Genomic DNA, 60681 nt, shown 5'->3' with positions numbered 1-60681 from the left:
TTATTATTGCATGTCAAATATATATTAAAGTAGCAAAATTAATCTCTACAAATAATATATAACACGTCATTAGTAATAATATTAATATTCACTATTTAAATAAGTAAAATAAAAATTATAAATAAAAAATAGTGTCAGTATCCGAATTTGTATTTGGAATTTTTATCATAAATTATATTTGCATCTGAATCCTTACGCGGATGGACAGAAATTTTTTATTCAGATCATATAACAAGTCTGGTAAGAATTAATATGACCTTGTTTTATCCTAATGCGAAGGTTGCGGGTGTGATAACAGTCGGAATTTTGTTCCACAATGGATCTAAAAAATAAAAAAAAATTGATAAAGTAACATCCCTTATTGTCATTTATATTATATTTTATCAATATTTTATCAATCAAACCCTACGATATAAATTAATCATCAGAAACTCCCTAATATTAGTTTTCTTAACCGTAGAAGGTAACTATATACATTAATTAACTTAACTAAAGATGCAAAAAATCTAAATTAATAATCAAATTCTCTCTCTCAAAAAATAGTTCATCCCACAAAATAACGAAAGCCCACTCCCCAAAACCCCTATTCTACTTACAAAAATCTGCGACAATCATTAATTTTCTCATCTCTTTTCTCTGGCAATCTTCTCATTTCTCTTTTTCTTCACTATGGTAAAGTTCTAGTTCTAATAGGCTAAGAAAGAAGTGGGGTTGGGGAAGAAAACAGAAGTGGGGTTGGGGAAGAAAAAAGATGCGGAAGTGAGAATTTTAGTATAAAATAAATGGTAATTTAAATACTTATATTTTTATTTTTGAAAATAATGGAATATTCTCAATCCTATTACTTAAGTTTAAGTCGAGAGTTTTTAAGATTAAATCTATAATGCAAAGGTCCATTGATAAATATTGATAAGGTAGGATATAAATAATAAAAAAAAGTAAAATACAAAGTGTTTTTGATCAACTTGTTGAGATAACTAGCTTTATAGTTCACTCCTCTTCTCATATAGGATGTAAAACCAATTCACTTGCTCGTAAGCTACTTGAGATAATTTTGAGTTGAGCTCAATTAATAAGTGAGCCAAGCTGGAGCTTATCTTGATTCACACAAACTCGATTTAAATTAGCTTGTATAACATATATAAATATATTATTTATTTATTTATCTACACTTAGTCATGGGATTGACTTTTTTCTACCAACATTACTTTTGGGCTTATCTAATCAAATTGAGTTAACTAATCTTAGCTTGAGTCGAGCTCGAGTCTGGCTTTGAATGATCTCAAGTTGCGTTAAGCTGAACTCGCTCAAGTTCAACTCACTTACACCCCATACTTTCTCCTTCTCTATCATTGCTCCGACCATCTTTCTCATTTTCTCCCCTCTTAGCTTTGCTCTTTTCATTGTCTTCTCATTCTCTTTCTTTACTGCACCTCCTTTCTTGCTGTTTTTTTCTTCTCCCTCTTCTTTCTAGTTATCAATCTCCTCTTCCTACGATGGCTGCCTGCTCATTTTTCTTTGACTTCTACCTATCTATGTTCTTATTTCTCATTCAACCTCCACCTGTAGCCTATTTTTCATAAAATTGTGACTATTAGATTCAAGTATCAACAACATGTCCTCGCTTGGTACGACACAACAAGCTTTTAAGTTCATTGATGGTCAAACCTATGTATAAAGTTGGCTTGATATTTCTAATCCAAACCTATCCAAACTCTTGGCTTCCTTTACTTATGGGTAAAAGGATGAATCAAGTGCTTCTACAAAAATAATAAAATTAGTTATTGAACTAAAAATCTATAAATTAAAACTTATCGAGTAATAAATTTTTTTATTTAAATATGCAATGTTGCATTACATTTAATAGAGTGAACTTATATAAGGAACTAATGCTTGTAACTCAAGAAACTCTTAAATAATTGATACAACTTATCCTACAAGATTAGTACATGTATTTAATTTATAACATGTCATATAATATTATAACTATTATTCTTTCTTGTCGATCTTATCCAACCCTTAAATATATACCAGAGCTTTCACTGACTCAAAATTTAATACAATAAGCATCAATTACTCAGCCATATATGCTAAATATAAATTAGATATATCTGTGATAACTAAGATTGCCAACATATATTGGGCAACTCATGATCATATTAAATATATCATTTACTCATATCTTCCACTAAAATAGTATGTCAAATTTACTATCATTATATTAAGATAGAAGTAGGTCATTCTCAATATATTATCCAAATATGTCATAATAGATTGATATTGAGATGTTTAAATTAAAAATCGCTCAAATTGTATATCTTTATTAAAAATCAAGATATGTCTCACTATTTTAAAAACCTTCATTGGTATATATATTGAAATTTCGGTATTTTAAAAGATTGAGTAACTTTTATTCGGACTTTTATAAGATTGAGTAACTTTTGCCCTCTTTCTCTACTATCATTATTTTTAAACTGGTTCTTCAAGTATGTTATTTCTATAGAATTTTCTTTACTAAATTATTTTTGGCAAGATTCACATATTGCTTTGCACTTGCTAAATGTTTTCTTATGGATTACATTAGTCACTTTAATTTTCTCAAAATATATTGTTCTAGATATTCAATATTAACTTCTTTATTTATTTTATCATCATTAATAACACTATAACTAGTGTCATCTTGAATTGATGCACTTGTAGATGTCATTGCAATCTTAAACATAGAATATTAAAAATTATATGGTTCATATGCAATTTCTAATATTACATAAATTAACTTACAAAAAGTCCAAAAGTTGCATAGATCATAAATTGAAACAGAACATATTTCAAACATCAATTTACAGAAGAATTATAGAAATTAATTTAAAAATAAAGATTTATTTAGATGCAAGAATGTCGTAGAAACTTGTGTGCAATCTCAAACACTATAGAAACATATCAAACTTCATTACTAAATGATTTAATTAGATGCAATACATAAAGGATTAGCTTGAATAATTTAATTATATATAAAACACAAGAAGAGAACAAGAAAGGTTTATAGAGCTCCGAGGTGGTGCTTGGTGGAGATGACAATCAATGGATGAAGATGAAGAGGTCAAATGTGGCAACTGATAATATGAAAAAGACAATAGTCATTTAGTGAAGAGGAAGAGGTCAGAGAGAAGCAATGCTGACTAAAGAGGTTGGGACATCATAGAGAGAGAGAGAGAGAGATTATTGAAGGAGTGAGGGTTTCATTTCATGACAATTAAGGCTAGGCTATGAGATGGAGTCCAGATGATGAGGGGAAAACAAGGGTATGAGGTTGGTAGCGCAACCTCATACCCTTAAAATTAAGCCCTTAAAATTAAAAAAAAAAAGAGCTTAGGTTTTGGTAACAACAAGATTGAGCCCTTAAAATTAAGTGCACTTATTTTTTTATAGTATCTATTATGAGGTGCCTGTAATTTATTTAAGAGATGCCTACAATGGTCTATTTTATTATGTTAATAATTGAAGGGGGTTTTTATTCTATACAAATGCTCCTATTATTTTATTATTCCATCCCCTAATTTTGTAATATCTTTGGTTGATTATGAGTTGATTTTCAACAAGACTCTTTCTTATAATCAGGCAATAAATCAAAACTGTTGGCCCCAACAAAAAGATTTATATATAAGTAAATATAAAAATACTTACCAAAGATCATACAAAGAACTCAAAACAGTGGAAAATAAGGAGTACATATAGTAACATTTCTCTGCTTAGATGCTTAATTTAAATTAATTATAAGAAGCCAAATAGAATGTTTTTTTTTCTTTCAATAATAATGTTATACTAATCACTCACTATTCACTTATCTATGATCAACAACACTGTATTCTCTCAATAAAATAAACCCTCACGAACGCATGCGGTCCTCTGTATTTCCCGAAGGGCAATTTGGTCGTTATAAAAGAACTCTGGTGTACCACATACTCTCCCCCAAATCTTACGCTCTCAGCCCCTCTCAAGAGTGTGTGTGAGAGAGAGAGAGAGAGAGAGAGAGAGGAAGCGATCGCTATGGCTTCCTCGTTCGATACCTTCGACAACGACGGCGACGAGGTTACCATATCTTCCACCAGACCCTTTGACGACGACGGCTACGTAGGGTACGACTCCCGCCTCCCCTCTCAGCGATTCGACGCCTTCGACGACGGGTCCAAGGAACCGATTGAGATTCCCGACGACCCCACCGCCGGAGACGGATTCGATGAAATCCCCGTACGCCACAGTTCTGGCGAAGGCGGCAGCTTCCCTCCCTCGCCGGAGCCCTATGCTTTCCGTTCCGATCCGGTTCCGGACTTCTCGGCGGATCCGTCCCCTTTCTCGTTGCCCGAAACGAACGGGGAGGCGGGTCACGGTGGGGCGTTCACTTCTGATGGACCGGCCCTGCCTCCTCCCAGCGAGATGCAGCCGGAGGAAGGGTTTGTTTTGCGGGAGTGGCGTCGGTGAGTCGTCTCTTGCTGATTTTGTTTTGGAATTGTGGTAGTTAGGGTTTCTTCCAGGTGATTTGTTTAGATCCGTTGGTTTGTGTTTCTATATGTATCGTATGAGGTCAAGGGAGATGGGAATTTCCTCTGTTAAATTATCTTTATAGTTTATGATTTGCCTGCATTTTTAATGTGAAATTAACAGTTGACACTGCTCGTACGTTTTTAGATTGCAATTCTCTCGACTCTATTTGTTGATTTAAATCTGACTATTGATTATATTCTTTTATATCACATTCTTGGTGGTAATATCGTCATGTTTAGGGACAGTCTTTATTGCATTGGATTTGAGTTGATACTATAATTTGTATGTTCCTTGAGATATTGCTCAATGCCATATAGTGTGACAAAGGCAGTATTTCATGTTTTCATATTGCTACTTTCAGCTTTATCTGTTGGGAGTTATGAAGCATAATAAGGATCTCCGAAACAACTTATTGTTTGTGCCGTGTAAATTTAGGATATTATTTGGATTTTGGAACCAATTCAATGTGGAATTAAATTGATTTCATTTGAAAATGAATTCCACTTTTTGGAAAATAATGAAATGGTATAGAAATTCATCCAACTTGCTGTTTGGAATGAGCTAGGAATTCATTCATTATGTTCTGTTTCCTATTCACTCATTAGCATCAGTAAGAATGTAACAGATTTCAGATTAGTTTTGACATTTGGAGAAGTTAACTAAGTATCCTTCAGAATCTGACCTCAGATCACTGGATTTTCATTATATACACTGAAATCTATCTAAATCAATTGAAATCTCTATCACGTAATGGTTCCAAAGAACAGATTTGATGAGAGTTGAATTCCACCAATTTGGTGATTCATTTCCAAACAGGGTGATAAGAAGTACAAATGTTTAAACATTAATTAGAAAAAGAGAGGAGAAAGCAAGGATGTAGAAGGCAACAGGAACATGATGAACTAGTATATCGGGTCTTGGGGATAATTGGAGAGGGTAGCGATAGTGGCCCTTGAGTGTGATGGGTCAACGTGGAGACCTCTGGTGAGTAAAGAGCTGTTGGAACAATGGTGGATGTAGATTATGGGACGAAGACGGATGGTCTGAGAAAGACGTTTGATAGTACGTGCGCACTACAATAGTGGCTGAGGATACATTGAGTGAAATAGAGTAAGGTAAGCAACATAATGTTTAGGTAATAGTAAATTGAGCCGAATTAGTTGAGTCATCTTTTATTTTCTTTTATTTGGAAATAGCTAAAAAAGACAAACAATGAGTTCTTTTTGACTCTAATACCAATTGATATACAGCAAAATTTGCTAGGCGTAACTCATGCACCAATCTAAAGGTTAACGATTATTCAGCAAAGCCAAAAATAGGCATCCATCCAAAATGAACAACAAAATCTATTAAATAGGTGCAACATACTAAGTGGACGAAGTTTAAGAGGATATCATGTTTGTGTCGCAATCAAAGTGAAGTTTTTTGTTTTCAATTAAGAATAAGGTAGAACTATGTGATAGGGTGCCTATGGAACGATTCCTTTGAGATCTGGATTGATTGTAAGAAGTAGTCCGCGTAATCGAGGGAAAATATTCACCAAATATTCTTGTGTAGTTAAAAAATTACGAAACCAAGCGGGATCGATCCATAACTCTCTAATCGACATTTTTCGTATTTATGCCCTTTGCAGATTTGAATTGCAATTGGGACAAAATCACGATATAGTGTAGATAATGGTGATGGTAACGCGCCGGGTGGATGATACGGTTATAGATGATAATAGAGATAAGGGTGGATGGTTGATATAGTTTAAGGGATAAAGATGAAAGGGAAGAAATGGTCGAGATCCCAAGGAAAAGGAGGGACTCGATAGACGAGGAAAATTAGAAGTTAGGAGAGAACTTGCCAATGGTAGAAGTGACTGGTTGGTGAAAAGGGAGGAGGGAGATTAAGGTAGAGAGACTAATGAGAGGATAGAGAGGCAAGAAACTAATATTCATTAAGCATAATGATTTTGGCTGCCATTGACACTTTTATAGAGACTAGCCAATAAGCCAAAATAATAATTATTAATCATAATTATAGTAGACTTCCGTCGATCGTGTTCGAATGCGCCCGACCACATTCGAACGCACAAAATGTGTTCTCTGTCGATGCGAATCTGATGCAGGCGTTCAAACGTACGTTTCGTGTTATCTATTTTTGAGAACCTAATGTAGACATTTGCAAAGACGTTACAGAAATTTATTTTAATAAAAATAAATAACTAATGCAATAGACTCTAACAAGGTGTATTACTATGAATCTAGCTTGTTCAAGGGAATAATTTGGTGAACCTACTATGAATGAAGTGCTTTTTGTTTGCCATGTGGGCTAGCATGGTTGGCACAAGTCGATAGGTATCATACAAGTGCTATTGGCGCCAACATTAAGGGAGTATCTCAATACTCCTTGACTATTCATTGATGTGTGCCTCTAGAATTGAGGATATCTTACTTTAAATAAACTTGATTTGAGGTCTCTTTTGTATTTTTTTGATATCTCTTTTGCATTTTGGTGCTTGATCTTCATAACTTATACTTCAAATTTTAAAATTTCATTCAAAAGAAAATTTTTGATTTTCCCCAAGTTATTTGCCCTAATATAAGAAAATTAGGAAAAAACATGAGACTAGAATCTAATTGCATATGTTGAATCAGTATATACTATATAGTATTGAAGAACTTTAATTTGGCCCCTAAAATCTATATTAAGGCTCTAGAAAGATTTAAAGATTTCAGCATGTCAAGACTATGCAGTGTGCCAATGACACATTGACTCAGCATGGCACATGCCTGCGATACATATTGATAACTATCATTATCAATGTTTTCATAGTCATACATTAATTCTTGACAAATTATTAGCTCTCTTTTTTGTGTCGTTTGTTTATCCTTTTTTTTTACTGATTAGATCTTTCAATATTTATTTTTTGACTTTCAAACTAACTTAAGTATAAATTATTACATTTCTTTGTTTTTCAATTAAATATTTTTTTAGATGGCTGACATCACTACTCATATTCTTTCCACATCAGTTGCATTTGATACACTTTTTGTCTTTAGTTAAGAGAGATATAATGTTGCTAACTAATATCGGTAATTTTAGACGGCTGACACCACCACTCATTTTCTTTCCATACCAGTTGCATTTGACACGATTTTTGTATTAGCTAAGAGGGATACAATATTGTAAACCAATGTCGGTATCTTGTGACTTTTCTCTTAAAGACATTTTAATTTTAATATAAACAACTAAACAGAGATTAAATTAAAATAAATTCAGCAAATATTTAATCTCAAATTCGGCATATTAAATAATTCAGCAAATTAAATAATTTCAGAAAATATTTAATCTCAATTTCAATAAATTAAATAATTTCAGTAATATTGAATCTCAAATTCAACAAATTAAATAATATAGCAAATATTTAATTTAAATTTTAGAAAATTAAATAATTCAGCAAATATTTAATCACAATTTCAGCAAATTAAATAGTTCAAAAAAATTCAACAAAGAATAATTTGGATTTTGGAAAGTTATTACGTGAAAAAAAAATAATATCAGTAGTGCAGAAGGAAAGAGAAGAAAACCAAAAGAAAAAAAATTCTGCTGACTTTCACCAAAAAGAAGAAGAGATTAGAGAGAGATTGTGTGTGTATGAAAGAAAACCAAAAGAAAAGAGAGCGGAAAACTGTGGTGTAATGAAGGAGAAGATGAAAGAGAAAGAGAGGGAGAGAGAGTGAAAGAAAATAAAAAATTGAGAGAAATAAAGACATAAAATTAAAAAATTATATACTAGACTTTGTCGGAGAGAGAGAGTTCTAAGAACATTAATAATTGATGTCTTTGGGTCAAATCCATAGTGGATTTGGCCCGGTTTAACCAAAACTCACCGATCTGGATCTGGATTATGATCTGGATTGTGATTGGCCGATCCAGTGAATCTTGCTTTTATATGGTTTATTTGGTTGTCATTCACAACCGATCCAGTGAACCTTGCTTTTATGTAGTTTATTTGGTTGCCATTCACAAGAGTTCTCTTGATTAATAATAAGCAATACTTTGGTCATTTTATATCAATGTACTGTATTGTGACAAGATTCTCATGCTATTTCTACCTAAATTTCCATGGCATTCTAAGTTTAATGTTGCACCTATTGTAAGGCAAAAAGGAAAAAAGAAAAAGAACAGAAAAAAATAATAGCAGTTGAGAGATGGATATGAAATTAAGAAAATTCACTGTTTCTTTGATGTGTTGGGGAAGACAAGGACCACAATGTTCTCCTTTCATGTTGAATTTTTCTCATTTAAGGATTCCCTATTTGATACTGGTTTGTACTTACAGTATGATTTTCTTTGTAATATTAATAACTTCTAACTTTATCCACTACGTTTTAGTATTTTGCTTTTCATTGCTGTTGAAATTTTCCAGTGGCATATTTGACACTGATTTTACCTGGAGGACAGTGTAACAACTATCTGATATGTCATATATGCATGTGCATGAAATTTCACATTATTATTATTATTATTATTTCCTTTTGAGCTTGTTGTTGTGGATATTGTCTGACTATTTAGGCATGGATAGGCAGTTCTGTGTTCAACATATACTTTCAAGGTGGAGACAATTGGTTGTAACTAAGAATTTGAGCTTTGATTACTGTGATTGACCTATATTTTATCAGTCCTTTGAAATCATACTAGACATTACATACATTAGGAACAATTTAAATTCTTTTATGTCACATTAAATTTTAAATGTTAACTAGCAAATGAAAAAAATTTGGCATCAGGAAGTACAGTTTATTGTCTTGGAGTTTGAGCTGTGTGATTGGAGGTTGATGATTATATTCAAGTCAGAGGTGCCTGAACTTGGAAGTAGAGAGAAATTGTACAAAATATATGAATAGTGGAATAGTGATATATGGGTAGTCCTCATTTCTTTGGGAGATACTTTATGTAGGTGGTGTTGCTTGGACTGAAGGTGAGAAAAAAGATTCAGATATATTCTTTCCTATACGTAGTAGAGGATAACCTTCATTCTCTTATACAAACTTTAAAAGCCAGCACTTTGCTTGGAGATGGTTCTATTATCTTTTTGCCATTTCTTCGTTGCTTAGTTTACTTTAACTTGGATATTTTGGATGAGGTATCTATAGCTTGTTCTCTAGTAAAACAAAATTTGAAGAGCATGAACTCAACACCTTGATAAGATTTCCTTGGTGGTTATTTGATTTCTCTATCAGGTGCATGCATCATCCTTAATCTTAATAGATGAATTTGGATATCTTTTGGTTTATAAAAGTTACCAAACGTGAGTTACCTTGAGCAGGATGCTTTTTTATGATATATTCCTCTTCTTTTTATGATATATTCTAGATGATTAAACTATGTCATTTTGGTCATTTATTTGTACGATATAATGGACTATGGATTATTAAGTACAGTTATATACATTCAATTGTTGATGCTTACTTTGTCTGCCATGATCTCTTATTACAATTGCCTGATATGTGGTTATACACACACATGCAGATACATATACAACATCAAGTTTGGTTGACAAGCCTATTTCATGATCCTTTTCCAACACAGTAATTTTTTAAACAAACTGCTTGCATGTTAAGAAATTCTAGCAGCACCATTATCATAATTCCTTGATTTATACTTCTTTTGGACCCAATGTAATAAACTAATAACAAACCAGTAATATGTCTGATGTAGGAGTATAAATATTTGAGAAGCTGACTCCAAATTGTTGGCAAAAGTACATTTGACAATTGTTCTTTTTATCGCATTTAACAAGTGTTTTTCCATTTCTTTTGTTTGTTAATGATCTGATGCTGGTTGTTTGGATTGAGGATTGTGAGTATCTTATATTCTTATAAATGCCTTTCTTATGGTTAAGGTAACGTCAGTGTTTAACTTGTACAACCTATGACATGTTTATAATAGTCAACATCTGGTATCAAAATCAATTAAGGAATCATTTTAAAAACTGAATTCGGTCAATTAGGGTAAGAACCCTGTGCTATCTCAGGCCAGGCCATGCCAGTAGGTGTTCTAGCTTTGATTAGAGAACGAGATGGAACTAGGCACTACTGAAAAGTGAAAATATTCGAGGTGGACTAAACTAATTATTTTATGGATGGTCGTGCCGGCGGCATACCAGCACGTAGCACGAAGGGTGCCGCACAACACCCCTCCTAATAGCTTTGTTGCTCGCCATCGATCTCGCTGTCGCCCGAGCTCGTGTTGGGTGCCTAGCTCGAGGGAGGGAGGAAGAAAGATCGAGAGAGAGCCTCTCTCTCTCTTAGGCGACAGCAAAGGCGAGCGGCGATCGGCAACGGTGACAGCGAAGGCGAAGGCGAAGGCGAAGGCGAAAGTGTGTATCCCTTACCTTTTTCTCTCCTTCTCTTACGGCAAGTGCCGCGGCACGTGCTATGCCGTGTCTTGCTAGTTGGTGGTCGGCACAGTCCATGCTTGTGGCACGGCCATCATTGATTTTGACCCGTGATTCTTTACAACATTAATGCTTCCCTTTTGACCGCTACTACTTTATTTGAGTTTTTCATCATTCTCTTTTCCCCACTGTGCGGCTAATTTACTATTTAATGCTCTGTTTAGTGCTGTAAATGATATGCAGACTAAGTTGCAAAATGACTATACAGAAGTTGTCAAGACTGAAGATGGTTTAGAGGAAAAAGGATAGTGTGTGCTACCTTGTAACTATAGAATGTAACAAGCCATTGCTAGTAATATGGTTGCTTTCTCTGGAATGTTGGGACTGACCACTGACTGTTGAGTGAGCATAACATGGAAATTTTTATGCAATCTCCAGCATACTGCTAGAGGCATTGAACATCTGATGAAATCAATTTGTGTTGTAACTCTTTACCAACTCAAGCTTAGTCTTGCTTCATTATCGTGAAAAATTTCGCATACTTCCGTGCATGTTGTTGATGATTAATATGTTAATATGCCTATTACATGCCTTCAGCATACTGGCTAGTTTTAGATCAAGCAGAATTAAGAAATATTAATTCGATAGAATCCAATAAACATAACGAGTACATGACAGTGAATTCACATAGTAATATGATAAGTCTGAACTTGGAAGATGTGGTAAAATTATGAGAATAGGAGTGCATATTAGCTTGATGGACTAAAATTATGTCTCTGTTATTCCTATTGCTTTTGTGGCTCTGAAAATAGCTGTTCATATTAGCTTGATGGATTAAAATTATGTGTTTGTTATGCCTATCGCTTTTGTGGCTCTTAAAATAGCAGTGCATAGTAGCTTGATGGACTAAAGTTATGTCTGTTATGCCTATGCTTTTGTGGCTCTTAAATAGCAGTGCATAGTAGCTTGATGGACTAATATTAGATATGTAGATATTGCAATTTCCACTTTTAGTTCCGGCAGGAACAAACCTTCTACTTCATGTTGCAAGAAAAGAAGCCATTTTATGAAGTTCACTAATGATTGAAATGAAGTTTGACATTATTTACCAGCAGTTTTCTCTATTAGAGTTAAGCGACTAATTCAGATAGCCATGTGTACAGACAAAATGCTCTCCTTCTTGAGGAGAAAGAGAGAAAGGAAAAGGAGCTGCGAAACCAAATTATCCTTGAAGCGGATGATTACAAACTAGCCTTCTATGAGAAAAGGAAACTGAATTGTGAGACAAACAAGACACAAAACAGAGAAAGGGAAAAGGTAACTACGTAGTGTTCTCTTGTATCATTTTGATTTTTAATACTCACTTGACAGACACTGAAAGCAGGATGTTTCATTTTCTTGTTTATGGGATAGCTTTTCCTAGCCAACCAGGAAAAATTTCATGCTGATGCTGACAAGCAGTACTGGAAAGCTATAGGCGAACTTATCCCACATGAGATAGCCAGTATTGAGAAGAAGAGGGGTAAGAAGGACCAGACAAAGCCATCCATTGTTGTCATTCAGGGCCCTAAACCGGGCAAACCGACCGACCTCTCAAGGATGCGCCAGGTACTGCTGAAGCTGAAGCATAATCCCCCACCTCATATGAAGCCCCCACCCCCACCCCCAGCTGCAAAAGATGGAGCTCCTGCAGCAGCCACAGGGATGCAGCAGGCAACGCCTACGAAAGAAACCCCAGGAAGTGGCACTTCTGTGGGCAAGGATAAGCCCTCAGTAACGTCAACGACAGTGACCAACCCAGCTTCCAGTGTCTGAAAATTCTTTTGCCCCCTACATAATACTTCACTGGTTATTATAGAAGGACAGGATGATATCTTAAGCTCAAGCCATTTTACTCGGGGATGATGGAGCAGTTATACTTGCTTTTGAATCTATGGACATGTTCCTCTGTATCGTCACGAACTCATGTAGAGACCTGCTACTAGGGTAGGGTTGTGTCATAGATATTTATTTATCAGGATGGGTGTGTGCTGGTGTTGTGATGTGTTTTTATCTTTACATCATTATGATGACCAAGAATTTTAGAATTTGCTTTGGAGTTTGGACGTGATTTACTTAGTGGTTTAGATAATTGTGTAATATTCTAGGAATTATATGGAATGCTTTGCATCTATAGCTTGGATAGGAGGGAAACATGTGGGTGTGTGCTTATATATGAATGTCTTCCCTCTTTTATCGTTACTGACTATTATCATCTTCAGAATTTGCTTTGATAATCATTAATAATGTAGTGGTTGAGATGCTTCATAATCTGATGAAAGTAAAATTTACATGTAGCTAGCTTCACTGCAGTGGTAGTTTGAATCGGAGAAAGCAATCCATAACCACTTTCTTAATTCCTACCACAAATCTTCCTATATAATACTTTGAGAAGGGTCTCATTTTATATGTACACCCCTCTAGAATCTCTCATTCTTATATGCATGCATATCTTTTCTGAAGTTGACGTTGCCACGAACATCTCTTGACAGTCAAACACTCCTAGGATTTTGTACGAATATCTCTCGACAGTCAAGAGTTAGATGCACAGCATTAGATTCGTCCGGTCCCGAGACCTTGGCCGTTACATAAGACAACAGATAGGGAGAACGTAGCAGATCAAACAAGATAGCCAACTACAAACAACAGAGTAGAAAGAATTCCATTTCAAGAGACCACCCTATCAACTCCGATTCCAAACTTTTAAGTTTCTAATGAAAAAGGGGCTGTGGTCTGTTTGTATTAAAAAAGAAAAAAAGCATTCCATTTCACGAGTATAAACAATGAATAAATGCGTAGATTGTGACAGCCACAAAATTGGGGATATTCGTTTTGAGAGGGTGACACGCTCTTCTTATCAACTACTAGTCTACTAGTATTCTCAAATGGCGGCGTATTGCAACTGCTCCCTGAAAACACTAAGTATGTCGGCGAACCCCACGATCCCGACCAAACCGTAGTCGTCGTTGACGACCCACACGTAGCTGACCCGGTGCGCCAACGCCTGGATAATCACCGCCATTAACGAGCTCCCCGGGTGGCAAACGATCGCCTCCTCCGTCCTCCTTCCCATCCTCGCCGAGTAGCTCCCACTCCTCGTCGCCCTTATTCTCTTCCTCGGCGCCGGTTCCTCGTCCGACGAGGACGAAGACGAGGAATCAGCGTTGAGGAAATCAAGCATGCCGAGGAGGCCGCTCTCTGTAAGCCGCGCCTTAACGGCGCGGATGGCGGCCTCCGGCGGGGTGGAGAAGTCGACGTAGGCCATGAGCTCGCCGGCTGAGAGGGCGGCGATCGCGGCGGCGGTGGACTGATCGCAGTGGGAGAGGGTGGAGGGGGAGATCTCGCCGAGGAGGCGGCCGTCGTCGGAGACAACGGCAACGGAGGTTTGGTCCGCTGCAGCGGCGCGTAGGAGGGGGAGGGCGGAGAGGGCCGACTCATAGTGTCGGACGGCGAGCGCGGCGGGGCGAACGATGCCGAGGGTGGAGATTGAGAGGGATGGGAGTGGGGAAAAGAGCGCGATCGAGTTGAGGAAGAAGCGGACGAAGTCCTCCGGCGTCAGCCAGCACAAGTCCGATCCCCCCCCGGCGATCTTCTTGCGACCTGCGTTGGATCGGATCGGAACCACGAGGCTTTGCGCCCCGTCCAAGATCACCTCCAATGCCTCCAATATGCTGCGAATTCCCAAATCACGAGCTCAAATTAGTATCCCGTCAACCCAAATCTGGCGAAATAGAGCTAGAAATCGCAAACGAAATTATAAAATAAATTAGAGTATACCTCGAATGCGGCTGGACGAGGCGGACGACGGTGGCGGAAGAAGGGAGGAGGGAGGAGACGGGCGCGTCGAGGGCGGCGGACGGCGAGGATATGTTCTCTTCGGCGCAGAGGAAGCAGAGGACGTCGACCATGGACACCTTTCCCGCGACTTCCTTCTTCTCCGGCGAGCTCCAAACTCCGACGGACGCGCCGCAGCCAGATCTCTTGAGCGCGATCAACGCCTCACCGACGGTCGCGGAGGACGGCAGCGATCTCAACGCCGGATTCCCGATGCAGAGGTCAGAGACTGCCATACAATTGCAAGCTAACCCTAGAGAGGTTCTCGAACGAAACCCTAAAGGTGGTGGTGTTGTTACGATAGAAGTTTCAGCACACGAGGGACGATGGAAGGAGGCAGAGGGAGGAGGAGGGGTATTTATAGGGGAGTGGTGACTGGGTGTAGCCAGTCGGAGGACAGGCGATAGGCGGTCACAGGTGGGCACAGAGCTACTGAGTACTGACTGGTTGAGCCTTGAGCGTTATCCTGGGGAGCCCCTGGAAATAGATACGTCCGCCAATGGTAAAGGGGGTTAATTAGATAAAGACTTCATCTGGAATTAGTGTAACCATCTTGCTGTGAGCTTATCCGCTGAGGTTGGATATAATTATCCTCATACATAACTATGGGATAAAGGGGTGTTTTTAGAATAAACTCTCCTTTATTCAAACATCTATATATATATATAATAAATCATATTTAGGTGGAATAAGAAAATTGAGATAAGTTATCCCACCAAGATCTTGTTACCCACAAACCCTGGCCACTCTCCTATTTTCTTCTAATTTTACTTTTGTATTGTTTATAGTGATATATTGTGCCATATATTGAGAGCTAGTGAAAAAGAAAAAAATTAAAAGTTTCAAGCTCAAACTAATTACTGAATAACTGTAGCAACTATAATGTGAACTAATAAACTGTTCAGATTCTGCTCACTTGAACCTGCGATGTATTACTTCAGGATGAGCGGTTTGTTAAGTCAGTGATCTTCTAAGTTGATGATTTTATCTCACTGACCATCAAAATAATTCCATCTTAATACTTCCAAAATTACAATGATTATCTCTAATAGCCTCCAAAAGGCAATGAATAAGATACCCTAAGGTTAGGTTGACTCCATAAGAAACCTCTCACATAAAGTCTATTCAAAATTGTTCATAAAAAATGTAGGTATTTACAGAGTCCATACAAATGTTCGTATGCCGGGAAGTGCTTTTTGAACGCCACCAAAATATATATTTTTCTTGATTCTAATCTTCTAACATTTGTGCATCAAAAAATATCTAACTTATTTTCAGTATGAGCTATTTTCAAAGTAGTTAAAACAAATCATTCTCTTAAAATTCTTCATTGTTCATCGTATCACTTGTGCATGTGCTAAATAATCTAAGCACTTTTATATAGTTAAAATATTTTGAAACACAATGCTATTTATATTAAAACCCTTGGGTTAGATTCATGTTGACAGTATAATACTTCAAATCCTACAATATACTTAGTAATATTTTATAAAATATAAAGCAGTGAGAAATGCGTACAAAGAGAGAAAGTTTAATATATATATATATATATTTATAAATTATATCCTATATTTTGTCTATTTTATGATTCACACTCTGTCTTTAGAGATTTTATAACACGACCCATCATTTTTCCTATAATATTTATTTAACAATCTGAGTTAACTTAACCTAACTATAATCAAACTGAATGATACCAGAAAGAGAATATTCTATTATAATTCACTATGTAATTTATAATATTTCTAAATTACCTTTGTACTTATTTCTAATTTTATTCGTAACATGAACATTCATACTTGTTGCTTTTTCTCAAACCATGGAGAACATCACTTAAATGCCAAGCCAATCTTAGAGCTTCCAGAGATCTTAGAGCTCCCCAAACGCCAAGCCGATTTTGTTGTTTGCGACCTTAAAGATAGAGAGGGAGATGAAGAAAATTTGAGAAAAGATGAAGAAAAAAAGAGTTTGAGCTAGAGATATGAAGAAAAATAGGTAAAGTCGGGGGAAGCTTCTAGGTAGGGATTTTGGGGGATTCTTATGGGTTGTGGGTTTTGATATTATAATTTTGTGAGGTAGAGTTTAGTTATAGATAAGAGGATTTAGATTTTGTGGGATTAGGGTTTAGTTTGGGGAAGAAAGATTTTGTGGAGATTTAGGTTAGGTCAGAACTTTTTAAGGGTATTTTAGTAATCTTTGAACTAGAGTCACATAAACTATATAACATGATTAATATCAGTTAGTTAAAGTAGCGTTGGGGTGTTAAATGAACATTATAAAAAAAATGAGGGGTCGCATTATAAAATTTCTAAAAACGGGGTGCGAATCATAAAATAAGCAAAATATAGGATTTGATTTGTAAAAATTTCATATATATATACTAAGAGGATTAAAATATTTTTGTGCTGAAACTAATACTAATTTCTAAGAGAGATTTAACCGGTCATAACTTAGTTTCAAAAGTTCAATAAATTTAGTGAATAATTTTCTTCCATAGCTGAAGAATAAAATAGAATAATTCTAAAATCTTTTAAGAGATTCTAAGAATTAACGTGATGTCACTTTCACTCGGTCCATTTTCGAAGTCAGTCGTCCGCCGTCTCCTACTAAAAGTTTTTCAAACTAATTTCGATGCCGCACGTGCTCGGCAAGACGGAAAAACTGCGAAGCTGACCCACGTGCGTTACGTCCGGACAACAAACGGGTCCAGAAAATCGGCGGATCAACGAAACCCGCATCCGCCTTCCTATCTAATATGGCACGTGGGTTAGAAAATAGGGATTTTTTTTAAAAAAATATTAAAATATCATATTTGTCACTAAAATTTTCAAAATTCTAATAGATTATTACTAAAGTTAATAAGCACATGCAAATAACTATTTTTTTAAGTTTTAATATTAATATTAATATTATTATTGTTTATTATTATTGACACTATCATATATATAGGGAGTGTAATCAAGGTGAGCTTGATCGACCCTAACTTTGATCAATTGAAATTAATTTCAAACCTATATTTGTGATGAAGCTTGAATTAAAATTATTTAAATTCGAATCAATTTTGAACTAATTTCGGGCTTGAGCCAAGTTCAAACCTAAAAGAGCCGATCAATAAGCAATTTCAAGTCTTATTAATTCAAGACCTAATTTAAAAATATAAACTAATATAATTAAAATTTGGAACTAAAATCTATAAGATCAAAGTCATAGCAATCCACTAAGTAAATCTTAGAATATAACAGAATTTTTGAGTCTTATTGAGCTTATTTGATTGAGCTAGCTCATGATCAAGCTTAACTTGAAATTATTTTTAAGCCTATTTCAAAGATTAAACTCAACTCAACTCATTTTCGTACCGAGCTTAATCGAGCCAATCAAGCTCTAGCCTATTTGATTATTTTGACGGCCCTAGTCATATATGTCTTTATTAATCAACCATATGTGTTTTTTTATTGTCTCAAAAATATTTTGAACTAAATTTAATCTAATAGCGACCAACAAAAAGGATAACATTTTGTTACTTTTGAAAATAAGAAAATTAAATACCAAAGTTGTTTATTGAAGGAGGCAAAGATACTATTGTGGAGTTAAGGGGTAGCTTAACTTACACTAAGAAATACTATTATCATTATCAAATATGGTGGTATTTCTAAGACAATAAAAACAACCCACAAAAGAGTTGAATGACAAATATCTATATATTACTAAGGTATTAGGGATAATAAAAATAAAAATAAAAATAAAAGGCAGTGTGTTTTATAAATTTCCCTCAGAATTTTTAACTTGGTTTCCATGGACCTTGCAATTTATGCCTCTTTAAATGGCTGCAAAATATTATTGTATGGTAATATAAGTAGATAGGTGTACCAAACTGGCTTAAATAGACAAGATAATAAAATAAATTTTTATATTTCTTTCTTGAGGCAAGTGGCAAGAAGAAGACAACATGCCACTTGGGCATAGATTTTCTCATCAACTTATGTACAAGTAGCAATCAGCTGGAAGCTTTTTGTATTTGAATGTGGAAAGTGAATGGTCAAACAAACACTGTATAATATTTTTAAAAAAATTCTAATTAAAAAACATTATTAACTACAATATTGGTTGCAAGTCTAAATTTTTGGCATTTTTTCTTTGCCATTATTAAATGAAAATAATGCTATTAAAATATGTCACTAATTAGACTGAAGTGTAGTATTATGGGGAAGAATCAATAGGAATCCAACAGTATTTGTTGCTAATAAGTGTTTTAGAATTATTTCCATCATACTCCACTTTTCACACACTAAGTTCTATTCACGGATGGACGACATCCCTCCTAATAGTTTTGTCGCTCGCTATCGAGCTACTCGTTGCTTATCACCGTCGCTATTGCTGTCTCCGTCGCCGTCGCCCGAGCGCGTCGGGTGCCCTAGCCCGATGGAGAGATGAGATCAAGAGAGAGAGATCGAGAGAGAAATATAAGGTTATCGGTTAAAATTTAAGTTACGGATCCGGATCCTTGGGCGAGCGGCGGTCGGCGACGACGAAGTTGAGTATCTCATTTTTTTTCTTCTCCTCTTACGGCACGGCCGGCAAGTGCCGTGACACGTGCCGTGCCGGTCACCGGCCGACAAGGTCCGTTCCTGTGGCACGGCCATAGTTGGTTCTATTAACATCAATGATATTTATCATGTTTTTTGACATATAAGATAAGATAGATTATAGTTTATTTCACAGTGGTTTAACTTTGATTTTAATTTCGTCTAACATACTTCAAATTTAATCACTTAATAACACTATGCTACGACTATTAATTAGCCGTCAACGACAGCATGAAAATATTTAGCTATTCATAAATATACGATAGTAGAGATAATTTGATGCTTATAGAAAAATTAATAGTTATAATTTAGTATTTGAAACACGTAGTAAGTTAAAGCCAGTCTAAATTAGACGGAGTAAAGCATATATCCCCTATAAGATATATAATATTCTCTAAGTTCCTTCATCAGTTCATATGAAAGACTAATGATAGATATCGAACAACTCAAGATTCTCTACTCTTTTATCATATTACCTGCATGCATCGCATGAGCATATTAAAAATGACAAAAACTAGCTGGAGGAGTTTGTCATTTTGCTCACCTAATTTGATTAAAAAGTAATTAAATGTGCTGTCGATGAACAGTGATGACAATTAATTTCAAACCATTGATGTTGCTTTCTCAACTTAAAAAATACTTTTCGTGTCTTCCATCTGGGACAAGGACATGATGCTGCAACCGATAGAGCAGCTCTTTTTTATTATTATTTTTTAGGAGAAAAGAATGAAGGGGTGACTATGGCAAACACCCTTTCAATTATAATACTCGGTTTTTACAGAGATTTTCTAAATTTTTTTAGGTTATGATATTATTCCGACCTTTGGGAGGAGAAAGTAAAACGGGTAACCACGGTGACGGAAAACGTGTAATAACTAACTATATTTCTTAATAAGTTAACAAGGAAATCAATTTAGCCGGCAGAAAGAAATTAATTTATGAAATTACCTATATACCCTCAATGAACTTATAGTTTTTTTTTAAGGCCTCACTTTCTCTTTTTCGTATGCTTGCCTTTCCTCCTTCACGTAACCCAGCGCCCTAGTAGATGATCTCGACCAGCAAACTCACTCTTCGGTAGAATAATTTCTAGCAATATGCTAGCCAAATTCAAAGCTGCCACCACTGACGGTCTTCATCATCCACCCAACAATCCTAGAGGAAAGCTATGTTGAATAGAAGAACATTCTTTTTGGTGAGTTTTTAGGTAAAACCTCTCATCTATATGTTGTTAGAATCGAGCTCACCAAACAATGGGGGCTTCGAGGAACTATTCTCATTATTAATAAATCTAAAAGTTTCTTCTAGTTCCGCTTTAATAACAAGGAAGACATGATTATAGTTTTACGAGAGTATCTTGCTAGTTAGCTAGGGGATTCTATCCCTACTTTGGGCTAGATTTATTAATCTTGTAGATAAGTATCATTTTGCTTCACTTGGGGTATTATTGATCACAGAATGATCGATCTAAGGATGCACTACATTTAGGCCAGGGGAGGGCATTTCTCTTGAGAAACTTTGATTCCTTCGACCTAGAAGAAAAAGATGCCTTGAGCACCCAATCTCACTATGGTGGGGCCCAGCTAGCCTTGCATCTCAAGTCAACTTTAACTCCTACGTGGCTACATCAAATCTCGCTTAGATTGCGGGCAATCTCGTGAGCCTTTCGTTGTCGTAGTTAGGCGAGGAGGTTACAATTGGCAACATAATTAATGCATTTGCTTTGAGTTGACACCCTCTTACATTCTTTGAATGCACCCTCTAATCGAACAATTACTTTGATATCTATTCAGGGTCAAGCTTTTGCTTTGCCCAGTAAAAGCCTTTCCTTCATCCGAAACTAGGTAAAACTAATAGAGCAAATAAAAACCATTCTTTCCATCGGAGGTTTTCAAGTTGTGTATTTTGAGGCGGTCTCAACCTGAGCCAACCTGCTCTAGGAAAGTGAGCACTAGTTTTGGAGGAGGCATGGATCTGGATCAACCTGATCAATAAACTTTAGTAGAGTTGGTAGGTATCTTGCTCATGACCAAAGAGGAGGTCATGAGTTCAACTTCAACTCCAAACAATATTACGGAGAAATTGTTTGGTGGTTTGGTAGCTTGGTTCGATTCGGTTGATGGCTCGGTAGTGCGGTTCGGTTAGCTTGGAAGAACAGCTTGGCAACGCAATGGCTTGGGGCAAGTCTCGGCGGCGTTTGATTCGAAGCAATTGTTCGACGACGCATATGGTTTGAAGTCTAAACTAGACAGCTAAAGCTCGATGAGACCTAAAGTGCTTTTGTATTTAGGAAGAGTTGGTCCTTTGTCCAGCCCATATCTAGCCTTCGGGCTCATGAATGAAAAAAAAAAAAAAACTGGATCAACTTGCGATGTACATTCTTCCTTCTCTAGGGTCTCTAATTAGGATGGGAAGATGGATCAGGTGAAGAGAATGAAAATAAGATATCTAGCAAGTGTTGCCGGGCTTCCGCTTCCATCTTTACCTCACGAACTCCATCTTTAGACCTGATTAAAATGAGAGATTTGGACGAGAATAAACAAAATTCCCTCTAAGAATAGAAGAAATAGGGATCTCAAGATCCCAAGTTGGTATTTTTTTTAAAATCTAAATTGAAAACAAAGATAGGATTTTTTTTTTTAAAGGTGATTTTAAAAAGAAAGAAGAATTACTGCTCAAATAAATAGAAATAAAAGGGAAGCGGAGAAGAAAGCAACATAGGAAGGATAAAGGCTACTCGAAGAAGCTCAAGCTTCAACATGCAACGACTGATCTTCTTCCCCTACCTCAGACAGGAAGTACCTTTTCTATTTAATTATGAATCTTAGTTTGTACATTTCTATTTAATTATGATTCTATTAGGTCTCATAAAGTCTATTATTTTTCTATTAAAAACTAGGGTTAAGAGATCAAGGGTTAACACCATTGCTTGTAGGGTTGATCGTGACTAGGAAATATGACGGATGTAATGGTGTCTATTCTCAAGGCTTCCTCGCAAGCAATACATGGGGTCATAACATCTAAATCTTCTAATATTTTTTAGTTAATTTAGGTATTTAGGCTAGCACCTTTTATTTAACTAGGACATCTCAAACTTGATGAGGTTAATGGAAGGTGAGGTATTGGAACACGCATGACATAGGAAAATTTGAAAACCTGCATTGACTTCGCTAATGTTCTAATTGCTGATCTTGCAAACTATGACATGGTTGGCCAACCTATTCCTCCCTCTCATATGGATGATAATTGTTTGTATGTTGTGCGTTAGGTAGGGGTGAAAACAAGTTTGGATTAACTCCGATCCGACCCATTATCCGATCCGATTCGGATAAAAAATTCTATCTGATTTGGATTCGAATTCGGATACAGATAGAATTTTTGAAAAAAATTTGGATACGGATTCGGATATGGGTCCGATATATTTTTCGGATTCGGATACGGATATCAGATATCCGTTTACTCGCATATTTTTTAAATAATTTACAGTTTTTAGTCTGCTTATTTAAATAGTAAATATTAATATTATTATTAATAACACGTTATATATTATTTATAGAGATTAATTTCTCTAATTTTATATATTTGACATACAAAGATATTATTTGTTGTAAAACTCTTAATAATTTTGTGTTAATTATATTTAAATAAAATATTAAAAATATTTTAAATTAAATTAATATCCGTTTAAGATCCGATCATTTATCCGAAAATTATCCGTATCCGTTTAGTTAGGATATGGTTTTAAATTTTGCTATCCATCCAATATCCGTATCCGAATCCGTATCTGAACTAAAAATACGGATCCGGATATGGATTGAGCACTATTCGATCCGTTTTCTCACACCACCTTGACTAAACATAGAAAAAATATCATTCAGTCCTTACTTGTTTGTTTAGGAGAAAGAAATATTGAGCAAGCATCTAAGAATTTTTATTGATAATATCTAGGCTAATCTAGATGATGAACTTATTCCTGATTGGAAATTAGGAGAATTGTCTGCTATTCCTTCAAAAGTAACATTAGTCCATATCTTAGTAAGACCTTGAGGGATTTTTGACACAATACCAAACTTCTTTCTTTGTGAAACTAGACATTCATTGATCCTTATCCTTAAGATGCCTAGCCTTTCTAGGATTAATGATTTTAGACATATTTCTTTGTGCAATGTGACATATTATTTATTTGCAAAGTTTCTAGTCATTAGACTAAAACCTTTGTGGGCTTGGCCCAACACCATTGAGTGCTGCATATTGGGCTAGCTCATGCCCAATGTGAATTGTGGCTAGGTGGTCTGAGACAATGTGGTTTGAGCTGGCTCTAGCCTATGCCCATTTCGAATTGAGTCTTAGAGCTCAAAGTAGGGCCTATGATTGAGGTCCTAATATGTAATCCTAGACAATTAAGCACATCAGTCATCGAGCTAGCTCATATTGTCAATAGATGAGAGCCAATCCTTTTTGAGTATTTGAGATGAAGGTTTGAGACTTACGAGCATGATGTTGTAGACTTAGCGATGAACGCATAGTGTGAGGACATCTTTTTGTAGTTTCACTATGTGTGATGATCCTATGATGGTGTTGATGAGAGATAAACATGTAAATGAGGTTTTTAGTCTGTGATGACGGACAATCAGTTAGCTATTCATGGGAAATAAGTAGGCGATTCTACTACTATGGTCTATCGTCCCTTTTGGGGGAATCTATATCATATGAGTATGGATGTTAGACCTAGGCCTAGTGTCCAGTGAGATGAGTGAACATATTGGGAGTATAAAAAATTAGCATGCACAATAGGCAAAATCATGCTAACTATATATTTGTATGTATTGTTGTAATAATAGTGATATGATATTTATTCATGCACTTATCAAAGTAGGTATACTTATGTATATTTTATTCGGCTAGAGATAGTTATGACTTGTTGGACATTAGGCTAATCAATTTGATATAAAATACAAATTTATTTTAATTGTGGGGGAAGCGCGATTTACTTTAGAAAAGCACTAAGACTCTTTTATTATTATTATTATTTCTCTTTTTCTGATGTGAAAGTGAATCTTCATTTGTGATAGGCAACAAATAATGAAAAAAATGATTAATTACACCTAAACCTACTTAACTATACTAGTTTTTATGATCACCTCTTGAACTTTTTTCGTTACAATTTCTCCCTTAGCATGTTAGAGGTTCTCAACAAAAATTGTCCATGGATGCTTCTAGTTATGGCCTTCTAGACCATTAGAAATGAAAACCTTGACGGCTTCAGCAATCCAATTCAGTCACCTTCGTCGCATCCTTCCCCATGATCCTCGGCCTCAAGGGCCACAGTTTGCCACTGCAACCTTGTTTGGGTTGCCTTCGCCGCCTCCTTTCGCATAGCCAGTTTATTCAATCGAGTTCACAGATGGGTCACAAAAGCTTTCTCATGACCTAATTGTTTTCGTTTAGAGAAAAAAGGGAGGTTAAGTTGTTAAGGGCAATCACATATTTTTACTATTTTAATTTATTTTTATTTAAAAATTAATAATATGATATATTTATTATGAGTTTAATAGTTATTGAGCATATTTCGTCATTATCATTTTATTGAAAAAAGTTCAGGAGAGATCGAGTATAGTTTGAAAGTGTGGATGTAATTAACCCAAAAACAAATGAAGCTCCTGGTGAGAAGTAATTACCTTTTTCAAATTCAATGTTGATCTTAGTTAAAACCATCAAAACTCCAATATTTGTCATGAGGTTAAATTAAGTATCGCATAAATGAAGTTGACATAATGGAATCAACTTTGGAGATCAAACAATCTTCATAGACGAGGAAGTCAGCATAAACAAATGTTCAAATCTTGTGATGTGATCTCATGAGGAATTCAACATGAAGTGGCAATCCAGGTTTTTTAGCCAAGATAAGATTGTTTATTTGCTGACATTCTAATTGTACTATGTAAGTTTTAGAAGAGACCAACAGCCTTCATTAGATGTAGCCTGTTTTATGATTAAAAAAAGTTTCTATAAATCTCATTTGCCATTCATTAATTGTCACAAAATTTAATACAATAGTAAATGCTTGCAGAATAGTTCTAATTGGGATAATATAAAACATCAGTAGTTGTTTTCTTTGTAAGGGTAGGATATGCTGGACAAGCTTCATACTAAATGAATAGCAGTTCTTTCCTGTTGCTATTCTTGTGCTTCCCATAATGAATTTTATCAATATCTGGTGGGATTTATTTGTCTTTTATCATTTGGTGTCTACAACTAACGTAATAAATTAACCAATTTTAGTAGAGTTAGTAGGTACCTTTTTCTTATGATCAAGAATGTTATGCGATCAACTCCGATCTCAAATGATTATTATAGAGAAAATTATTTGATGGTTTAGTGGCTTAGTGATTTGGTTTAACGGTTCGACTCGACTGATCGCTCGGAGTATAGTTCGCTTAAAGAAGCAGCTCGGTAGTGTGATGACTTAGAACAGATATCGACGACGTTTAGTTAGATGCAATTATTTAAAAACGCACTTGATACAAATAAAAGGTCAATAAAAGAATTTGTTTTTGTGGGAGGCAAATACTAGCTCAATGTGACTTTCATTCTATCATTAAAATCGTTTTGGTGGAAGTGAAAGCTGTTTCTATCCTCAATGGGCTAAATTTATATCTTTTTTTTAAGACTCTTTGTTACAACTTCAAAGTCTTTTATGTAACTCTATTTTCTTGGTTATCTTAATTGGAGTTTCATCCTCTAAAAACTCTATTAAGTTGTTTCCAATGGAGATTAAGTTGACCTACTTCACTAGTCAAGCCAAATCTGTTGAACTATGACATGTACGATGAATAATTACTATTAATCCATGACCTTTTTTTTTATCTTTGAAATGGAACATATGCTGGACTAAATTTTTGTAAGCATGATGGATGAATGTGAAGAGATCCCACGCCGACTTAGATTGTCTCGCCGTCTTCGGACTTCTTCGCCGACTTCGGTTGTGTAGCCGACTTCGATTCACGAGTCCTGTACGCCTTAAGACTTTTAGGAGCGAGCCAAGCTGCAAAGGGAGCTCTCGCTGCTCCGAATGGCGACTCTAATCTCCTCCAACCTGCCCTCTCTCTCATCTACCCTCCTCTCCCCACTTCGTTTCAATCCAATTTCCTTGAAAAATTCCACCTTTTTCTCTTCTTCCCCAATCTGGAGTCGTAAGACGGTGGCAATTGCTGTCTGCTGCTCCGTCTCCTCTGCTTCCGATTCAATTCCCTCCAATTACGGCGGCTGGGACGATTTGGAGCTCGTGGATTCCTTCAACAGTTTGGGAAAGCTCGATCCAGTAAGTAGCTTCTTGGTTTCTATCGGCATTCGCGACGGCAAGCACGGTCTCTTGTTCCTTCTAGGGTTTCTATCCGCTTTGGCGGTGTCTAGGGTTAGGGTCTCCACGATGGCTGTCTTGCCTGTAGCAGTTTTGGTTTTTGTTGTTGGATTTACAGCAGGAATGGCTAAGGAGGGAATTGGTAGTAATGGCAGTGGATTTATGGATTCTGACAAGAAATTGAAGGAGTTGAGGACTATTCTGAATGAGATGGATGTGAAGATTACCCACTTGAGGAATGGACTGGAGGGAATGGTAAATTTCGATCACTTTGAGAAGAGCAAAATTAAAAAATTTGTCGAGTTTGCCGACTATGTGAGGATGAAACTTGGGTATGCCTCAAAAATTGTGGGTGACTCGAATTCGGGTGATGCTTTGGATGAAATTGTGGTGTCTGGTCGTGAAGGAGGAAAGAAATCAAAACAAAAGTTGAGTTGGAAGAGTGAAGAAATCGGAGAGGTTGCGTATGATCTCGTTAAATATTTGGGAGGCATAATTCAAGAAAACTTCGCTGAGTTGGGATCACCACAGAGAAAAGACACAATAAAGGAAGAAGTTGGAGTGCGGACAGGCTTGATGACGGAAGAGAGTGTAGTTTCTGGCAATGCAATAGTTGAACAAGCTGCAGGGAATGATAGAGCTTCTAATCCTTTACCTGTTGAATCATTGAAAAGCTCTAATGCAGAATCATCTGGAAATTTGGGTGTAAATGCACCTGATAATGTGAAGACTGGTAAAGCAATTGCAGATAGTACTCGAAGTGGAGTGAATGAGAAATCATCAAGGTCTAGAGATAGTAGGTGCATTGATGATATGCTTTTGTATGATGGGGAGATTAGGAATCAGAATACAAGTTTTCACTACATGAGAAAGCAAGGAAGCTTGGAGAGAATGGTTTTCAAGCATAAATTTGGGCACACGATGCAGAATGGTGCTCATGATTTTGCCGATAGTGGTAATAATCTAAGAAGAACAAAAGCTGCAAAAGGCATGGATTTCTTTAAGGAATCTGAGGAATCATCATTATTAGAACAGACCCTTGAAATACAGAATAGATCGTACTTAGAGTTTCATGGAAATTCCATGAACACACTAAAGATTGAACAGAAGGGTGCCACCAATTTTGATGGCATGAAAGTGAAAAGTAAAGATCAGTTTGGTGAGCAAACCGCACATGATAATCTTAAGGAAGAAGGTAACATGCCATCATCTTCGACAGTATCAGGTGATGAGGAATTTAGTCGAAATGTGAAGGAGGCATCAGAATTGTTAAGGAGGGCGGGGGATTGCATGATAAGTAAAGCTGATGAAGAAAAAGCAGATGTTCTACTTCACAAGTCTGCCAGACTGCTTTCCACAGCTGTAGCTCTGAAACCCACAAGCTTACTAGCTATAGGTCAGTTGGGAAATACTTATCTACTTCATGGAGAGCTTAAGTTGAAGATAAGTCGCGAGTTAAGAACTCTTTTATCACGAAGGGATGCATATCTGGAAGTGAAAGAACATGATTTACGTTTCAAGAAAATGGATAGAAGAATCCTAAGCAGAGACAATCTTTCAACTGCACTTATTGATGTGTGTGAAGAATGTGAAGAACTTCTAGTTGAGGCAGGAAGAAAGTACAGAATGGCCCTGTCAATTGATAGGAATGACGTCAAGGCCCTCTATAACTGGGGCCTTGCGCTCTCCTTTCGTGCGCAGTTAATTGCAGATATTGGACCGGTAAGAAGTACTATCAGTTTTATGGAGCTATGCTTATTCAATATTCTGAACAATCTGTACCTCATGTTCAAGCCATCTATTTGAGTGATAGAAGTGTAGGTGTTGATAATAAACCTAGCATTTAAGTTGATTAAAACTTAAAAAGTAAGAAGTAGATTGATTAGCTTAAACATCTTTACTCCATAAAAATTGATGTTTTAACCAAACCATCCAAATTACTTAATAGGATTTTGAGAGCTTAATTCAATCAGCAAAGTTGTCACCAGTATCTGTGTTAAAAAAGTAATTTAGTGGCTCATAGGTGTCATCTGATATGAATGCTGAATTTCTCATGTACGTTATCTTGTTTCAAAGCCATAGGATATCTTCTCCCATGACCAGTAAATATTATCTTCTCCCATGACCAGTAAATATGTCTTTTCATCTTTCCTTCTCTCCTCTTGTGTGTTTAATCAGTGAAACTTCATAATTGTAGAATTGTGAAATGAAGTTCAAAAGTGAAAAAAGGATTTTACATACAAGTTTTTTGCGAAGGAAATAGTTGGAAGTAAAGAAGCATTAGTTGCAGGGAATATTTTCACCCTTAAGATTTCATAAGTCCATCATTAACGAGAGGTACAAAAGAAGGGCATCCTAGTGCATGAGTCCTAGCAATGGGGTTTGGAGAAGCCAAAATATACAGTCTTACTGCAATTGCTAGAGAAATTGTTTGCTTGTTTACTACCTGTCACACCAGGATGCATGGTGACATCTTGTACCTACACCAAATGGGATAATCATAAAAAGAGGGTCCTACTTATAAATAATTTTCTTGGCGAAAATCTTACTGTAATTACAACAATTTTTAAAACAGATTTTTTATCTTGTTCCTATAAAGATCGTATGTCCAGCTCTTCTGAATTAAGATTCTTTAAGAATTATCAGATTCTGTGAACATTTTTTATACTCATTTTACATGTTTGGGTTTAGTACTTTCTAGTTCATCTACATGGATTTGCATTTCATTAGGTTTTCCTTTTTCACCTTCTTACAAATGAAAGCTGTGCAAAACTATCTCAAGTGTTCATTTCATTCATTGAATTAAATGCAGGAAGCAGCCCTTGACGCGGACAAGGTGTATATGGCAGCAATCGATAAATTTGATGCTATGTTGTCCAGAAATAATACTTATGCACCAGAAGGTATTTTTTTGGTGGTCCGCATCACCTTCTGATTTGCTGACAAACTAAATGTGACAATTGATCATGAATTAGGTCCCAGATACAACACTATTGTAACTAGAGCCTTGATTCTTCAATTTTACATGCAAAATATTAGATGTGCTCATACATCTAAAGGTTAAGGGTATCTAACAGGAAGCTTACTGAGCTTCAGCCTTACAGAGAAAGATGCATGTTAACAAGCTCCAAACAGCAAGCAATATAGTCTGCAAAACATATGGTCAAGACTTTATGTCTGTCTTGGAAATTATTTTAGGAGTTATTGAAGTCAAAATGGCTGCTGCATCTTTTTTCTTAACCCTTGTATGACCCTTTCTTTGACTAATGTTCGGTTAATAGAGTTTAGGCCCTAGTTTTCTGATGTTGTTAATTGGAGCTCATTAGGAGTATTCTATCATGACAAATGCAGGCATTCAAACTATAAGCTGAGTCCTAAACTGTATATATTTAAAGACAATGCTTCCAATTATTTAATTTATTGACAGATTATCCGTTCACTGCATTATTTTTCTGCACATATCATTGTACTTTTTTTCTAGTGATATTCATTTCGGGAATTTACTGCTACAATTTGAAATTTGTAAAACTACTTTCTGACTTGAGGAATATGCAGCTCTATATAGATGGGGCATCGCATTGCAGCGGCGATCTCGTCTGCGTTCCCCTAATAACAAGGAAAAGATAAAGCTTCTGCAGCAGGCCAAAAGTCTCTTTGAAGATGTACTATATATGGAAACAGATAATCAGATGGTAAGAGAAGCTTTATCTTCATGCTTGGTGGAGCTCAACTATAATGGGCTCTGGTGATGACTGCTGCAAGTTTCCAGGCGCCACATCCTGTTATCTGAGATATGGGTATTCAAAGAAGTATTATAGTTACTCTATTCATGAATCCCGAAAACCAAGAGGAGCAAATCGCCCTAATCTAGAACAGTATGGTTGATTCCATCAATCCTTGCTGCTGGCAGGCAAAAATGATCTATATAGCCAATAGCTGAAGGGGTTTGTTCTGCGACACAGGCTGCTCTCGATTCATTCAGTTACAACTACAAAGGATGAACATATGTTGGTAGTTATGATTTTTCGTTTCTTTTTTCCAGAGGTACCATGTTCATCGTTGAAGATACACAATTATGAATAACATGGCTATTCAAAGAATCAGACCTTCTATGCTTACCTTCCATTGTAATTTGGATATTGATAAGAGGGAAAAATAAATCAGCTGAAAGCAGATATAGAACAGGATTATTTTCAAATCCATGTCCATTGGCTGCTCCGCATGGCATTGTTGCAGTATATTGATAAGTTTTCAGATTTTATTGCTGATCTGAAACTTCAGTTTTTCAGACCGAAAGGAAATATGTTACGAAATGTTTGGTTATTAAAAAGCGAAGAAAGTGAAAAAAAAAAGTGAGTTTAGAATTGAGAGCTTTTATTTATTATTTAGTTGTGGAAAGAGAAAAATTAAAAGTAAGAACTAACTTTTTTACTTGAATATAGAAAGTGACTAACCTTCTCAAAATACAAACACACTAAGGTTCCATCAGATTTTAGTTAATATAGTAAGCTGTCTAATTTAGATTTTAAGCTGTGTGTTTTATTAAACTATTACTTTAAACTAAACACCGTCGAGACTTGCTTTAAGTCGTCGCACGATCGAGTTACTCATTCAAGTCAATTACACTATTGAGTTATTGAGCCAAGTTATTAAACTATCAACTTTTTTTTTATAATAATTATTTAGAGTTAAAATTAATCTTGTGACCTTCCTTGTCATAAAGAATGGTACATACAATTGGTTAGTTCATACTTGTCAGATAGGTGGCAGATTGCAAACAAAACTTGAGAATATTCTATGGGAGTTAGATACAGCAATATCCCGTGAAATGCTACATTAAGAGTTTTCTTATTCCTTCGTGGACTAGAATTTATTTGTCAGTTATTAAATTAATGGATACGAGAGATCAATTTAGTTGTCCACCTACCTCTAGGATGTAGTACCTAATGCCAATAATTTTCATGAATTATAATCTAGTGGATATATAAATACAGCAGCTGCTTGTACGATAATTATATAGAGGACTATTTAATAAAGTTATTGTTATGAAGAGTATGTTACTACTGCAGCAGCTACCAATGAAGAGTTTGTTCATGAAAAAAGTGACAGATTTATTCATGAAGAAGATGATACCAGTGATGACTTTAAAAGTGGGTTTGATGAAACCTTCTCTTGGATGAACAATTTAAGTCATGAAGAATATCACAGTAGTCATGACTTCCAGAAACTTGGATAATTTTGAGAGAAAAAAAGGACACATAGGAACTCAAGCTGCAAACTAGACTGAGATTTAGTATTGTAGCCAAATTTATGACTTTCTTAAGAGAGTATAAAATTAAGTAAATGTTTGAATTCAAGTTTATTAAGAATAAATCATCAAAGATTATTATGGTCAGGTAAAAGGGTGTAGTTTTAGATTGCAAGCATCTCCAATGAGTCAGACAATCAGTTCTAAATTAATCTAAAAAAAATTTCCATACTAGTTATGAGTATAGTGTATAATAATGAACACAAGTACTTATCATTTATGCAAATATCTGGTCAAATTTATGGACAACCCTAATTGGATTGTTGGGTCTATTAACAGGACTAGTTATGAGTGATTGGATGTCAGATGTTTCATCTAAGTAAGTGTAAAGGGCTAATTGAAAATGCCAATACTAGTACACAAGGAGACTATTCTAGACAATATCTCTGGGCTTTTTGGCACAAATGGAGTTTTTTTTTTTTTTTTTTAAGTCGTTGTTTCCAACTTGGTATTGCTATGCTATCGACCCATTAGCTGCATAGGACTCAATGAGGTTACAGAACTCTGGGGGGGCGTGTCCTATTCGGTTGAAACAAACAGAATCGGAGGATACACTGGCCCTAGCCGCTGCCCAGTCAGCTACAGCATTACAATCTCTTCCTACGTGTACGAACTTAACTTCCAAACATTTCTCTCCTAGCCTAAGGCATTCATGCACCATGTTTCTAGTGCGCCAAGGACTATTTTCCACGCTCTGTAGGCATTTGATGGCCTCTAGACAGTCCGACTCTATGACCACTCTCCATTCTCGGCAGGCCAGCCTCAAGCCCAGCCGGATCGCCCACAGTTTTGTTTCCAGCGCCGAGTTCCCACACTGCCTGAATAAGGTCACCATTTTCGTCCCGGAAGACTGCCACTGCACCGCCTTGGCTCGCTCCTGCTGGCCACGCCCCATCAGTGTTAGCTTTTATCCACCCTTTCTGAGGTGGTTCCCACCTCTTGCTGATTCTTCTTCCCTTCATCTGCCTTTCCTTACTGGTCTTTCTGTGCTCTTTGGCTAAAGCTACTGCTCTTCTTACCACCACTCGCTCTGACGTCTTCTTCTCTCCAAAAGCAACCGCATTCCTCTGTCTCCATATTGACCACAAGGTGCAAGCAATCATTCCTTTGATCTTCAAGTCTTCCTCCTTGTTCATATCCCAGCCTCTCATTATCCAGTCCTTCTCCATCCAAGCACTCTCAATCCCCTCGCTATCGCTTAGTAGCTGCCACACCTCCAGGCTATATCTGCATGCAAATAATAGATGATCTGTCGTCTCTCGAAATAGCCCACATATGACGCATCTATCGTCGTTTCCAAGGTGGATATATTGGAGATAGGCTTTTGTTGGCAGCTTACCCCAGATTAGTTTCCAGCAAAATATTATGATCCTCGGGGCCATCGGTAGCTGCCAAAGGATTTTCCACCCTTCCCATTGTTGCTCTTGCTTAGGCTGCATGAGGAGTAGATAGCCTTTACAGAAGGTATTCCCCTTGGGTGTGGCCACCAGATCCACCTATCCTCCATGGTGGCTACACCCATGAGGAAGGTAGATATCTCATAGGCCATGTTTGCACCCGCCTCCTTGCAGAGTCTCTTCAAGGACCATTGATGATTGCCAATGATGTCCGCCACCATTAGGTTGTCCACCATTAGGGACTCGGCTATCTCCCTGGGTTGTCTGCTCCACGGGACCTCGTGAGTCCAGGGGTCATAGGCAGCTCTCGTGTTTCTACCATTCCCCACCAGCAACCGGCATCCCATCTTTAGTTGGTTGGCTGTGCGAGTTAATACTTTCCACACCCAAGATGCATTGGAAGTGGCCTTAGTCTCCCATGGGTGCAGGCTTCCATATTTAGCATGCATGAGTTTAGCCCAGGATACCTATTCCTTGTTGAGAACCTTGAAGACCAGTTTACCTAAATGTGTTGTTCTCGTATTTGTAAGCCTCCTAACCCCAAGTCCCCCTTGTCTCTTAGCAGTTGTGACCTGATCCCAGTTTATCAGGTGCAGTCTGCGGCCGGTGCTATTTTCCTAAAGGAAGGCGCGAGCTTTTTTGTTCATCTCCTCCAGAACCGTGTCCGGCAGCCAGGTACTGCCCATCCAGTATGTCGGTATCGCCATTAACGTTGCATTTATCAAGGTTAGCTTGCTTGCTTAGGAGAGAAGTTTCCTTTTCCAGCCTGCTAGTCTCCTGTCGATGCATTCCACCATGGTTTGGTGCTCCTTTACCTTCACCCTCTTACTCGAGATTAGTACTCCGAGGTATTTGAACGGCATGGTAGCCACCTTCAACCCAAGCTTATATCTGAGTTGTTTGCTGGCATCCACTCCGACCCTCATTGGTAGGTACATCTCCGACTTGCCAAAGTTAACTCTTTGATTGGTGATCTTCCCATATTGGTTTAGACTTTCCAGAATGCCCTGAGCGTTATCAACAGAAGCCTTGGTCATCAGGAGCAGATCATCTGCGTACAGCAGGTGCGATAGTTGGACATCTCCCACCTTGTATCCCTGCAGCTGCCCTTTGTCCACTTTCTCGTTTAGCATCCTCGATAGTATTTGGGTGACTATTATGAAGACGTAGGGAGACAGTGGATCCCCTTGTCGAAGTCCACTATGCGGTGTAATCCAGTTTGATGGGTTCCCATTGATGAGCAGTGCAAAGCGAGGAGACGAGATGCACGCATACACCCACTTGCACCATGCCGGCGGAAAACCCATCCGCTGGAGTGAGCCTACAACCGCCGACCAACTGACTCGATCGTACGCCTTTTCCATGTCCATCTTGATCATCATGGTCGCCTGCCCACCTTTTTTCGATGCCATGGAGTGAGCCACCTCTTGCGTCGTTAAGGTGTTATCAGCGATACTTCTCCCGGCGACAAACGCCGCTTGTTCTGGACCTATGAGTTTGGGGAGCACTGGTTTAAGTCGGCTAATCATTACCTTGGCAATGATCTTATACACCACATTGCACAGAGCAATGGGTCTATAGTCAGCCACCATGGTAGGGTGCTCCTTCTTTGGTATTAGTGTTATGAAGGTTTCACCCCAGGATCTCGACATGGTCGAAGAGGTAAAGAAATGGCTGATGGCTTTGCATAGGCTATCCCCTATGGTATCCCAATACTTGATGTATACTTTCGCTTGCATCCCGTCCGGGCCAGGCGCCTTGCCCCTCGGTAGTTTCCATACTGCCTCTTTGATTTCCTCCGGGGTGACAGGCCTAACCAGCTTTTCTGCTTCTGCGGTTAAGATGCATGGTAGCGTGGGCCACTCTTGTCTAGTGTGGCTATGCTCTTCCTCTGTGCCCCAGAGCCCTTGGTAGAAGGCAGTGAAAGCTTGACAAACTTTTGCCGGGTCTTGCATCCATCTTTCACCCTCGCCCGTTATTCCGGGAATCTGATTGCGCTGTCTTCTAGTGGTTGCAGATATGTGAAAAAACTTGGTGTTACGATCCCCTTCGGTCGCCCACCTGAGGCGAGATCTCTGTAACCACTTGATGTTTAGCTGTCGGTTGAGAGCAGCTTGCCGGTTGTAAGCGATTCTCAGCATCTGTAGTCCATCCTCTATCAGTTGCCCATTAGAGTCTAGATCTTCTAGGTCCGCCAGCTGAGCGTTGGTATCCTTCAGTCTTCGTTCAACACTCCCTATTGCCGTACGGCTCCACTCCCGCAGGCTTCGCCTCATATCACAGATGTGGTGCATGAAGGCATGCATAGGATTGCCCTCGGCCCGACTCTTCCAAGTGTCTTCAACAATCTTATGACATTCCTCGTACTCCATCCAGTAGAGTTCAAACCTGAACGACCTTCTCACTTTTGCTTTGGTTAGCGGCACGTTGAGGAGGAGCGGTGCGTGGTCCGAGGCAGCTCTATCCAAGTGCTGAACATTGCATGCCGGGTTAGCGCTTAACCACTCCGTGTTCCCCAGGGCTCTATCAAGGCGAATCCACATGCGACGTTCGCCCGTTTGGTTGTTGCATCAGGTGTAGGGTACTCCTTCATACCCCAAATCGCACAACCCCGCGTCGTCGACGAACTTCACAAACGCTTTGCACTTAGGCCCTAGTTCCACCCCTCCACTGCATCTCTTCTCTTGTGGAGAAAGAAAAGCATTGAAGTCTCCTGTCAGTATCCACGGCGTGTCTGTCATAGCCATGGATAATAGCTCCTCCCACAGCTCCTTCTGTGCGTCGAGGTGGTTGCTGGCATATACCATTGACCAGATCCATGTTTGCCCGGTCTGTAGGGTGACGGTGAGATGCGTCGCGTATCTAGATATTGCAGCCACATCAACCCACCCGATATCCTTCTTCCAGAGAACTAGGATCCCTCTTGATTTGCCCTGGGCTAGGATGGCAAACCAAGCCCAGCAGCAGCCTAGTGACCTTGTCACTTGCTCGGCTTCATCCCAGCTTGTATGCGTCTCCAATAGGGCTAGCATATCCATCTTTAGCTCTTTTATCATAACTCTACATCTGTCTAGTGCCTCCTTCTTTCGGGCACCTCTGTAGTTCCACACTACGGCTTTGATCATTTTATAACTGATAGGTAGCGGAGAGGACGGCCTGTCATTGGTTCCGTCCTCTCTTGGAGGTTGGCATATCCTTTCTACCTCCAGTGAGGTCTTCTCTTGGACATTCCAAGTCCATATCTTCATATTCAGGTGTGGCAGTTCCATTATACTCCACCACAGCCAGCTGCAGCATCTCCTCTTTCCCTTCCTTGGCCTTCTTCTTCTCATCTTGCTCTGCCAGGAGGAGTATTCGCTTGACCTTATCCGCCGTTTCCCCATGCTTGTCCGGCGAGTTCTTCTCCTGAGCTGAGGTGGGTACATGGCCAACCGTGGCTATCCCCTCATGTGTGATATGCGCAGGGTAGGCTCCGGTGGTCCCTCGCATGTCATCCTGTCGTCTTAATGTTTTGACGTACGCAGACCGGTTAACACGCTGGTTACCGATACCCAACAACACTGTTATCCCTTGTATCACAGCATGTCTCGTGAGCGCGGGATCTCCTCTCGACGTCTTTTGGTTGACAACCTCCTTCTGCCTAGTCTCGTCATGCATTAATTGCTCCCCCGTTGTGTCGCCATCTCGTACCGCCATCCGGGCTTCCTCCTGCCTCCCTTCGTTGGGTTGCCACTTGAGCGCAGGCCCCTCATCCTGCTCTCCTATTATCTTTCCCCCAGGCTTGATAGGCTTTTGTTTCGAGGTGGATTGCCTAGCCACCCGCTCTCCATAGTTGCCTTCCGCGGCCTCCTTTCTATTCTCGCCCTGCACTCCTTTTGCATGGGGATGGGATGCACGATGTAGGTTAGTATTTTCCATGTTACTGCTTCCTTCTGCTCTTCCGAACTCCGTTCTCAGCTGATGATCTTCGCCACTTTGGCCATAGATCTTCTTTTTGTCCTTTGCCTTTTGGCCCTTCTGTTTAATCTCCCAGTCCGACATGTTGGACGTCCTTCCATCCTCCATTAAGAATGTCCCTTTTCCTTTCCAAGCCCCTGTATTGCTTCAGTTGGGCGCGCTAGCTCTCTGGCCTCCCTTTGTAGCCTGCCTCCTAGGCTTCCTTTGGACTGTACACCATGGCCCGTAATACGAGGTATCCTCCTCCGCTGGCGAGATAGGGTTTGTCCCTTGGGGAGCGCCCTCCCCTCCACCATCCTTGACCTCCGGCGGCTCCTCCTCGGCGTCTTTGGGCGTGTACTCACAATCTTCCACCTTGTGACCTATCCTGCCGCACTTTAGGGATGCTTTCGTACATAACTCTTTGGTCTACTTGCTCTTCTTTTGGCCCTAGCCAGACTGCCGTTTTCAACGGCTTGCTTAGGTCCACTACTATGCACACCCGGGCGAATCTGCTTCTGGTGTGATCTAAGGTGGTCTCATCCACTCTCAATGGCCTGCCGAAGAATGCTGCTACAGGAATCAACGCTTCAAGCTCCCAGTATTCTTATGGTAAGTTATGCAGCTGTATCCACACCGGAGCAGTAGTGAAAGCTTCCGAAGAAGGCCTGAAATTGTTGCGCCATGGTATCAGGTTGAGAACCTGTCCTTGGATAGTCCACGGCCCATTCGTCAGAACATGGTTAAGGTCGTCCTCATTCTCGAACCTGAAAACATAGTATCCCTCAGCCATGTCCGCGACAGAAAAACCATCTATTCTGACCCATAGCCTGGCTAACAACGCTTTTAGTCGAAACAACGGTATGCCTTTCCCTAGGAATCTTCCAAACAGTGAGAGTTTCCATCTTGCACGACATTTCTCGAGTATTTCGGGGTCTATCACAACACTATCCACCAACTAGTTCCTCAGTTTTCCGATAATCTCCGCCTGAATGCTTCCTGTGCGTGTTGCGGCTCTCCTGCTGCCAGCCGCTACCGAGGCCCAAGTCCTTTCAGGTCCCTTCTGTTGTTCCTTTCCTCTGTCCGGCTGCTCCGCCTGCTCCGGCTCCGACGCCTTCGAGGAGGACGCCCTTCTTTGGTGTACGTCTTCCCCTCCCGTCGTCACTAGTGGCGGCTCCATCACCGGTATCTCTTCGTTGGTGGAACTTTTACACAAATGGAGTTGCTTTTATCCTTTGGAGTGCAAAACTGATCTTGAATATTTTAATTCTCATTTTGATCTATATTCTTGCTACTTTTTTTTTTTACACTTACATCATCTTCTTAATGGTTTCAAATTGGGAATGATCCTCATTTTTTTCTCAAAAAAATAATAAAAATAACTAACATTAATTATAACTATCATATATATATATACATTGTGTAGGAGATAAATAGAGAGGTGAATTTAAAAAAAAACTAATTGTAACTCGTTGGCCAAGCTATTAATGATTAAAATGACTTAGTTTTTTTTTAAAAAAAAAGACTATTTTGTGCTTATATAATTTAGAACGAATTAAAAAATAATTATTAAATTTAACAATAATATGTAAGAAATATATATATATATATTTTTTTAAATAATCATAATGGTAATTCCGAAAGTGTAACAGATTATAGTTATTTAAAGAATGTAATGATAATTACGAAAGAACCCCCCAAAAAATAGCGTTATGGATGTTCAGGTGAGACCCGGTTACTGATAGGCGGTGACTAGATTTTGTGGCGTCGGAATCCCAGTTCCGGAGCTGAGACAGCGCATGGCGATCGCGTGAGATCCATTCGCGAATCAAGCAACAATGGAGTTCTAGATTGAAGTGAGAGAAAGCGATGGATCGGGTCTTGAAATCGGCGCGCGCTTCGGGATCTCTCAACCTCTCCAATCGCTCCCTCAGGTCCTTCAATCATTAGATCTACTCCGATCTCTGGGGCTACTCGCTGATTTCGTTTTGGCTACTCGTTAAGATTGCGGCTGCATTCGTAGGAAACCTTACCGTGATGTTCCCTATAAGCATTCTTGGTTTTATATTCTTTCTAGCCGACGATCAAGAACGATTCTTGTGCAATCAAGAGTCTTAATGAGTAAATATATTTGGATTGAGAGATAAAAAGGAAATGCGTTGATGTCTCTGTGAAATTTAATCCCGTATGTATAAAATTGCTGCTGCTTTAAGCAAGTAAATAGGATGCAAATGCTTTCCTTGTGAACAATGCTAAGCAATATAACAATAGTAGCTACAATGATCGCGGTGGTTGCAGTAGCTTCATTGTGAGTAAGGAGACTAATTATGACATATTTCTCACAGGCGTGGAAGATTGACCTCTGCTACTTCTTTGTCAAGAAAAATGATGTTGTTCCTCTAATTTTCTATCTTTATTTGCAATGTGACTCTCTAGAAGCTACCCAAAGAGATGAGAAGACTATATAAAGAAGGTTATGCCGTAAGAACGGAATGCAAAATTTAGGTCAGCAGAAAGTTAGTGCATGAAAGAACTCAAATTTGGTAGTAAGCTGGAACTTCAATAATATACAAGAAAATATGTACTCCTGTCATTATATTTGTTTGTCTTTTCAGTTTTCATCTCATCTCGCTTGACAGCATGCATTTTACAGAGTGCTAGATACAATCCATAGCTCATATCTTTACATTCATGGGAAAAATGGTATTTAAACAATATTTAATATAGTATCTTTCAGCTTTCCCCCATGATCATGGCTTAATTTAATCTCCTCTAAATGTGTTCCACGTTGGCACATTTTTAAGAAGATATTGATTCAATCTCATAATCGACTGTCTAAAAATACACGGAGTGCTGCTAAGTGTGCTAGGGACAATATTTGTGTTATCTTGTACTATGTATGAGATTGTGAATACATGAGAATTGAACCATCACTCAATCATGTTCTGATTTTCTTTAGGGAGGTTCCTGATGAGATTTATAAGGCTGCTACTGGCGAGGATGAAAAATGGTGGGAGGTACTCATTTCTTTCCTCCTCTCAGATGCAATATGAAACATGTTTCCAAGCCATAAGAAAATGTTTTCTTTCAAGTTACAGTATGCATTTTTTTTTCCAGGCTGTGGAGTTGCAAAAGCTTATTTTGGCTCATAACAACCTCGAAGTACTGAAAGAGGACCTAAAAAGTTTATCTTTATTAACAGTTTTGAACATAAGCCACAATAAATTGTCTTGCCTTCCTGCAGCTATTGGGGAGTAAGTAATTTGCATGTTCTTTTTCTATTTTATTGCTTATATAAAGATATAATATGTAACATCTATAACATTTCGTTGGATTTTTACAGTAGTTTCCTTGTTATTCAGGCTTGCCTTGCTTAAGTCTTTGGATGTATCATTTAACCAGATAACCAACATCCCTGAAGAGATCGGTTCAGCAGCTTCCTTAGTTAAGTAAGACATTTATTCTTTATTTTTCTGTCACCAACTTTTATGACTTGATGCTGCATCTGTTCATGTGGTTCTGGTATAGTAGCATTCTGATACATATTAAAAAAAAAATCCTGTCTGCTTAATCAATCAGTTCATATATCTCATATATATCTATCTCAGTCTGCTATGGTTCTCCTCTTCCTAGGTTGCCTTGTCATTCAGTATATAGCCCTAAATGGGAAGAATGGTCAGAGTAAGATAGGACATATTAATGGTATTGATCTTGATGCCCATAACATTGTATATAGGAATCATACCTTGAAGTTGAAGTGTTGAATTCAATGCCTGCATCTTATCTTCCTTTCTTATCTAGATCATCCCTACAGGACCTTTTGGATTGGTTGCTTCTTGGAGTGTAAACTAAAGTACAACCTATACAGCATGGATGTTATAATACAGTTGGTGTCTTTGGATCATATATGTATATGAAACTTGTTAGATGCTTTTAGAGGCATATCAAATATATTCTTTCAAATATCTGTTCCTTTTCAATAAAATAAAATTGTGACTGCTTGGAATCCTCTTGTATTATTCCTGGAGTCTTTTGAAGACAGGTCAAATTGAAGGGGACTACTATCTTTCATGTCTTTTATTAGAATTAGAAGGTACTGTTTGTGAAAAATGTTACGCTTATTAGTTATTTAGATGGCAGAATATATCGACTTATCATAGTCATAGGATATGATGTCATGCCACAACGACCATTTTGATCGAATTTGTCTTTACCTTGCATTTAGCACCTAATACCATAAAGAAAATATTTATTATGAATTGTTAGTTTTTCTAAATGGTTTATTGGGGTCTACTAGATAATTGCTTCTAATTTCTTATAATATCATGGATGAGTACTTACTATGAATTTTGAATGAATGGGCACCAAACTGCAAATATATATATTGACATTGAAGTCAATGTTGCAGGCTTGACTTTTCCAGTAACCTTCTGAAGGAACTGCCAGATAGCCTTGGAAACTGCTTGGCCTTGTCAGAACTTAAGGTAAGTTCCATTGAACAGATTACCTATTGCAAAGCAGTTAAATGCTGCAAAAATTGATAGGAGAGCTTCTAGATTTAGGTCTCATGGAGCATGAGAAGTGTCTGGACTTCCTTCATGCCTTTTCCTCTATTCTGGTTACGAACTTATCATTATAGCCGATAGGACAGGGACTAATTGGGTCTCCTGCCATACAGTTTGCTGAGGTAATTGTGAAGTTTTGACTGATGTTTCTTTTCTTTAGGCATCCAACAACAGCATAGCCAAACTGCCAAATGAACTCAGCAATTGTACTAAGTTGATTAAGTTGGATGTGGAGGTACTGCAGTGTTTTTGACTTTTTTTTCCTTAAAAATCCAAAAAGAATAACAGAAGCTACTTCCATATTTATATTTCATTATCGTAATCATTCCTAGTGCAAACCTTGATATTCTACAACATTACAGGGAAACAAGCTTACGATGTTCTCTGATGACATGTTTATGTCATGGACTATGCTTACGGAACTAAATGCTGGTATATATAAGCATGTAATCAGCTCGCAAATTCACAAAGTCTCTATTGACTTTTTCATTATCTAATGTTTACAGCAAGAAACCTACTCACCAGCATTCCAGACAGCATAGGATTTCTTTCAAAACTGATCCGTCTGGACTTTCATCAGAACAGTGAGAAAACTCAGTCATTTCTTATATCGATTATGTCCAATTTTTTCTCTACATGAATAGCAATACAGAGCTATAATTCGAGTGTTTATGTTTTCCCTTTTCTTTGACTCATGATGTCTCTTTTATGTGGCTAGAGATTTCCTCAATTCCTGCTTCAATAAAGGGTTGTTCCTCACTTATGGAGTTCTATATGGGGTTTGCTCTGACTTATTTTACTGCATGCTGTGCAATTCTTCGTTTCCCCTTCCAAGGATTATTTCATAGCTCATTGAGGTCTGCTCACTCCCATTTGCTATTTCCTGTTTCAGAATTAACATACTGTCATCAATACCAGCTGAGATTGGTTCACTTTCTCGCTTGGGAAATTTAGATCTTCATTCGAATCAGGTTAGTAATTTTTATCGTTTACATAGTTTTGCATTCTCTATATTTCTCAATACCAAAATGTGATGTTGATTGCACAACTATCTGTTTACAAGTCATTACTTCAAGCTATTTGTTTTCCCTGTCTGTTTCCTATGTAATGCAAAATTTCTCAATAAACATAAACAGAAAAGCGTGGTCTCCAATTGCTTTGGTACATGTAAACATAAACATAAAAACATCATGAAATCGTCCGTGGCAACTTGATATAATTGTCTTGTATTCATGCTGAACTCTTAAGTCTTAATCATATTTTCTTTTCTTCAAAAAAGACTTTTTTTTGCAGACCTCAAGAATTGTTTCATGATGCAAGAGAAATGTTAAAGCTCAATCTGCAATGCATGAAATATTTATCTTTAGGTGTTGTTCTTATTTTATGACCTCAAGACTAGTTTTGTTTGTGACATGTGAGTTTTTATCGAGTTGGCTGGGCTTAATGAGAGTTGGTGTTGAGTTTGTCCTTCTTTAGTTGCAGACAAATTTATAGATAAAGAATGGTCCATGCCTCCCTTATGGCTACATGGGCTTTTATTGGATTCAATCAAACAATTTTGTTCAAGCTTGACTTGTTCATATTATGGTGGACATTTTATTACATGGATCCTACATTTTTACATTGTTAAGTTAGAAATTGGAAACCTTATTTGACCTATTATTGGACCTACTACAAAGCGCTAGTATTGGCCCTTATTTGTTGACCATGGCTTGGGAATGAACTAAATTTGGCCTACTACTGACATTATTATTGAATCATTCTAATCCTGACAACTATGTTTAGACTTTAGACCATGTGTCCCACCCCTCTCACCCCTTGTAATGTTGCCAATCCTAAGTCTTGAACTCCTCCCTTCCCCCATCTCTCTCTCTCTCCTCCACCCCCTCCCCACTCCCATTAGCATGTATGCAACAGTCCTCCTCATGCACAATCTTTTTTTTTCTCTACAAAAATAGAATGAAAGCAAATAGGGCAAATGCAACTTACATATTCCTTATATGTCTCATAATACTATTTTTTTCCTTCTACTTTCTATTGGCTTTGGCTGTAATATATCAACTACCTTAAACACACTCTCTCGTCCATGTAATCCCTCATTCCCTTAGGCCTCATTTGCTTTGAGATTAAGGGAAAAAAATATAGAGTAGCTATTCTAGATTCTTACTCTTAAAATTGTACCTCTAATTTTAGTAGGGGATTATAATACTTACTTGTTATCTAGAGAAATGGTGTAATAATTATCAAGATTTCAAAACTCGGTAACAGGATCAGAATCGGCTATCTGAAAAAACGATACATATCGACCGTATCAGTCGCTCATATCGGATTGGATTACTTTATAATTATGTAAAATTCTAAATATTATTTTAAAAATATTAAAAAGTTTCTAAAAATTAAAAGAAATGACAAGAAAATAAAGATTACTCACATATGAAGCCTAAAAACTTAAAAAATAATACCCTCTTAATTTTTCTTTTGATTTTTTTTTCTTCTCTATTCCTTCACTTTACCTCTCTCTTACTCTCTCTTTCTCCTTATCTCTCAAATTCTTTATCGTTGAAAAGAACATTTCTATATTTTTATTTTTTTTCTCCATATATTCTCTCTCCCTTCACTTCCCCCCGCTCTCTCTTCTTCCCTCTTCCTCTTACTGCCCTCTTACTATCACATCCCTCTCTCTTCCTCCATCTCTTCTTCTTTTCCTCTCTCCCCCTCTCTTTCTCTTCTTGCCGCAGCAGTCGCTGCAGCAGCAGGAAGAGGGAAAGAGGGAAAGAGAGATGGAGAGAAGAAAAGAGAAAAACTGAAAAAAAAACTCATCGAGGTTGCTAGAGGTCGAGGTCATCGTATTTTAGCCGGAGAATGTCATCGGAGGTCGAGGTCGCCAGTGGTGGATCCATAGAAGAGGTAAGAAAGAGGAGAAAGAGAGAGAACGAGAAAGAAAAATAAGATAGTAAGGGATGGGAGAGTGGGAGGGACCCGAGTCGTGCTCGACCCGGATCCGACCCTCCTAACTAGTTTCGGATATCGGTCGATATCCCAGCCGAAATCAGCCAAGATCGGGATCGACCAAAATTTGAATCTATAATAATTATATTTGATGTGACATAAAGTTGAGATAAAATACAAATGAAAAGTTAAAATTAACTCAAACGTCGTTGATTTGATATATAAATTTAAATTAAAGTATTCTTATTTATTATAGATATGCATTGCATACTTGTAGGTATATAATGCATATTTGCGAGTATGTAATGAGATAGATATGTAGTAGAATAGAGGAGATAAGTGAGAAATTTGAGCTGAAACTTTGATTTGTGGAATAAGATAGGTAGGTTGTAGGAAAAAGGAGAGAGGATTTTTAAAATAATTTTAGTTAAATCAAGAGTAATATTATAATTGGGCTTATGTGTGATAATTTGAATAGTTTTTCTAATATAAAGTAGAGATAATTTGATGTTTTTAGTGTTGACACCTTAAGACACATGTATCCGTGCAAGTGCAGGTGGATAGTGCACCCAGTGACACCATGGCTGGGAAACAGGTCATGAGAGAGACTTTAGTGTTGAATGCAGTTTAACCTTTCTATGTTAGGGTATTTTAGTTTTTTCTCTTTTAGGGTGTCGCGTATATATTGGCTTGTGATGTCTTTATTAAGGTTAATGAATATTTTGAGATTCCATATTTTGTTTCTTTTGTTAGTAGATTTAGGGTTTGTTACTTTGTTCCAATGTATTGAAAGGCATGGCGGCAGTCTTATCGGGCTACGCACCAGCTGCCTAGATAAGCTAGAAGGTGTCGTGCAAGGCAGGTGACCACGTGCGCAAGGAGAGGAAGAAGAGAAGGACTTCTTATTCTCCTTATTGTGCCGCTCTGCCAAGCCAAATGGGCACTAGTGCAAGGCAAGTGACAATGTGCTCGATGAGAGAAGGAGGATGAGGGCTTCTTTTTCTTCTCCTCGTTATTCTTCTCCTCCTCATTATTCTTCTCTTTTCTTGTCCTCTTTCTACATTGGAAACCACTTACTCTAATTGTCATACACTCATACACCCACCTCTACTAGTTGTCATGCACCACTTACAGTAGATACATTAATAAAATACACACATAATATATATATATATATATATATAAAATTGGATACAAATATATATAGATATATATAGTTATATACATACATATGTTATATATAAACATGTTTGTAAATTGTGATATTTTATTATTGTGGTTGTAAATTACGTTAAAAAATGTATACATGCTACATTAGTACATTAGTAAATGTAATTTGTCATATATAATCATATTTTATTTTTTACATATTAAAAATATTAGCCTGCCTTAGCACCCGCTTTTCGCCTAAGCGCTAGGCAGTGGGGGTGACTGCTTACAATTGGCGACCGCCTTTCAATACGCTGCTTTGTTCTTTGCCTATCATCGTTCTACATCAATTTTGGTATCTATACCAAAGTTCACACGACTCACCCATGATCATTCATTGTCGCTTTGCTTCGTCGAAGATCCTATTGTATGGACAGTCCACCTCTTGGGTTCTACATGGGTCCCTTTTGTTCTTTGCTTGATGCTCATGCCATAAACACCGGATTGTCTCGAACTTTGTCACACATCGAGTACACTAAGTTCCAAGTTGTACGAAGAGATTGCCACCATCAAGAAACGAGTTGAACTCGTCATCACTAAAAGAACCACGGAATCATAAAATAAGACCCAATGGTCACTAAAAGTGAAGTGTTCGTGTATCATCCATAGTCCACCACCACAATGACAGATCAATTTTCTTATCTGCTATATGTAGGTAAAAAAGAACAAAATAAACAAAGAAACAATTTGGAAATGAGAAAAATAAATTCAAAAATTCAAATTTCTTATTCTTTTTTCCTCTATCATGAAATTCTGAATTTCGAAATTCAAATATAGGAGATTTGCTCTTTCCATAATGTCCTAGCAAATTTAGCTTTTTTCCTCTAATCAACTCCAACAACCTTTATCTTAATATTCGTTGTCTTAATCCTCTCATCATATCCTAACTATCCAAAATGATCTAAACCTATCCAATTTTCGAATTTGTCTTTTCCCGCTAAATCCACTTAAACCTAAATCTCGCCTAAACCTAATCCAATCTAACCAACCCTCTCCACTCTTAACCACTCAGCGTAAGCACCAAACCCAACCCAAACCACCCAACCTGTTAGCCCGTTAACTCTTATTTCCTTGCTCCCTTGTGTGACCACTCCCTGATCCCTTTCCTATCTCCAATAACCCTAGCCGCCATCGTCTCTCACTCCTCACCACAAGCACGAGCTTCTCCAATTGATCCATTGCCATTATCTTTGACTGAATCTCTCTCTGCCGAAGATCACATCTACCTCACCACAATTGTCTGCATTGCCAATGGCACCAACGCCTCCTCTATCTTAAATTTTATTGATTAAGCCTCAAATGTGATGTAAATAAATTAATTGATTAGTGTCGAACTTGTCAATTGGCTAAGCATTGCAAGCAAAACATTGGTATGTATACATTGCTACCGATATTAGATCACTCATGGCAAGAGGTGAGTATAGATTTTGTATTTGGGTTGCTAGATACCTTAAGCACGATTCTATCTTTGTGGTTGTAAATTGTTTTTCTAAATTGACTCATTTTATTCCCTATAACAGAACTTTTGACACCTCAAATGTTGCTAAATATTATTTCTACCAACTAGTCAAATTGTATGGTTTACTTAAGACTATCGTGTCTGATCGGGATGTTTGATTTATGAGTTGCTTTTGGAAAATATTATGGCACAATAGTGGCACGAAATTTTGCATTGTCTCATAGGTGATCATAATAGGAACTAGATTTTGTTCTTCTAATAGCTCAATTTGCATATAACAATTTCATTAATAATTCTATAAGCATGAGTCTATTTGAGGTTGTCCATGGTTTCAATGCTTGTAAACTTTTAGATTTTCTCCCTACATCATCTCATTCTAGAGTCCCTAAATCTGCAGAAGAATTTGTATATCATGTTCATTCAATATATTAAAAGATCAGCAAGCGAATTGTAACTAGTAATTTTCAATATAAATTACAAGTTGATATTATTGTTCTTGTCAGGCTCAAGTGATACCCATTTGGAACTGTAACAAAGTTATAAGCTCGTAATGTTGGATCATTCTAAATTAAAATGTGTAGGACCTAATGCTTATGTTATCAATATTTCCTTTGATTATGACACTAATTCCATTTTTGATGTTGAAGACTTAGTTGCTTATGAACTTCCTTTGACCATCCTACCACTTCCCCTTTTTCATCTACATGAGAAGAAAAAATAGAGTTTATTTTGGATGAACAAGTAACATCTAATACTAGAGGAATTTATCATTTCCTAGTTTGATGGAGAGACCACCCAAACACCCAAATTCTGACAGCATATGGATTACTCGAGAGGAGCTACTTCAGATCAAAATAGAGTCAAGTTTTTTCCACCCTAGGAGAGTAGAGTTGATGCAAACATCTTTAGACACATGTACTCATGCAGGCATATACTATGGCTAGGTGACAGGTCATGAGAAAGAGATTTTGATGTTAAGGGCAGTTTAATCTTTCTATATTATGGTATTTTAGTCTTTTTCCTCTTTATTCTCCTATATAAAGGTTTGTGATGTTCTTATTTGAGGTTAATGAATATTTGAGATTTTGTGATTGCTTGCTTTCTTTCTTTTGTTAATGGATTCCAACAACCTGTAATGGATTCCATGGGTTTGTTACTTTGTTCTTCGCCTATCGTCATTCTATATCAGTTTCTTTCTAATTTGGAATATTGTTCCTTATTTAGAATAGAGAAAAGGTAATCTTGAAGCAAACGGGGGCTTAGATAACCTGACCTTGAACCCTGTGTTTCTGTAGCCTCCTTCGATTCTAACTCTCATTATTCAAAGAGCAAAGAAGGGTACAGAAGGATGTGCAGCTCTCTCAAACCTCATGTACTCCCATTCTTTGAATTTCCACCTCTTGGATATTTGGGCTTCTCTCTCTCTCTCTCTCTCTCTCTCTCTCTCTCTCTCTCTCTCTCTCTCTCTCTCTCTCTCTCTCTCTCTCTCTATCTGTGCTGCTTTTGAAGGGGCAATGAAGTGTGCTGCTACCTTCATTATCACGAGTCAAAGGTGGAGAAGAGGAGTGGTGTTGTTCCATCCTGTTACCATATACAAAGTCCCCAAATTTCTGGTTTTTCATTGTCATTCTTTGACATTGGTAATCATAAGTCCTTTTATAAGAGTTTGCTTTTTGAATGCTCATGAAATCATACTTAATTTATTCAATGAGATATGCATCTTAGAACCTTGTCAATTTTCCATGTGGCATGAAACCTCCTGCAATTTTTGTGTTGATTTTCTGTTATTACAAGTTGAATTAATATTTTTTGGCTGATGAATTTGTTGTCACTAGCTGAAGGAGTATCCTGTAGAAGCTTGCAGACTTCAACTCTCTGTCCTAGATCTGTCGAATAATTCATTGTCTGGCTTGCCACCAGAGCTCGGTGAGTTTTGCAGATACCAGTTGCAGGTTTCTTTCATTCTTCATAATTAAAAGTGGCAGAACTTTCAAGGACTGCCTGTCAACGTGATTTAATTTTTTTTTCGAGAAGTGATTCTAAAAATCTAACACAAACTCACAAAGTAATATGTAATCAAGAGCTAGAATGTTGTATAGTCAGTTGGCATGTAGATCTATCTAGCTTACTGGATTGCAGATTAGGCGCATGAAAAGGAGAAACCTTTTAGAAGTTCTGCCAGAAGTGGCAATTTTGACAGAGACAATTTTTGGCCTTTGACTTTGACATTGTGAGTCAAATGAAGTTCACTGGATGCAATTTTATCTGTATTTAATTGTCTTATTCTTGTTTAACATTAGGACCTGTTGTAAAATATTGAAAGAAACAACCCTGTCTGTCTAAGTTAAGGATTGTTTTGTTTGTGATCCACATATCAGAGCAGACAATAATTGATTTTTCTAGGAATCAGCTTGTCAGATTAACATGTTTTCAGTGAATGTCATCCATAAGATAATGCTCATACTTCATATTCCTTGTAACCTTTGGATTCTTTTATTCTTTAAAGATGAAGAAAAAAAAGACAACACTTCTCAACTTTACAAGAAGAGTGACTAAGACTTTTAAATCATACCAAAACTTTCTTGATTATATTTGACAGTATTAGAACAGATGGAAGAGTAGAGGGAAAATTTATGAATGAGCACAATCTTTTATTCAGAAATGTACTTCTTATGATGATTTGATATACATAAAGAGGAGCATGAATATCAGTATTCATTCTCAATGTTCAATACATCAATCTGGTGGCCGTCTGGAGAAAGTTTGTTACCCTAATTTTATATACTAAAATTTAAGTGGGTTGCAGCATGTTGCAAGAAATAATATGAAGCAAAATTCTCTCAAGAAATTGCTCTTTTTAAAATATGATTAAACTTTAAATTTTAGATCTTATTTTAGGTCTTTTATTTGTGTGAATGACTGAATGGTCAACTGATTCAGAAACATCTATCACTGTCACACTTAGATCCGGTCAGTTCAATTCTGACAAGTATCAATCTGTCACTTGCATATGTCAATTGTTGCACTGATTTTTAGAGCTCATTAGTGGTCCCATTTGTAGAATATTCAATATGTTACCTGCAGGATAAATCTTTTTCTTGTTTGTTTTTCTTTAGTACTGTGTTGTGTACTTTTTGTCTGTTTTTCCTCACTTTTTAGAGTTCCGTAAATCAAAGTCGTGTTCATGTTGTTCTTAACCAGCAGGGAGTACTTGTTCTTCTTATCTTTTCTTTTAATTATCTTGCATAATGTTAATTGTGCTTAGTAGGTTTAGTGCTGTATTGCCACTCACCTTCCCAATTCCACCCTATCTGCCTAGATGAATTGGTAGATGTAATGTTGATCTTAACTCTGTCATATATCTTCTTTTATATAATTTCATTTATGTTTGCTGCATCCTCAAGGTACAATGACTACCCTAAGAAAGCTTCTACTGGCTGGCAATCCCCTACGGACTCTTCGGAGGTGTGGTAATTTACTCTATATTGAGCGATTATCTACTCGAGTTGTTAATATCATGATATTGATTTTTTTTCTTTAATTGCTAGCACACTGGTGTCTGGGCCTACACCAGTTTTATTGAAGTATCTACGAAGTAGGCTCTCATCTGATGAAGAAGGTAAAATTTATACTCAAAATCTAAGAGTTGTTACTTGTTAAATACTCGTACATTGTGCGTTATAAGAAACTTGTAATATATCATCCTTTTGTATTTTTCAAAATTTATCTTCCTTTGTTTGAGACTTATATGTTCTAGTACTTGATCATACTGATTTTGCTCTGGCTGAACTTTTACTTTTGTATTGATAAATAATATGCAAAACAAGGTAATATTTCTTATGCAGTGTCAGGTTCTGGAAGCACTCCTACAAAAGATGTTCAAATTGCCATGGCAACTCGATTGTCTTTGTCCTCAAAGGTAGATACTTCTTTTTGTGTTTAAATCATTCTTATACTCAAAGGTAGATACTTCTTTTGGTGTTTAAATCATTCTAATCCTCAAAGGTAGATACTTCTTTTGGCGTTTAAATCATTCTTAAATTTAACTTACTGATTGCTTCAGATTCCACGTAATCTATGTACCTGGTAATATTCTGGCTTTGTTTCATGTCTATTTCATTATGGGAATTAAGTTCTGTTAGGCTAAATGGAGGAGGCCATTATGGGAACTATTTTGATAGTAATTTTAGTAATCCTTTTTCTTATATGTTCCCTAATATTTCTGTTAACTCCAAATTACAAATACTTGTTGGTCTTAGTGCCCAATTTTAATAGAACAAAGCCGTGATTCTTAACTGACATTATGCACTACTTTTGTATGTAACAGGAATTAAATTTAAGTGGTTTAGGGGTGACCAGTGTACCATCTGCAGCATGGGAGACAGGTGATGTGCTGAAACTTGATCTTTCGAAGAATTTGATTGGAGATTTACCAAGTGAGCTTGCAACCTGTTCATCACTTCAGGTATTAAAGGAGTGTTAACTTCAGGCTACATAATTGTCATTCCATACCAGGAAAATGCTGATGAAAGAATAAAAATGTAGTCCGAATGATCAGTTTCACAGTCAGTTTGTATAATCAATAATCATAGGTAGCCAGTGTTTTGAATTGAAAGTTTGGAATCGTTTAAAACAGAAGTTATGTGAGAGTGCACATAGCCCAATATACGGGGTATTGTTGATGTAAATAAATAGTTAGTCAGTATTCCTGAATTTTTTTTGTAAATTCCATGTGCTATGCATTTCAGTAAGTACCCTAACTTCCAGATATGCATTAGGAGATAAAACTAAAGCTGCACTTTCTCTACTTTCTGTGTGGGGGGTTTGAGAAAGTTTCATTTTACAATTCAATTCCTATATTTCATGTCATCTGAAATTATATATATGAGACGACATACCACCTTGGTTCATCCTTGTAATGAATCTGATGAACATGGTAATTATAGAGGCATTGGGCCTGCCACTTAGCTCAGGTTGGTAGATATCGCTGAATGTATCAGTGCTGAGACGCATGCATCTAGCACATTATATGACCTTAGTATGACCAAAAACAATCTTTAAAACTTTTAAAGACCTTAAAATAGATTATAGGAGTTATGGCACTAGATATTAGTGTAACACATTTAATGTATTTTATAAAATGTAGATCTACTTGAATCATACAGCAATTAGATTCTAATTTGATGGATTTCCCCATTATTTTTCTCATATTCTGTAAGATAGGGCAAATAAATTGGCATAAATCAAAATTTTCCCTTGATTCTAAAATGTAAGTGTAATTTGTATAAATCTAGCACAAAAAGGAAAAACCATATCAAAATAGATGAAAGAGACCCCAAATCAAGTCTCTTTGAAATAAGATATACTTAAATGAGATATACTTGGTGACATGGGTATGGGTGGCCATGTGAGAGTATTGAGATGCTTTCCTCTTATGGTTGCTAATTCACTGGCATGATATGTATAGACCTGTGCCAAATAGCACGGCAATCATGAGTAATATTATGTGCATTATTATCGATTAAGGGAAAAAGGAGTTGGTGGGTGTTTGTGTTTGTGTTGTTTAGGTGTGAGAGAAATCCTCTTATATCTTTGTGTTGCTAAATTGTGCATGAGAATATAACTCAGGAAATACTGGTTACAGCATTGTTTCGTAGTCAACAATATACAATAATTGGACTTCTGATCTGTAATACCTGATATACTTGTGTAGAATATATTTGGTTCCCTTTCCCTTGGACCATAGTATTAGTGAATCTTATCTCTTGTAGCTTTCTAAAGGTTTCGCAATAGAGATGTGCTTTATTTTGATTTTTGAAACCCTGAAGCAGAGATGGCTTTGTAGCTTTTTGATATACTTATGAATAAACGTAGCGGGAGCCTCTTCATGTTCACATCCTTCAATTACAAGTGAACTGTTGGTAATAACAGCTTGTACTGCAAAATCTTGCATAACTTCTCTATTGCCACATCAATCAGAGTATTATCTGTCATATCATTAGATTATTTTCTGTAGCTTTAACTCTTGAGAGATGTGATTCAACTTGAACCTATATTTGCAGGCTTTGATTTTGTCCAGTAACAAGATAAAAGAGTGGCCCAGCACAGTATTATCCTCTCTTTCCAATCTTTCCTGTTTGAAGCTGGACAATAATCCCTTGGCAGAGGTACTATTAGGTTTGTATTTTGCATTGCGTAGAGTATGAGGTCAATAGTTTAATACTATCAACTGGAACCTGGCTATTCATTTTTCACCTTTTTTTAGTAACGAATTGAATTCTCCAGTCTACTTGTTCCAATAGCCTCCCTCAGACATTCTCTCATTCTTTATTGCTTCTCCTTTTCTATCTCTTTCCACGATATAAGATGACCCTGCTTAGTGCTTTTGCACAAAGCAGAAAAACCCTCTCCTGCTTTTGCACAAAGCAGAAAAACCCTCTCCTACAAACCCATCACATCTGGGCTATCATTATGGTCTAGTATGATTGAGCTATCTTACTAAGCATACCTCAGCTAGCATATGAAGCTGTAAACTTCCACTAGAGGAGGTTGCCAGAACCCTCTGGACTGCTTCCTACTTTCACCTCCTTTTTACTAATACCCTTCAAATCTCAGTTGAGTGGATTTAAAGCTCTGACATCTCCAGGAGAGACAGCATTTCATAACCTTGACTAATGAGGGGTAGACATATGAGCCCCTCTTATACCCTTAATGCATCATAGAAGTTTCTTTTTACACAATGTCTTCCTACCATTGACTATTGAAAATTTTGAGTTTCTTCGTATGTATTTATCATTGCTTCTCTTATGTATTATCAGTGCTAATTGTTTTACCATCGGGGTGTACATCATAGAATGAGAATAGGAGAAATTTCTAGAACTATTTATACTTGTTTTAGGCTTTCACTAACTGATCATATTGTTCAGTGTGCTTGTTTAAAGAACAACCTTAATGGAGGGTTCTTGTGATATAATTATATAAATTTTGACACAGTTGTAAAGCAGAAAGAATTTACAGAAGATCTTAGTGACTCATAAAAACAAAAGGACAGACATGAGAAAGACTTTGGAGAGTTTAGATGGTTATTTAAAGAGTATTCTAGGAACAAGATCTAAATATGCCAAAATAAACCAATGGCCTAAGTGGTAGGTGGTAATAAGGTAACCTTTAGATGCATAGATGGAAAGAATCATATCCTTATTGAGCTTCCTGACTTTTTAGGTGGTTATACTCTTTTTGGAGTACTATGGAAACTATACAGATCATACATATTAAGCCTTTTTTGTATCTCCTCTCAAAGTTAACAACAGAAGAACTGGAACTGAAAACATGAATTGACTGCAAGAATATTTAACTAACAGCTTAGCTAAGTTTTGGCAAATGTAATTTAAGCCATCTTTCATAAACACCACACTGTTGGTCAGTTTCTCTAAGTCTTATTCAAACATGCATTATGAGTAAGGTTTCCTTAGGGGCTTGTCCTCGCAGATTCCACCTACTGGTCTTGAAGTACTCTGCAAGCTTGAAATACTGGATTTAAGTGGCAATGCGTCTTCATTGCCAGAACCTTCTGTGATTTCTAGGTTGCCGCAATTACAGGAATTGTATCTAAGGTGAACTAAGCAGCAAAGTATTTCAGAATTCAAATTGCTAAGTGTCATTTCTAAGCATATTGAACTGATTTCTTTGACAGACGAATGCAGCTCTACCAATTTCCTACTGGTTTCCTGTGCTTAAGGCGACTACAAATTCTTGACTTGAGCCAGAATAACCTTGTAACTATACCTGAGGTAAGCCTCTTGTACTTAAACATTTCCTGAATCGTTGATTATACTGGTTGGGGCATGCAAGTTTATATACTCTTGTGGATATTACATATTTATTTGTGGTGCAAGTCCATGATGAACTGAATAATATATTACCCCTTGACTCTTCTAAGCATTACTTTTTAATTTCATTATCTAGCCTAAATATAGGCAGTTATGTTTTTCGTTTATATGAATGCCTTCTTTTATCTCTCTTTGAATATCTCTGTACAGGCTGACAGTGTCATTATTTAAAACAGGAAATCAAGGATTTGACTTCTCTTATGGAACTTGATCTGTCTGACAACAACATTTCTGCGCTTCCCCCGGAGCTGGTTTGTCTTGCTTGACTCAAACTTCTACCTTATTCTGGATAGCACAGCATAATAATTTTCATTTTAGTTGGTGATCTCATCACTCAGCATACAAAATTATGTCACTAAAGATTTCTGGACAAAACTTCAGTGAATATTTAAGTTGGTCAAGTGGAAATTAAGCCTGTTGTAGAGGACAGTTGCAGTTGCTTTACTGAGGATAAATCCTATTCCTTGGCTACATTATTCAGTTCTTCAAGAAAACATCAGTATGTACAGTAACATATCACAGATACGTCAAAAAATCAGTCTGCAATTTGCATGAGAATGAGATAGATCGTTTCTAATTAGTCAGTAAGGATAGAAGTGATTTCATTTCTATATCGTGAAACTTACATAAAACAAAGAACATCATTCCCTCTTGACCACACGGTCCACACCTAAGCCACCAAATCAGTGCATGAACTAGGTGATCGATGGTAAATCATTTCTGCTAGTACTTTTATTAGCATTTGTACTAAGCTTCTGCATTTTCTTACTTGAATCAGGAAAAAAATTATTTGCAGTTGATGATATAGGTGAATCTAGAAGTTTTTCTTGGCATATTAGAGACCTTGTTTTTTTAACAAAGTTTGCATGAAGGCGTCCTAGAGGTCTTGAAACTCTAACTATATAACATAAATCTTCTTGACAGAATTTGAAATAGGGTTGCATACAACTTGCCCTCGTTGTAAAATGGGGGCATCACTTGGTCTATCACCCTTTAATCATCAGTATGACTTATGGAAACTACCTTTTCAGCAATGGAATAGGGTGGTATACTTGTTCTCCCGGGACCATAGCATTGGGTAGAGGGCCTTGTGCATTTGGATGCCCTTCTCTAATTTATTTTGGACAGAGGAAACATATATTTCCTGTCATTTCTTGTTATCTGATCTGGAAAAGTAGCCTTTAATGTGCATCATGGCTCTACGGCACTTGGTGCCATAGTGCACTCCCTTTAAAATTGATATGATACTTACAAAGTGCAACTATAAGATTCATGCTACTTGTTGAAGATCTCAAATGGATGTTAGGCTCATATTGAGTAAGTTGACATCTTCCAGACAAACTTATGCCAGTGAGAATCTAGTCTATCATATAATATTACACTGCAGCTAGTTTTTTGTTTGCAATTACCTTAAAATTTAAAAACCTCCAGCTTGCTGCTTGATTCAGAAAGATGCTGGCACTTGACAAAATGTTTGCTTGTAAAACTTGTATTGGAGCTTATTTAATATGGAAACCTTTCTGGGCAGGGTTTACTTGAGTCGAACCTACAGGTCTTGAAACTTGATGGAAACCCATTAAGAAGGTATGGAGCAAGTGCCATCTTTTCTACTCAATTGTTGGTTCTTGATCATGGCATACAAGATTTTCCAACTCAAATTTTGATCCTCAAAGCATCTAGATTAATGAACAGCTTGTTTCTTTAGAATGAAAGGTGTCCCAAAGTGGGTGAATAGCCTGGTGAAGTTGAATTTACTGAAATAGTCAAATTTGAGAAATATCTACTTTTAAGCAGATGATGTTTCTCTGTGGGCTTGCTCTGCATTTGTAAACTGTAATTCACAACACCCAAACGATGTAAAATGAATAACTATAAGTAAGAACAAATGCATTGCATTCCGCTAATAGCTACTCTAATTTTGCAGCATAAGACGCACTATCTTGGATCGAGGAACAAAAGCAATTCTCAAGTATCTGAAAGATAAACTTCCCAGTCAATAATTGCAAACTATGGGTTCTTCAATGGTGGAGAATATAAGGAAGAGAAAAGAACAAAAAGGGTTTCCTCAGTGGTATTAACAGATACTATCTATAATTTATCTCAGTTTAACAGATATTCAGTGTATCTCAGTTTGGTGTGTAAAAACAAATGGAAAAAAGCCGTATAGGTGTTCGTGTAGTGATGTTGTATTATTTATCTTCTCCAAGTTTGTTGAGGCTTGTTCTTTTTAATCTGTTTGTCAACTTTGCTTGTTGATCGAACTGACACTATCTATAATAAACTATTCACTTGAACAGATTTCATAGTCTTTTTTCTTCAAACAAATTGAGTAGCATCGGAAGAAGATTACGTGCCATTATTTTGCTTTCGTTATATACTAGTTTTGCTACTTACAAGAGTCAATTTTGAATTAGCTGTATAGTCTCAACTTCCTATATATATATATATATATATATATATATCCTTTTCTTCTTTTTTGCATTCTTATCGTAGAATTCTCGTCCTGTTTGAGCTTTCTTTCATTATTATATTGATGTTCAATTGCAGCAAAGCTATGGTCTAATAACCCAACATGTTAGTTTCCTTATGATTTAACCTAATCAAGCTCGGTTTGAAATCAGTTTCAGAGACAATCAAACTTAAGTAGCTGAATTTTAATTCAAGCTTAATTTCGAGACTTTTGGAGATCTTAACAAGCTGCTGATAGCAATCATTGAACCGAATTTTAATCAAATGTCGGAACCAAGCTTGGCTGAAGCTAGTATAAGGTTGAGGGATGCTTGTTGCTTACTTCTCCCAAGTATAGAAGAATTTTATACGAGGATAACTTTCTCCATCCTGATTAATGGTAATCCCACCCCCTTTGATTACTCCCCACTGTGGTATCAGACAGGGTGATCCGCTTTCACCTTATTTGTTTATTATTTGCTCTCAGATTCTTACCTCCCTTACCTCAAGGGGTTCAGCTAGGAGCGAAAACGAGTCGAATTAACTCCGATCCGACTCGGATCGGATTCGGATAAAAAATTTCTATCCGATTCGGATTCAAATTCGGATATAGATAGAATTTTTGAAAAAAATTCCGATACAGGTTGGATAAATTTTTCGGATTCGGATTCGGATTCGGATACGGATATTGGATATCCGTTTACCCGCATATTTTTTTAAATGATTTACAGTTTTTAGTTTGCTTATTTAAATAGTAAGTATTAATATTATTACTAATAATACATTATATATTATTTATAGAGATTAATTTATCTAATTTTATATATTTGACATACAAAAAAATTATTTTTTGTAAAACTCTTAATAATTTTGTATTAATTATATTTAAATAAAATATTATAATTATTTTAAATTTAATCAATATCCGTTTAAAATCTGATCCTTTATTCGAAAATTATCCGTATCTGTTTAGTTAGGATATGGTTTTAAATTTTGTTATCCGTCCGATATCCGTATCTGAATCCGTATCCGAACTAAAAATACAAATCCGGATATGGGTTGAGCACTATCCGATCCGTATCCGATCCATTTTCACCCCTAGGTTCAGCCATGGGCTAGGTTGTCCAATTTTAAACCGTCTTTTTTATGTGGATGACATCCTTATTTTCGCTGAGGCCTTTTAAGATTCTGCCCATGCAATCCGCAACTCTCTTAATACCTATTGTTCTCTCTCTAATCATAAAGTCAATCTAAAAAAATCTAGCATTTTCTTTGCTCCCTTTGTCAGATTGGAGACTAATAACCTTATGGCTAGCATTCTTGATATTGGTATTGACTAATTTTCTTTCACCTATCTTGGGACTAAAATTGGCCAACCAAAAAGGCCTTATTGATAGTGTTATCAGTAAGCCTTCCAGTTGGAAGCGGGACACTCTCTTCTTTACTGGTAGATGATTAGCTCTACCCTAACCACTATCCTCAATTTCTGGTTGTCGTCGTCCACTTGGGTGCTTGATTCCATTCTTGACTAAATCACTAAGATTGCTCGAGGTTTCTATGGGAAAAAAGGAAGTGCAAAAAAGGCTTACATCTTATGTGAATTGGGAGTCCATCACTAGATCTAAGACTGAGGGGATTTGGCTATTAAGGACCTCCGATTGGCTAAAACTACTCTTATGGGGCGTAATGTGTTTAAGTTTCTTAACAATAAAAATGCTTAGGGTTACCATCATGAAAAACAAGTATGGCAATCTGAATATGTGGGGCAATTGCACCACTAAGAACACTTCGTGGGCCTAGAAAGCTATCTATAAAGCGGTCGCTAATATGCGGATGGGTATCAGAATTTTGGTTGGCAATGGCCACATGGTCAATGTGGTTATTAACCCGTGGGTCACGGATATTCCCATTCGAGTCATGCCCACTTTTATTTATCCTAATCAAATTTCTGAGGATCTACTTGTGTTAGATTAAATAAGTGATGGGCAATGGGATCTGTCCTCCATTAATAATGGGTTTGGAGTTAGCTTGCGAAACCCCATCCTTAGTATCTGAACTGGGAATTTTGTGGATAGATGGATCTAAAAGGCCAGCACCTTGGGCAAACCAAGTGCAAAGGCTATCTATGATTCTCTTAGAACCAAAATCCAGTTTATATGCCCAAAATGGAAAGTTATGTGGAAACTTAAAATTAACCCAGGGTAAAATTTTCATATGAAAAGTTCTGAAATGAAGAATTCCAACTCGCATTTTGCTCCAAACCTTCGTATAGGCCCTAATGATCCTTGCACCTTATGCAACATATGAGAGGAAAAAATTGAGCACATTTTTCATAGGGGTCAAATTGCCCTCAAGGTTTGGGGGGTAATTGCCCAGAACCTTGGCGCATCCTTTAATCTGGACATGAATTGGATTTATTATGACTAGTCTCATCTAGGTGGTTGGTCCGAAAAATTTAAGGCTATCATAGACACCGGTATATGGTTCATTTGGAAGTCAGGAATAAATTATGCTTTCAAAACCTTAGCCCAAATGCAGATAACATAGCTTGGCTAGCCTTACGAATGGCTCAAGAATTTTTTGATCAAAAGACTCGTGAAGCCAAGCAACTTGAACAAACTAGTCATATGGCTCCCCTTAGTGTTGGATTTGTCAAAGTCAACTGCGATGGCTCTTTTGAGCCTGCCATGGCATCAGCAAGAATTGGTATTATTATTAGGGACCATAACTGCAGACTCTTTGGTGCCTATGGAAAGCCTGTCAGTGCCTTCTTGC

General features: G+C 37.1%; 5 protein-coding genes across 5 annotated transcripts; 3 read left to right on the top strand and 2 right to left on the bottom strand.

The window, feature by feature from the left end:
• The first annotated feature begins 3966 nt into the window (after nucleotides 1-3966).
• LOC140769967 (clathrin light chain 2-like) lies at nucleotides 3967-13171 on the top strand. The gene is made up of 3 exons (XM_073110889.1): nucleotides 3967-4475; nucleotides 12094-12247; nucleotides 12344-13171. The coding sequence occupies exons 1-3, from the start codon at nucleotides 4048-4050 to the stop codon at nucleotides 12743-12745; spliced, it is 984 nt and encodes a 327-aa protein (XP_072966990.1). The 5' UTR covers nucleotides 3967-4047; the 3' UTR covers nucleotides 12746-13171.
• A 575-nt stretch (nucleotides 13172-13746) lies between these two features.
• Nucleotides 13747-15147, bottom strand: LOC140769964 (CBS domain-containing protein CBSX5-like). The gene is made up of 2 exons (XM_073110888.1): nucleotides 14747-15147; nucleotides 13747-14640 (listed from the first exon to the last, which is right to left on the bottom strand). Exons 1-2 carry the CDS (start codon nucleotides 15037-15039, stop codon nucleotides 13851-13853), a joined length of 1083 nt encoding a protein of 360 aa, XP_072966989.1. The 5' UTR covers nucleotides 15040-15147; the 3' UTR covers nucleotides 13747-13850.
• Nucleotides 15148-26341: 11194 nt separating this feature from the next.
• LOC140770693 (uncharacterized) lies at nucleotides 26342-30979 on the top strand. The gene is made up of 3 exons (XM_073111944.1): nucleotides 26342-28468; nucleotides 29559-29649; nucleotides 30302-30979. The coding sequence occupies exons 1-3, from the start codon at nucleotides 26459-26461 to the stop codon at nucleotides 30493-30495; spliced, it is 2295 nt and encodes a 764-aa protein (XP_072968045.1). The 5' UTR covers nucleotides 26342-26458; the 3' UTR covers nucleotides 30496-30979.
• Nucleotides 30980-36021: 5042 nt separating this feature from the next.
• Nucleotides 36022-36576, bottom strand: LOC140770615 (uncharacterized). The gene has a single exon (XM_073111869.1). The coding sequence runs from the start codon at nucleotides 36574-36576 to the stop codon at nucleotides 36022-36024; it is 555 nt and encodes a 184-aa protein (XP_072967970.1).
• A 2544-nt stretch (nucleotides 36577-39120) lies between these two features.
• On the top strand, nucleotides 39121-57756 carry LOC140770884 (plant intracellular Ras-group-related LRR protein 6). The gene is made up of 21 exons (XM_073112203.1): nucleotides 39121-39321; nucleotides 40347-40404; nucleotides 40505-40641; nucleotides 40750-40836; nucleotides 41796-41871; nucleotides 42113-42187; nucleotides 42315-42384; nucleotides 42459-42536; nucleotides 42671-42731; nucleotides 42845-42923; nucleotides 49405-49495; nucleotides 50974-51034; nucleotides 51118-51188; nucleotides 51415-51488; nucleotides 51897-52034; nucleotides 53632-53736; nucleotides 55058-55182; nucleotides 55263-55359; nucleotides 55635-55709; nucleotides 56987-57042; nucleotides 57383-57756. The coding sequence occupies exons 1-21, from the start codon at nucleotides 39257-39259 to the stop codon at nucleotides 57456-57458; spliced, it is 1755 nt and encodes a 584-aa protein (XP_072968304.1). The 5' UTR covers nucleotides 39121-39256; the 3' UTR covers nucleotides 57459-57756.
• The last annotated feature ends 2925 nt before the right edge of the window (nucleotides 57757-60681 follow it).

The sequence above is a fragment of the Typha angustifolia genome, chromosome 11 (assembly GCF_048772165.1).
Source record: "Typha angustifolia cultivar Huaian chromosome 11, ASM4877216v1, whole genome shotgun sequence".
Taxonomy (NCBI): domain Eukaryota; kingdom Viridiplantae; phylum Streptophyta; class Magnoliopsida; order Poales; family Typhaceae; genus Typha; species Typha angustifolia.
Note: the sequence above shows the minus strand (reverse complement) of the source record. Positions and strands in the feature narration are given on the sequence as shown.

What these genes read in the sequence shown, in the direction of transcription:
- LOC140770615 (XM_073111869.1), bottom strand. Translation starts at nt 36,576, where the DNA reads ATGATCAAAGCCGTAGTGTGGAACTACAGAGGTGCCCGAAAGAAGGAG.
- LOC140770884 (XM_073112203.1), top strand. Translation starts at nt 39,257, where the DNA reads ATGGATCGGGTCTTGAAATCGGCGCGCGCTTCGGGATCTCTCAACCTC. An exon ending in ACAATAATCCCTTGGCAGAG is followed by an intron (nt 53,737 to 55,057) that starts GTACTATTAGGT and finishes TTGTCCTCGCAG; the next exon opens with ATTCCACCTACTGGTCTTGA. An exon ending in TTACAGGAATTGTATCTAAG is followed by an intron (nt 55,183 to 55,262) that starts GTGAACTAAGCA and finishes TTTCTTTGACAG; the next exon opens with ACGAATGCAGCTCTACCAAT.
- LOC140769964 (XM_073110888.1), bottom strand. Translation starts at nt 15,039, where the DNA reads ATGGCAGTCTCTGACCTCTGCATCGGGAATCCGGCGTTGAGATCGCTG. An exon ending in CTCGTCCAGCCGCATTCGAG is followed by an intron (nt 14,641 to 14,746) that starts GTATACTCTAAT and finishes GGGAATTCGCAG; the next exon opens with CATATTGGAGGCATTGGAGG.
- LOC140769967 (XM_073110889.1), top strand. Translation starts at nt 4,048, where the DNA reads ATGGCTTCCTCGTTCGATACCTTCGACAACGACGGCGACGAGGTTACC. An exon ending in GTTTTGCGGGAGTGGCGTCG is followed by an intron (nt 4,476 to 12,093) that starts GTGAGTCGTCTC and finishes CCATGTGTACAG; the next exon opens with ACAAAATGCTCTCCTTCTTG. An exon ending in AAAACAGAGAAAGGGAAAAG is followed by an intron (nt 12,248 to 12,343) that starts GTAACTACGTAG and finishes TTTATGGGATAG; the next exon opens with CTTTTCCTAGCCAACCAGGA.
- LOC140770693 (XM_073111944.1), top strand. Translation starts at nt 26,459, where the DNA reads ATGGCGACTCTAATCTCCTCCAACCTGCCCTCTCTCTCATCTACCCTC. An exon ending in TAATTGCAGATATTGGACCG is followed by an intron (nt 28,469 to 29,558) that starts GTAAGAAGTACT and finishes AATTAAATGCAG; the next exon opens with GAAGCAGCCCTTGACGCGGA. An exon ending in TAATACTTATGCACCAGAAG is followed by an intron (nt 29,650 to 30,301) that starts GTATTTTTTTGG and finishes AGGAATATGCAG; the next exon opens with CTCTATATAGATGGGGCATC.